This window comes from Meles meles, chromosome 4 (assembly GCF_922984935.1).
Source record: "Meles meles chromosome 4, mMelMel3.1 paternal haplotype, whole genome shotgun sequence".
Classification (NCBI taxonomy): domain Eukaryota; kingdom Metazoa; phylum Chordata; class Mammalia; order Carnivora; family Mustelidae; genus Meles; species Meles meles.
This window is the reverse complement of record NC_060069.1, coordinates 111,805,917-111,878,005: the sequence shown is the minus strand read 5'-3', so window position 1 is coordinate 111,878,005 and position 72,089 is coordinate 111,805,917.

Here is a 72,089-nt window from a genome sequence, read left to right as displayed (position 1 = left end):
ATAAGCTCAGTAAAAGACCCATAGGAATAGAAAGCTTAATTTGTGAAGCTAATGTGTAAGCCTTAAATTGGTCAGGTTAGCTTAATTGAAATGGTGACCATGAAAGCTTTCTGCTTGTTTTAACAGACTCCAAGTGTTAACAGAATGGGATTTGCAAAGTATAAACTTTAACAGGGGGTTTGTAAAGTCATTGGAAGTTAATAATTAATTGGGCTGTACTCTCTCTAGAATTAGTAAACATAGTCAAAAATAGATCTGGAACAAGAAAAGTAAGAAGAAAGGGTTGGTTTCCATTGAAGAACAAACTGGTTTTAAAATAATAAATTCAGGTACACAGTAACTCAACACTGGTTTTTGCAAAATACCTAGGCATTTGACTAAATATTATTCATTTGCCATGTTTTCTAACCTGGTAAGCCTCTAGTAATAAAGTCAGAGCTCAGGACAGCATCATGTCTTCTATTGATCAGTAAGAATCTTTTTCATTGGCAACAACATCATAGAGTTATTCTCTTTGTTGAGACTAGGGTCAAATGTTTATTGAGCCCAAACTAGATTTAGGGAATACTACCAGGAGGTGCACAGAGGTAATTCCACTGAGATGCATAGGAGGAATTATCCTTTAAAAAATGACCATATTGCTTTTGCAATATTGACCATACTGCTTTCACAGTATAGTGACTATATCACAGTGTAATATAGCAGTACAGATTACTGTATGGATTTTCATAAATTCCATGTCATGAGATTTCTGCACGCAGGCATACCTCTTTCAGCATCTGGGGGAGAATCTCATACAAAGACTGAGATTTTAGTTTTACTGATAGTTCCTCTTTCAAATATTTGGACGAGTTTTGTTGCGGTTCTGATTTATGCACAGGTGTTTTCATTTCCCAGTTGAAGTCAGTGAACCTTGGAATCTCTTTTTAATTAGTTTGAACATTTGGCCTCTGTGGTAGACAGAATAATGTCACATACTACCTCCTCTCTCCTTCAGTTCTACCCTCACTTCAAAGATGTCCACGTCCTAATCACTGGAAGCTGTGAATATGTAGCCTTGAATGGTAAAAAGGGATTTTACAGAACTGAATAAAGACTTTGAGATGGGGAGGTTATCTTGGATTATTAGAAAGACCCAATATATTAATTCATATGTTCCTTTCTAAGAGGGTGGCAAGAAGGTAATAGTCATAAAAAGGAGATGTGAAGATGGAAATAAACATTAGAGCGATGGCTTTGAAGTTGGAGGAAGAGGAAGAGGATATGACCCAAAATAAGGAGAGCCTCTAGAAGCTGGGAAAGGCAAATAAATGTGTCCTTCCATCCAGTCTCCTGGAGGCATACAACCCTGTGGATAATTTTAGATTTAGGACCTTCCAAAAAGTAAGAGAAAAAAATTTAAGCCACTAAATTTTTACAATAGCAATGGGAAAGTAATATAGCCTCTAACAGCACATGAAGGAATTGCAAAGACTTAAATTTTTATTTAGATTTTTGAGATAAGTGTTATGTATAATGAAATCACAGATATTAAGTATATAATTTGATGATTTTTTACAATTTTGGACTCATGTAATCACCATGCAAATTAAGATATGGATTATTTCCATTTCCCCAGATGCTACATCTTATCCTTTCTGATCACAAATAAGTGCCAACCCTCCACTGCCTCCCAGGCAGCTATTGTCTGTACTTTTTGATATCTGCCAGCTTAGATTAACTATGACCATTCTCAGATTTTACACAGATGGAATCATATAGGATATACTCATTTATGTCTGATTTTTCATTCAACATAGTTGTAAGATTTCTTGTACTCTTCTGAATATTAGTATTCCATTTTATCCTCTCTATTGACTTTTTAACTATCCTTTTATGTTTTTAGTTGTTTCTCGAGAAGTACAACATGTATCTAGGCCTACTTATTTATTTATTTATATCTTCATTTATTTTAAATAAATGTATGATACATATCAATAATGTATGATATTTAGGAGCATAATTCCATTTATGTTTTTTAATTTTCATATTGCTATCATATAGTTTACATCTGTAATTTATAAATCTTAACAATGCATAACTAGCATTTCAGATTTAAACTTTTTAAGAGACAACATCTTGAAGTTCTTTTAATATTTCTTGTAATTTGAGACAAATTTTTTACCTTTTGTCTACAAATATCTTTATTATGCCTTTGTTTTTGAATGACAATTTCAATCTGACAGTTTAAGATATTTCTTCAGTACTTTACAAAATTTTTCAGTAGCTTAAAAATGTTAAATTTTTTGTCCTCTGGCCTCTTTTGTTTTTATAGTAGTCATCCATCAATGTTACTGTTCTCCTAAATATAATGCCACTTTTTTTCTGGTTGCTTTCCATGTTTTTTCTTTTTTCCCTTTATCATTATATAGTTCTAGTAGTTTGACTCTGATAATTTCTCAGTATTGTTTCCTTTACATTTATTTTAATTGGAGGCTCCTGAACTACTTCAATCTGTGGGTTGATATCTTTCATCAGATTTGGAAAATTTTCCACCAGTGTCTGGCTTCTGCCCTATTGTCTCCTTATTTTCCCCCTAATATTTCAACCATACTTTTGTTAGAACATGATATTGTGCCACAAACCTGAGAACCTCTGTTTGCTTTGTACTGGTAATTATTTCCTCTCTTTGATGTGGTTTGAGAATTTCTATTGACTCATATCAAATTCACTCATCCTTTCTTCTGCAGTGTCCAGTCTTCTGTTAAACTACCGAATAAATTACTCACTATAGATACTATGTATTTCATGTATGGGGATTCTTTTCAGTTTTCACTTTGCTGAAATTCTCTATGTGTTTTCACATTTTGTAGTCTTTTAATGTTTGTGTATTTTTTTTTTTTAATCTTGATAAGCTTTATATCTCCTGGCACATGATGTTGTTGCTAATCCTGATTGCTTGCCACTATAAGCTCACATTTTTCAAATCAATTGAAGAAAAAGAAAAAAAGAAAAAGAAAAAAGAAAAAAAAAAATGTGTCTTCCTGAACAGAGAAAGGGCCCCGGATCAAAGAACATTACAAGTGTACCTCTGAAATCATGCATGTCTTCTTGACTAGTTGGTCTCCAGAACTGGTGCATCCAGCAGTGAAATTTTTCTAACACATGAAAAATTGTGTCCTGTTATGCTTTAGTTATGGCTGAAGCTTTAAAATCAAAGTTGTCAGATTCCATGTTTTTGTAATTCTGTGCATGTGAACATAATCTCATTTCCCCTCTTTTTAAAGTAGTTAAACAGTAGTCTGTTTATAAGTAGAGTGCTCTCTCTCTCCCTCTCACTTGTTGAAGATGAATTTGTCATAAAGATCCATCATTACTGCAAACTACAGGCATATCTACTGAAACAGACAAATCAACAAATGGGAGAAAATACAGAAAACACTTCTAGTGACTTACATTCAATATTAATGAGTGAATTTGAGTAGCTAGTGATAGAAAAAGTCTTTTACTGTGGCACATCCTGTTAATGACATACCAAGTGCCCATTTTTCTCTTTTCCTTGTTAACAGGACTGCAATTTAATAATGAGTAGAAACATGTCCAGGTTACAATTCCTATTTTTTAGATTCCCTCATAACCAGAGTTATTTACTGGATATACTTTGGGCCCATTAGGTTTATTTATATCTCTATACTTTTTAAGTTTATATGTTCTGAATATTTTTATTCTTTACCTTTTTTATTTTCCTAATTTTGTCACTACCCTTCTTCCTATTGTTAATCAAAAAGGAAAATATATTTGCTACAATTGAGGTAGGCACTTGAGCCCATAGCTGAAGAGATGAGAAAATCACAATTATCTCTGCCTATATAATCTTGAAGTGATTACTCTAGGAAATCTTTACTTCTACTTTTTTGTTTAATAAGAAAAATAAACATTTTGTTACTAGGAGTTGAATACTCATCTTAAGTAATATATTTATTTGAAGATACTTAAAATCTTGTAACATATTAGAACTAAAGTCACAGAAGAAGACTAATAACACAGTGAAATAGGTCATGTTAAGTTTAAATTGAAAAGTACTAATATCAATTGATACAGAGATTAATAAAGTTCAAGTCATGGGGAAAAACTTATACAGAAGTAAAACTAAAGCCAAGCATTGAAGTTAAAAAAAAAAAAAAAAAAAAAAAAAAAAGTAAAACATGTAAGTGGGAAGAAGAAAAAAAAAAAAGATACTGTTAAGTACCAGACAGACAAACAGCATGAGAAAGTATATGGGAAATGGTATTTATCATTTGACATTATGTTTTTATGACACGGCCCTATAATGTTTCTTGCTGAATATTTATTTTTCCTTAGTATTTGAGTACAGGCAATATGTTATGTTCATCTGTGCCTTCTGGGTTCTAGTAATGTGCCTGAAACATAGATAGTAATAAATTTTTGTTGAAGAAATGAATGAATTTATGTATTTAGAGCAGTGCTAAGAGAGGAAAATGGAGAAGTAACTTGTCATATAATTGTGGAGCCCTTTCACTTTCAGTGATTATCATCTAAAAGCAAAAAAAAATTTTTTTTTGAGCTAGAACTTGAAAAATACTGGAGTTGTATTTTAGGAAAATAAATTACCACTGGGTTAATAATACATCATATAGAAGGAAATGGATCTCCAGTTAGGAAATACATGTAACACACCAAGAATGAGATTAATATGCCCTGAGTTATTATAATGAAATAAAAAATATAAACAAGAAAGCACGTAGAAAATAATGAAGGATCAATGTACAATATGGTGACTACAGCTAACACTGATGTTTAAATATAGAAAAGTTATTGAGAGTAAATCCTAAGAGTTCTCGTCACAAGGAGAATTTATTTTTACCTTTCTTTCTTCTCTTCTTTCTTTTCTTTTTACTGTAACTATACAAGAATACAGTGGTTAACTGAACCTGTTGTGGCCATGATTTCATAATATCTGAAAATCAAATCTTCATACTATATACTTAAAAAATACATAGAGATGTATGATGCATATCAATTATTTATCAATAAAACTGGAAAAATAAAACTGACAATTAAAACTAAAAAGTGATATCAGCAGGACAACAAGTATATATATGGAGAGGAATAAAAGATTTTTCTTAAAAAAAGGTTTTTGTGTTTTTGTTTTGTTTTGTTTTGTTTTTAAATTAGGGAACCCAGGTGAATAATAACATCCTTTTGCAGAGGACATAAGTTTGATTTCAAGCTGAAAGATATTTGACTTGTATATGCTGAGTTTGAGGGGTTAGAGACAGGGATGTTCAGACAGAAGTGATTAGGAGTGTAGAGATGTAGAAGTGAGACTTTCAGAAAGGAAAATTTAGTGGCATGGTTTTTAGACAAAAATGTTTAAGCTGCTAATGAGTTATCAGAAAAGAACGGATCAAAAACAGCGTTTTGGTCTCATTCTGCAATAGATGAAGTACAGCCTCTCATGAGATGTTATTGAAGGAGAGTCTCTGATAGTGACTAAGAAGGAACTGACAGATGTCTAAAGGGAATTAAAACTGAAGAGCTTCTGGTGGGGAGGGAGAGGTTGTGATTAAGATAACACATGCCTTAGAAAAATAAAAGGAGATTAGATGGTATTCAGTAATAATAAAGGAAATTCAATAATAAAAGATAATTTTGTGTGATTGAAGAAAGAAATTTCAGTAATGGTATGAGAGAAGAATTTAGATATCATTGTGTAAAGAATGAGTGCTTCATGAGGAAATGGAAGCAGTGCACATGGGTTATTCTTTGGTGACTGGAGTGGTCAAAAAAAGAATGGTTTGAGATAGTACCTTAAAGGCATATTTTTGTTAGGAACCGTGAAAGGCTTGAAAATTTACTCTATCTGCAAGCAAATAATGTTAACTTTTCACAGTTTCATAGATGCTGGCAGAAGGCATAGACTCCTGGGTCAGAGACAAAAATATTTCTCACAGCAGTAGCGGTATCAGCAGAGAATCCTGGGCGAGTGTCCTGAACTACAGTCCCCATAGATAGCCAGGTGAGGTGCCAGGTGAGATGCCCACACATGGAGTGGGTTTAAAATATAGGCAAAGAGCCCAGAGTTTAGGCAACCCATTTATAATAGTTCATAAGCTTGTTTGACCTTTGTCATGAAAGAGATATTACCGTTATTACAGTGTATAGTAAAGAAAATTTCTCTTTGCTCCAGAGGGAGACACTATCTCTTTCTTCCAAAAAGCTATTTGCTATACAAACATCCTTGAAAATATAGGCCAGAACAAAGTCAATCAATGCCTTGGCTTGCAAGACATGAGGAAATGTGAGTGAGATGTCCATGGAGAATGGTCTCCCTATAATTAGATTGGAAAACAAAACTAAAGTTGTATGTGAAAAACTTTAGAATGTTTGTTAGTAGAAAGATAAAATCTCTGGTGAAAATATTTATTAATAATACAGGAGAGAGAAATAACAAAATACTTGTGGAAATGCATTGCAATATAGTCAAACAAAAAGATAGTAAAGTGGCATTACTCTGGGAAGAAGAGAGATTTTGCAGAGTCATGTCAATATTTACCAAAAAAATAGGAACCGGAGTGGTTTTCTGTGAACAGATGTGGAAAAAGACAAAGGTTTCAATTAGAATATATGACAACTCCAAATTATCTGAAGAACCAAGAGACAAACAAAAAATTAGGGTAGTGGGCATGATGTGAACTCAATTGCAGGAAATTATCTTTATTATGTTGCTGAATTCAAGATTTTATTCATTTATTTGACAAAGAGAGAGACAGAGAGAGAGCACAAGTAGGAGAAGGAAGAGGCAGAGGGAGAAACAGGCTCCCTGCTGAGCAGGGAGCCCAATTGTGGCACTTGATCCCAGGACCCTGAGCCTAAGGCTTAACTGAATGAGCCACCCAGGCACCCCATTGTTGTTGAATTTAAACATAACAACGCATGTTACTTTCTTCAGTCTCACACAGGTTTCTAAGTAAACATAGGTTTTATCAGTAGTTCCAATATTAACTTGAGATGGAAAGCTACATGATTAAATGTGCTAAGCTACTGAATCACACACACAAAAAATAGAAGATACTTGTACATGAATAATACAAATGAAACTCAGGGACATGTCAAAACAGAATTTTACCATTAACATCTTTATATGTTGACAATCATATATGTTTAGGTTTATTTATAGGATTATAGGTAAAATTAGTTGGGAGTCAAGCTGACCCACCCTGGGCACTAGGTAGATAGCTGTGTGGTTGCTGGAACTAAAGCATCTTTAATTCATATATTACTTATCCTTTTATTTACAAATTAAAGCAAAGGGGAATAATTTGGAAACTGCTTAATCATGTTACATGTAAACCTAAGGGCAGATTTACCAAGCAGTGATGTTAAACTTCCCAACTAATTGTTGACATATTCAATTACGAGGTGAGCTTTAACAATCCTGTTCTCTCTAGAGTGTAAGTTAAAGATCATTAACATCCCATTTCTGTTTGTTCTTCGCATCTTAACCAGTCAGTGGATACACAGATTATGGTGGTAGAAACCTAAAAAAGCCAATAAAGCTTCCTCTAGACAACAGCTCCTAAATCCCTTTTCCCCATATACCCTCTGTGTGGGCTCCCAGCTTACCAAGTTAGAGGCAGTGTTCTCAGATGCCAGACCCTGTCTCCCTGCCCTAAATCTTCTATCATAGTGTTAAGACCCCAGGTTTTGTTATCAACACTTCTCTGACCCACACCTCTTCCATTCTGATGATTTCTCCCATTTTTCTACAATTCAGGATCTCTCAGCATTTCCAGTGAGTGTTCCATGATAACTTCTCTGCTGATTGTTTGTTGTACCCTCAATTATTTTCCTCTGTATTACAAAGGTTTAGATCCATTTTCTAAAATCTCTAAACTGTTGAAATCCTAGAGTAAGGGATCATGCATGTCTTGTGTATTTATGACAAAATATTGCAGCCCAGTTTCAAATGTTTTAATTTATTCAATAATTCTTTGAAGGCTCTGTGGCTTTTGCTACAATTTCTCAAAAACACATTTTCTCTTTGCAGCATACCCATCATATTCTATACATTTCAATCTTCATATGTTTCCTTGTTTGGTGCTATGTGTATTTCTGTATTTTTGTGAAGAATTTTATCTGAATCAATCAATCTCTCCCTCCCTATTTCCCTTTCTCTCTCTACCCAGCCTCTTTGCTGTTCTGATGGTCTGCTATTCAGCTGCCAGCTGCCAGCATCCACATCACCTATCTTGAAGGTTCTACATTCCCTTCCCTATTGTTTCTTCAGTTCTTTCCTATTTGTTATCTTTCTGGCTGAATTTGCTCAGGGTGATAATAATTACTAATTCTCCCTTGAAATATATTCTGAAATTGGAGGAAAATGCCTAGCTCTTAGCAAGCAAAAACCTCTTAAATAATCCAAGCACTCTGTCTTTGTGTTGCTCATTTGTTTTGTAACTTGATTTAGACTCTCCAGCAACCATACACAATGTACTTCAAAGATATTGGAAAATCTCTCTATGGATTTACTAAACACATGCCTTGGCCCAGGGGTGATATTATTGGGGGGAAAAAAAATTTAAGCAGCCAATACAACAGAGGAACTGGCCAATCCAGGAAAAGTGCAGCTAAAACCAAGAGCAGAGGCCTGCAGGCTACCGGCTATGACACCCTCTTTCAGTTGTGGTTTTGCTGGCAATGAGGAACGAAGGACCTCAATGTCTAGATGAGGGACTGGCTGCTTCCAGAAACAATTCGTTTAAACCTGATTGGAACCATTTTGATAGTATAACTGTTAAGTCCATGCCAAAGAATTCTTGTTTGTTTTTTTTTTCCCTGGCTAAATCTTAATCTGGCATTTAACTGCTTGCTGCTTACTACTTCCCAGTAAAACAAATCCCAGACATCTTGTTACTATTTTTTAAACTGTCCTAAGGGCAAAAACTCACCTGGATCTTGCGTTAATATTTAAATATGGGAGTCACACCCATGACCTTCTAAATCGGAATACCCAGGGGAGGGGCCTGGGTAGTTAAAGCTTTCAAAATCCCTGCAGGTGACACTTATCCTTATAAAGGTCATGAAATGGTGGCTTACTTGATGTGATCCTTACACCTTCATAATTTGGGCAGTACAAACTTTCTGAAGTCTATTTTCAGAAGAGAAACTGAAGCATATGAAGGTTTCATAACTTAATATTAGGAACCAAGCCTTCTGTTTCTAATTTAATAGTCTTAGGATAATTAGATTGGATTACTTCGCTGCACTAAGAAATTTTTTAAAAAATTCTTCAGGGGCGCCTGGGTGGCTCAGTGGGTTAAGCCTCTGCCTTCAGCTCAGGTCATGATCTCAGGGTCCTGGGATGGAGCCCCGTATCGGGCTCTCTGCTTGGCAGGGAGCCTGCTTCCTCCCCTCTCTGGCTGCTGCTCTGCCTACTTGTAATCTCTCTCTCTCTCTCTCTTTGTAAAAAAGAAAAAAAAAATTTTAAAAATTCTTCAAATTTTTGAAGAGCATTTCTCTTCAAATTTTGTCTTGGTATGCTATTTTTTTCTCTATGTCATTTTTTATTTCAGAAGATTGCCTATTGAAATACTGCTTAGTATTATTTCTATTTGCTTCTTAAAATCAAACAAAATATTAGCCTCATTAGCAAAATAATAGGAGCAAAATTTTTATCATAAAATGTTATCCTAACAATAAAAGGTTCTTTTGTAAGTGACAATTAATACAAAATAGAATTTTTGTTCCCTAAAATTCACATGAAAGTCAAAGTAAAATGGAAATAATTTTGGAAAATAGTAGCTATTCAACCATCTCTGTTTGCATACTGTTTCTCCTAACAAAGTACTCATTTTATTGGTTTGCCTTTTGGAAATAATTTTGAAGAGATTTCTACCTCTTTGTAAAGGATTTCTTTTTCTTTCTTTTCCCTTTGAGGTTAAAATATAGTTTCTTATCAATAGAAAGCTGGTGTGTGTGAAATGTATACAAAAGATGAAAAACATTGACAAAGAAAGAATGAATGAATCTAGGCAAAATAATATGTGGGATGAGACTGTGGTATGTATTCACTGAAAAACCCGAAGGTGGCCTGAAGAATTCAATCCAAGTGGCTCTGCCCATTTAAAAAAAAAAAAAAAAAAAGATTTCCAGGGCCATCAATAATTGATCAAAAGACAGGAATTGCACTAGATTGAGGTGAACTTACTAATGGAAAATGTCTTTGTTTTGGTATTGACTAGACCTTCCATGTAGAACTGGATATATTTATGCAATTGTCAAATCTAAATTCCAGGAAATTAGGAATTCATCATTAGGGTCATGGATCATTTTGTTTCAATAAGGAGATTTGAAATATAAAATTAGGCCAAATAAAATAACATTGTTTCTGATATAATTTTTGGCTCTGACATAAAAGATGTTTGAGTGACTAACCAGAGAAATTTGCTGAATGTTTTAAAGACTGTTGGGAGATATATGTAATACTAGAATGAGAATTTTTACTTATTTGGTTTTTGTGGATATTCAATACAGTTTTCAGTTTTCCTCAAAATGAACCACATGTTTGAATTATTGTAGTGCTTATCATAAAGCCATATTCCTGAGTTTCTTTGAAAATGGTTAACTGACAAGTATGTCTATATTTATTGATAAGCATTCCAGATACTTCTTATGCACAGTGAGGTTTTAGCACCACTGCTTTAACCTCATTGAATCAGGTGCTTTCCTATAGAACCATGTTCTAAAAATTTTTAGACAGATCTCAGTGATTCTACAAACATGCAACTTTATCATATGATGTGACGAGTACTGAAACAATTCCTCCCCAAAAGACAGGACTGCTATAAAACTTGAAACCTCATTTTGTAAGATTTATTTCTTTTTAAGATTTTATTTATTTATTTGATAGTGTGATCAAAAGTAGGCAGAAAGGCAGGCAGAGAGAGGGGGAAGCAGGCTCCCCACTGAGCAGAGAGCCCGATGTGGGGTTCGAGGCGGGGCTCTATCCCAGGACCCTGAAATCATGACCTGAGCTGAAGGCAGAGACTTAACCCACTGAGCCACCCAAACAAAACCATTTTTATACATCCTTTCCACTAAGTCTTCTGTTAAAGGTAAGTCAATATCAATAATTTTGATAAAAATAATTTCAGTCCCTTTGCTGAAATCTTTCATCAATTTTTTTTCTCCCCACAGGCACCACAGGGCAAAGCATCAAGAGAACGAATGCTGTGATGGTTAAGAAAGAATTACAAAAAAAAAAAAAAAAAAAAAAAAAAAAGAATTACACATTTCCACCAATATTACACTTGTGTTTTGTCTTCTATTTAATCAGTCATGTGTACATGTATGATCGTACCTAGTGACTAATAAATTCTTGAAGGGCAGGACTGCTTTATTGATCTTTTTATCTCCAGGGCTTGCTATCCTTCTTGACACATGATAATTTATTGTCAAGTAATAATATTGTTATAAAAGAATTAAGGCAAAGACATGAGTTATTTTGGGGGAAGCCTGAACTAAAGTATTTGTTATTAGAGACTAAAAATATTAAAAATTATTACTAGAGACTAAAATATTAGAATTAAATTTTTAAATACTAATAAAATTAATATTAGAGACTAAACTATTCTATCTCAAAGGAGAAAGAAATCCAAGGTAGGATGAAAATAGCAGAAGAGAGAATGCATTTTAGATATTTTTTTTTAATTTTGTCAGAAGTCAGTACTTCATTCAAAAATATGTTTTTGCCTCTGGACCTCATTATTTTAAGTAAATACATAAAATGTGGGTGTATGTGTATGTGTGTGTGTGTTATTGATAACTGCATGATTTTCCTCTATATTAAACTTAGTGATTGCTTAAGCAGTGATAGCTTTTAAAACATGCATGTATTTCATTTTTTAAGCAAATTATGCATTTATGTATAAGCTGTTCACAATTTATTATTGTTTGCAAAACACTAAGGTAAATCTAGAGAATTTGGAACTAAATAGGTTACTTTTTAGAAGGTCACACAGTATCTTTGGTTAAAAATTGAGTAGGAAGCATCAAATGGATTTGTGGTCTAAGATCAATTATTACTTACAAGACTATATTGTTGAACAATTTTTTGGCCATGACCATACTAGTTGCCTAACTGAACTCACAGGCTGATTATAAAGTTGGAAAGAAGCATTGTGCATTAAAACATTTTGTAGAAATTGAAACATATATATATGTGTATATATGTGTGTGTGATAATTAGTGTCAAATATTAAAATTACATTCATAGGCTTCCTTTGGGCTCTTAAGAAAAGTCCTTGAGCAGCATCAGCATCTGACATTCAGGTTTTTTATCCACCTATTTTCTAGGTTCTGTCTTCTAAGCAGTCATATTAGTGGCCAGAACAAGTGACATAAGAGCCAAACAGTAAAAGGATCAGACATTGGACCTTAAGGTTTGTTAAGCATATCCTTTTACAGTTACTTGCAATTGGCTTTGTCCCAATCTTGTTTATAAACCTCTGAAAAAATGCTGATTACTCTTTTGATTAAGTTCAAATCATTTAATTTATAAACAGGAGAGAGAGAACAAGATCTGAATGCTTTGGAATTTAAATGTTTTTATAAAATCCTGAAAGTCTAATTCTGATCACTTAAGCATATCCTTTCTCTGCTTTGTTTGATGTAGTAAGACTGACTGCTATTACTAAAATTTTTACACATTTATTAATCATTGTGTTAGGCTGAAAATTGACCTTCCCAAAGGATAATAGGAGGCCTATGCTCTAATTCCCAGAATCTGTGAATGTTACATTGCAAAGGGAACTTTGCAGAATGGTTAATTTAAAATCTCGAGATGGAAAGATTATGCTTGATTATCTAGGTAGGGCCAATATAATCACAAGGTCCCTATAAGAAAGAGGTAGGGGGCACCTGTGTGGATCAATGGGTTAAGCCTCTGTCCTGGGCTCAGGTCATGATCTCAGGATCCTGGGATCAAGCCCTGCACTGCATTGGCTCTCTGCTCAGCAGGGAGCCTGCTTCCCTGTCTCTCTCTGCCTGACTCCCTACCTACTTGTGATCTCTCTCTCTGTGTCAAATAAATAAATTAAAAAAAAAAAAAAGAACGAAGTAGGAACGTCATGGTTAGAGGGGGAGATCTGTGACTTTTAAAGACCAGTTTTTATAGATTCCTATGTAACTGATATCATATAATATTTGTTTTTCTATGTCTGACTCATTTCACTTAGCATAATGCCCTCAAGTTCCATTCATGTTGCAAATGGCTGGATTCCCTTATTTCTCATGGCTAATAATATTCCATAGTGTGTGTGTGTCTGTGTATATGGGAATATATATACACATATAAACAGACCTATATATATATATTATATATATATATAATAATCCTACAATGAACACAGATGTGCAGATATGGATATCTTGATTTCAGTTCTTCTAGATATATACCCAGGATTAGGACTGCAGGTAATGTTATAGAGGTAATCTTACTGCAATAGATAAATGTAGCAAACCAGCGTATTATAAACCTTAAGCCTACATAATATTATCTCAAAAAGAAAAAGCAAAGATTGGAATGACTCAGTTGCTCACAGGGGGGTCCACAAACCCAGGAATTTGAGCAGCCTCTAAAAGCTGAAAAGTTAAGGAAATGGATTCTCCCCTAGAGACTTCTAAAGGAATGCAGCTGGTTAACACCTTGATTTTAGGGCTTCTGACTCCCAGAACTATAAAATAATGAATTTGTGTTACTTTAAGCTACTGTATTTGTGATCGTGTGTTATAGCAACAATAGAAAACTAATATAGTCATCGAATACAGCCATAACTTAATTTCCATTGAAGAAGAAAAATATAAGTAAGGAATGGTTAACAGTTTGTCTATGGAATCGGAATGCCTGTATTTAAATCCCCTTTCTACTTACTGGATGTGTTACTTTGTCAAGAGTTTGTCTGTTTGGGGCACCTGGGTGGCTCAGTGGGTTAAAGCCTCTGCCTTCGGCTCAGGTCATGATCCCAGAGTCCTGGGATCGAGCCGGTATCAGGCTCTCTGCTTGGCGGGGAGCCTGCTTCCTCCTCTCTGCCTGCCTCTCTGCCTGCTTGTGATCTCTGTTTGTCAAATTAAAAAAAAAAAAAAAATTAAAAAAAAAAGAGTTTGTCTGTTTGCACAGGAGGAATAATAGAACCTATCTTATAAGATTATTTTTAGATTAAATGAACTAATACATGTAAAGCTATTGTGTGACTTACACTAAATTTTCATAAGCTCCAAATCATCATTAATCATTTTATTTTTGTCATTATTGAAGTTATGGTTATCATTGACTTATTCTTTAAATAAAAATCCTTGTGTTTTTGCTCTAGAGTGGCTATTTTATAGAGAGGTATTGAAATGTATTTTATCAAGTCTCTGCTTTTGGGATCTTATAGTCATGAGACAGGTAGAAATTACTGCAGTAGAGGATAGAAAATGGTAAATGTCATAGATATGTCTCTTCCTTTCCACCACTCTGCTTCTGAATCTAACAAGTTTGATAGGTGGTATATTGTGTATCTGCCATTGACTATGAAAGTAAGTATTTCAAATATCTCAAATATAGTGAATTTTTTATCCCACTTTTATAAGTAAAATTCTTTTTAACTAGAAAAAAAAATAAGTTATTTTGAGGGAAATAAAAGGCATTTGATTCTGGTATGTGTTGGATTGCTATCCATAAATTCTTCCCACATTATGGTAAGTTACAGTCTCTAATTACTACATACCTCATCCACCATCATACAAAATTGTCAGAGATGCAGTCATTTCAGTTCTAGTGTTTCGTTAAAAACAAAAACAAAACAACCAACAATATTAAAAATTATGTTTATACTGGGTGGCAAACTACCTCTTCTGGTGAAAGCTCTTATATATTTTTTAGAATTATAGAATAACAGTCCAGGACTGTAGACAAAGCATCAAAAAAGAATAATGATAATCTGAATCTATGTAACAATTTTCCTCTAAAATCAACCTTCGCAATGCTATGATGGATTAAACAGGTACCATTTTCAGATGTCATCTATAAGAGAAGGAACATTCAAAGTTGTATGAGCCATAGTGGAAAAAAAAAGAGTAAAAGATCAACATCATTCCCATCTGAAAAGAAATTTAACAAGTGCTTTTTGTTGCTTTGTTTTGGATGCAGTGTTGTATTTCTTATGGACCAAAAAAAAAAAAAAAAAAAAAGAATTGGCTTCAAATTAAGACTCAATTTGTATATATATGACTGAACAGCAATTATAGGTACCTTCACCTGGGCAAGATATTGGACTATGGACATACCAGCCATTCTTATGTTGACCTCCGTTAGCTGGTAGTCTACAATTTAGGAAGGTCACTTAAACAGCATATTACGTGGATTAGGTTAGTTTACTTTATCTCTCTGGAGATACTGCCTGAAAAAAATCTATGGTTAAAAACCGTGGTTTTGTTTGAACTCAATAGAAAAGCATGAATCAGAAATAACAAAATGAGCCAAAATATTAAGATCACCATATAAAAGGGAAAAACTCAAGGGAATTCTAGATAGTTCAACTTGTGTTTTGGGCTATGTAAAGTTCAAAGTTTGCATAAACTTGTATACTTATCTCTCCTACAAATACTCTCAAATTATAAATGAACATATGTTGTTGCATCTATTTAAAAGATAAAATTATGTCATTACAATGCATAATCTTTGATGGTATTTGATATTTGTTAAATATCATTTGAAAAAAGACAAAAAACTTTTAAAAAGTCAATATTAACAACAAAGATGTTGTATTTTCATAAAAGGACAATTTGTGACCTATTTTAGTTACCTATTTTAAGGAACTTAACGCATTGTAAACTTCACTGAACTTCTAGATACTGGTGATGATTTGTGAGACAACATTAAATTCATCCTTATATTCTACCGTTGTTTTTTTCAGGTAAATGCTAGAGGCTAAAGGTCTTGGCTAAAAATTAAAACATTCTTTATGAGGAATCATTGGGCACAATGCTATATACAAAATTTAGGCTGAATATGGTGTTTTTCCCAGACATATGTATTTAGGGAGGAGATCTTGACAACTAAATGCCACACTTTGACAAACAATGGATAAAATATTGCCTTCTAACCCTGCAGTACTTTTAAGTTAAAATAATACAGACATGTATTAGAATCTTGTAACATTGTTATTCCTTAGTTGCAAATTACAGAAATTGGCTATAACATCTAAAACAAGAGAAGTATTTAAAAAGGATTTTGGTATTAAGGAAGGCAGGGACTGCATGGAGCACTGGATGTTATCCTCAATGAATCATGGAACACTACATCAAAAACTAATGATGTACTGTATGGTGACTAACATAACACAATAAAAATTAAAAACAATAATAACAATAAATTAAAAAATAAAATGGATTTTGGAGGAGTGAAACATGGATTTTAAGGTGGGAAATCCAGGCTTGAAATTGGACAAGAAATTCTGGATGGCAATGGCATTAGTTTTATAGCAGAAGGCATGAAGTCTGACAGCATCTTCTAAAATGAAATGAAATTGACTGTTTATGTCCTTTTGTGGCATGCTCAGGTTTCTGAGTCTATTGATCTTGGTTGAATCAGGAGCTCAAATCTTGCTAAGGGCAGAACAGTGTACATAGTTAAGAGGCTCACCATACTATACAGAAGAGAAAGACAAAATCTGAATGAGGTTAGGAGGACAGAGTGGCTGCTAACAAACCATCTTCCTCCCCCAATCCAACTGTGTACTACAGGTATATTCTCATATTCTGACAGTTTTAAAAATTTTATAGCTAAGAATTAGGAAACTCAAATATTTCTTTCCTTTTTTATTAAGGTCTCATTAATGCTCTTAGCAGGGAATGGACTACCTGGGGTGGCAGTGGGGAATGGGTAAAAGGTGCATTTTTTAAAGAATAAATTTATCTGAAAACATACAATTGTAAAGAGCTCTCTTTAGGCTGGATTGATAATTAATTCTGAATCTTTTTTATCAAGTAAGAAGCTGAAGATAAATCAAGCCTCCTATATTATTTCCTAGACACCCACCATCCTCAGTTGTGATAGATGCAGGCTAAATTGTTTGAATTTTTACTTAAATGTAGTTTAATACAGAATTTAAATTATATAAAATAGAACAATAACTCTAATTGCATAATACATTATCTTTGCAAATTAATAATATATAATTCACAGAATCTATAATAAATTTGTGTTACTCCCACCTATCAGTAATTCTATAAACACTTAAAGTCTAAGTCTTCATGAGATGAAATTATTTTAAACTTTTCTTATGCTGACAAACACAGGCCTTTTTATTCTCCATTTCCAAAGTGACATCTGTTGTATTTCCATTTTACTTTTTCAAAATGAGGTTGCTTTAGTATTTTATTTCTTATTTTGTCAAATAGCTTTGCCAAAGATGGTGAAAATGCAGTCCCTGATGACCAAAAATTACAGAAATGTATGTTTTACATATGATAGTTATATACTTAACATTTTATATTAAGTTATTTTAGACATCTATTTCCCTCTATATTTTTTAACTCAACCAAACACAAGAAAAGTTTAAGCAAAAACAACAACAAAAAAAATCAAGCCATTTTAGCAAGTAGAAAACTATTATTTTAAATGGCAGTAACAATATAGTATTATTAATATCAATTAGTCTTCCCATCTGATCATCTAAATACATATAGTCTGTAATTCTTTCTACTCAATAATGACAAAAACGCAAGTAAAACACTGATCAGAGATATGTTGCTATTGTCATCTGATTACCTTAACACATACACAATGTCCATGCATACAAACAGGTGCACAATGTACACAATACACGCACAATACGCAGTGGCATGTGAGGGGTGCTGTAGATTTTGATGTCAGACTCATCTAGGTTTAGAGCCAGCTCTATCATTTACTAAGTATGCAACTTCAGGTAAGCTACTTCTCTAAATCTTGGTGTCTTTATTTGAAAAACAAAGAAAGGCACCATTCATGTTCTTAGTAAGGGTAAAGTGCTCGTATTACAATTTACTATTGTTGGTACAGCACTTTTAGGAGAAATTGTAGTTGTGATATTAGTAAGTGTCCACGGTTTATCCTTTGTATTCAAAAAGTTTATTTCTAGTAATAATAAGATAGAAACATCTTGTTGAGAGATCATTTCTGGAACATAGCACATATAAGAAAAATAATTATAAAGCCTAGGATAAAGCACAACTTTGACAAATCCTGAGACAATTTTGTCATTAGAACTACATATTTCTTTTTTCATTTTAATCTTTTCTTACTTGCTTAGTTATTACAGAAATCAGAATATGAGAAGAACTCAGCAGGACTACTGGTGACTACTGATGAATTTTAACAAATAACAACAGATGAAACAAGGTCCAAAACATATTTTGTTATATCATTACAATAAATATTTTCATTTATTTGTACATCCTTTATCACTGCAATTAATCCAGGTTCAAAATTGAATTTTATTAATGTTTTAATCAATAGGATTCCAGAAAGATACAATGCTATTTTAAGAAAGTATATAGTTTTAAACTGTGACCTTGCTTCCAGTTTTTCTCCATTTCTTTACTAAAATGCCTATGTCTTACTGCATGTCTGACAACACAAGAATCAACATTTAAATAACAGATGCCAGTTTCTTTTATGTCTAGCTTGAAGAATATTCCCTACAGAAAAGGAGACTTCTCTAAGCATATCTGAGCTAAAGATACAAACGTTTCCCTGTTCTGGTCTTAATTATTCAAGTCTAGGTTCCAGGCTACAGCAGTTTTAATTCAGAAATCTCATTTCTTTATTAAAAATGAAAAAAATAATCTTAAGCAAAAGTAGTTTAGGAGAAGAAACACAACCAAGAATTAGAAAGTCTGGCCTAGCCCTGAATCATCTTCAATTATCTTGGTAACTGTGAGCAAATAAAACTTATCTGCTCTGTAAAATGAGAAAATTTGGCTAAATTATTTCTAAGCATCCCTCCAGTGTTAATGCTTCTGGGGGAAAAAAATCTATCACTGTGTGTTATCTTAATCTAATTGATGTTTTTCATAACATAAACACTGTACACACTTTACATTTACATTCATACTTATAGATACACACGTTCTCAAATCTTTCTCTCTTCCTTAGCCAGATATTGAAACCTAATACTCCAATAGTCTCACTCTTATTAAGCAAAAGATAAATCTAAAAGGATTTGTCATCAGATCAGGAGGATTCTATGGCAGATTTATTTCCCTGGGGAAATATATATGCCAATGATAGAATTTTAGGTCTGACTTTGCATGGGGATGAAATGTCTATTTGGGTTTTTTTTTTTGCTAGTAAAAGAAAAATGGATGAGAGGCCATTAATCATCCTGTGGGATGAAAAGTGCTCAGCAAATGCTTAAGTAAAATTTCCCCTCCCCATTTAAGATACAAGTCCTCCTAAACCCACATCTACTTTTATTATTGATTTTTATCTTCTTTGCCCTCAAGAAATAGCAAGAAACATGTTCAACTCTAGCCTGGGGGAAAATAGGGAAAAAAAAAAAGTAACATCAGCAAAATATCCTACTCTAGTGAAAAGGTTGACTTGATGACCTAATTGGCCCTTCCTAACACTAATTTGTATGACTGACAGTTAAAACTTCTTGTGCTAAGTGGAAACCAAATTGAGCACCATAGTAGAGAGAGAAACAACAGCCAAATTGAAAGTTAGATGTGCTTGTTTGAGTCTGAATTTGCCAAGCTCTTTTATTGTATCTCTATGACAATATTTAATTCCATCTGCAAGAAGGAAAGAAGGAAGTTAGAAGAGCCATCAAGAGAGGAAATACATTCTTATTGATCTTCAAAGGAAATAAATATCCCATTAGTCTGCCTCTTAGATGCTAAACAGTTAGATGTCTACTACACAGGGAGAGAATTTCTGGGTTATTTGAAGCTAAATTTCATACTACTACTCAGAAATCCAAGATTGTGGTAATCTGATAATGGCTTATAGATATTTCGCAGTTATGGCAGCTGGGTTCATCTGACTGCTCCAACTCTTCCATCTAGCTCTTCAATATATGCACCAGAAAATTGCACGAGGTAGCATTCATGTTACATTATTACTAGTACAAAATGATGTGCACCAGGAGAAATTTTTCCTGACTCATAAAACCAAGGTGATATCCTAGACTTTTTCTATAAATTCTGTAGAAACAAAGAAGCTGATCAAAGACAAATATAAATAAATTATCATCTAATTTCGACTCTCCCAACTGCAGTAGAGAGCAGAACTGGAGACCTTTCTTATCTATTTGCTCTTTCTTTTTCAACACCTCCTATCATTCTACCAATGCTACCCATAGTAGAAATATATTGGGGGGGGGGCCTTGGTGGCTCAATGGGTTAAAGCCTCTGCCTTTGGCTCCAGTCATGATCCCAGGGTCCTAGAATCGAGCCTTGCATTGGGCTCTCTGCTCAGCAGGGAGCCTACTTCCCTTACTCTCTCTCTGCCTGCTTGTGATCTCTGTCTGTCAAATAAATAAATAAAATCTTAAAAATAAAAAAGAAATATATTGAACAGAGTATGCATCTCACCTTCAAAACCTGGCCTGACAAACATAACTAAACTAACTAACTAACTAACATAACTAAAAGATGCCTACTTGCATGAACAGTAGATGGAAACTCATTTGACATTTGAATTGAAAATGCCAAACTATAACAGCAGACTTTTGTTCTACTTGTGAATTATATGGAGAGGATCTGAACCTGTATTCTCCCTTTTTCTTTTATTCTCCTAAGTGTCAAGGAGTAGAAGGAAGTTGAGTGTATTATATTATTATTAAAAGGCATATATTCTTCTCCTATCCCCCTAACCCCCCATGTTGCTTCTCCATGTCCTCATATCAGGGAGATCATATGATAGTTGTCTTTCTCCGATTGACTTATTTCACTAAGCATGATACGCTCTAGTTCCATCCACGTCGTCGCAAATGGCAAGATTTCATTTCTTTTGATGGCTGCATAGTATTCCATTGTGTATATATACCACATCTTCTTTATCTGGGGGTTGCTGGGGGGAGGTGGGATTGGGAGAGGGGGAGGGGGGCTATGGACATTGGGGAGGTGAGGCGAACCATAAGAGACTATGGACTCTGAAAAACAACCTGAGGGTTTTGAAGGGTCAGGAGTGGGAGGTTGGGGGAACAGGTGGTGGGTAATAGGGAGGGCACGTTTTGCATGGAGCACTGGGTGTTGTGCAAAAACAATGAATACTGTTATGCTGAAAAAAATAAATAAAATGGGGAAAAAAAGGCATATAAATGAATAATAGAAATAATATTATATATATGCTCACTGCTCTAAATTTATATACTTTTCTTCATTTCATTTTCACAAGAAACTTCAGAAGAAATTGCAAGCAATATACCCATTTTACAGATGAGGAGATAGTGTTTTAAAATCTGAGTTTACTCAACTAATAAGTAGGAGAAATAGTGTTAAAGCCCTGGCATTCTGTACCCAAAATTGTAATTTACACCAGCATGATACTAATACTCTTAATTGCAGGGTATTTTAGCCAATATACTGCTTTCATATTAGAAATGACTTTAGTATCTTGATTAGAATTCCATTAATCATAATTTTGTTTCTGCCTATCAACACTGTTATACTTTCAAGTTTCTACAGAGATTAAAAGTTAGTCAGATTGATTAGTGTTCTGTTGACAAGAAAAGGATCTGTGTTATAAACCACCAGTAGCTGATAGAGACTATTAAATAAAGCAAACAAACAACAAGAATAAAACAAACAGAAAAAACAAAAACCAAAAAACAAAACTACCTTTTCTGTAGTAGGTGAGAATCAATAGGCATATAAAATATAATAGGAAGAAGGGTCAGACATGCACTGTTTAGATAGATAAACTATTTCCAGCCATGAGAAGGGTACAGGCAAAAACTGAAGCAGCTCAGGAAGTGGAAGCTAAACAGATTTCCATTTTGTTTTGTTTTATTTTTTTCCTGAGAAGTCTTTTGTCATTATTTTATTTGTTCTTCACTTAAAATATTAGTAATACGGAATTGTCTTCACTCATTTCTTTTCCTAGTAGGATACTGAAGAGATTTCTATATAAAAAGTTCTCTTACAAAAGTAAAATCTGAGGCATCTCAGAAATGCCCAATTTTGACTTGTTATCAAATCCATCACATAGATATAGAAGAATATTCTTTAATAGAGTTTATTGAACCTTAGACATCATATTAAGGAAGTCTATAAGCTCAAGGCATTAGTGACATGTCCTGCAAATTTTATAACAACAAGCTATCAGACATAAGAGAAAATAATATAGTCATCTATACTTGCACTGCCAAATAAACTGCTTCAGATGCAAACCTTAGGGTTTGCATACCTATATGAAAAATACTGGCAGGATGAATTGCACTTTGCACAACAATTGTAGATGGAACTGGAAAATAAATGAGTTAAAGTGTATTAATTCAGTTTCTACCCATTAGAAATTCAAAATGTGTACAATGTTCAATGACTGCAATTTAAAAATATAAATTGAAGTGAAGAAAACATTACCACAACTAATACCAATTCATAAGCATTCAACTTTGTCAATCAACTTTATAAATAAACTAATAATATCAGTATATGATGAACAACACTCATGTTTGTGTAGGGATGGTACTTATGCACAGGTCTAATGAATGTGGGACATTTAATGAACACACACAGTATGTGTACAGAATATGTAAACTATAAAATTGGAAAAGAATGGATCTCTTCACTTATAGAACTTAAAGTAAAACATGTCCTCATCGTGTAGGGATAGTACTTATGCACAGGTCTAATGAATGTGGGACATTTAATGAACACACACAGTATGTGTACAGAATATGTAAACTATAAAATTGGAAAAGAATGGATCTTTTCACTTATAGAACTTAAAGTAAAACATGTCCTCATAATAAAATATTGATGAAAATATAACCCAAATTTTTTTGAAAAAATCTTCTTGCCAACCCTGCAAATTTAAGGGGAGTTTATCAAATAAGCCATCTTATTCTGTCTAATTTGAGGTGCCATACTTTAAAGTATACTTTTCAGCGTGTAGTTTCTCCAAGGTCAAGGACCTTGCTGCCTCACTTTAGGTTAAATTCTCTGTCTCTAGAAAAAAATTGCCAGATGTTTCCAGATGTCAGATTCATATTCTCTCTTTCTCTCTCTCTCTCTCTCAATAAAGATGAGTAAGAAGGCAGGTAAACAAATTTACACAGATGGAGGCTTTCTCAAAAGAGGAAGAAGCTCATTTTTACCAATTCGGTTTGAGGTAGAGCGAGTTAGAGAGGAATTCCAGTATAACCATTTTGTTCCCACTTAACCTCAGTCTATATTTTGCAGAACCTAACATCTCGAAATTAACATTGTACCTATTTATATACTTTTATTGTTTTAGGTTTATCTGAACTAAGACAGTGGCTCTCCAGAATGATATATACAGTTTGCTTTCAGTTTAGCTACATAATGGTAAGGATTCTGTAAGAATCAAATATATCTCCACCCCAAAACTGATAGCCTTCCAGACAAATGAAATAAAATTTTAAGCTTTTACTTAAAATGTATAATACTGGAAAGATATTGTTTTACACCTTTACAAAAGCAATGTAAAAATCTGGATCCTGTACTAAACCAGAATTTCTTGAAATCAGAGCGACAAACTAACCAGAAGTCTACAGGAAGACAGAGTCTTCCGAAGAGACATAAGAAAAAAACACTTACTTGCCTGGGGTGGATGCAATAAACCAACAAGCAAGGAGAAAGAAGTCAGCTAACATTTAAATAAATTGTTAAATATTGAACATGGGCTAGTGTGAGAGTATAGAACTTCTAAGTGCTAAAAAAACACTGAGATAATTCATGCCCACTTGTAAAATTTTTTCACAGACTTCAAGATTTGATCATGAGAAAAACTGGAGTCAAAGTAAGAGATAGGAGAGCCCTTATGATGTGGGTCAAGGGACTTTCATGCAGGAGAGGTATGAAGTCACATTGAACATAGGAATATACTAATGGTTACAGAGATTCCCAGTCAAAAAGGGAAGAAAAGAAACAAAAAAAAAAAGAGACACCTGTCCCAAGCAATTTCAAAATCCCAGTGGGAAAACAATAGGTTTCAAGGTCTGGGAATAATACTCTGAGCTTGAAGGTTATACCTATGGGGTTTACAGCTCTGTTCTTGGAATCATTCATCCTTTTCAGGAAGGATAGCACGTGCTTGAAATTTAGTAATCTTAACATCTTTTTTCATGCCTGTAGAAATTTGGGAGTCTCACCTTCTTCTTTTATTTAACATTCCTGTGTCCTTCTTAGTACAAATTGGCAGTGTTTCTGCTGGTACAAAATTTTCAAATACGTTGTGGATCTCCCATGTATGTCACATGGATTTACTATGTTAGACAAAAAGTTCTTCCATAGATCTTTCCTAGATAATCCCATATCTCTTCTTAGCTTCTACTGAGATGGTTAAGAGGACCTACATATTACAACCAATCTCCTTACAAAGACTTCTGTGTGATGAATACTGTGTCCTTTTAATACTTCTGAAGCATTATAAAATGATTGCCTGCCTGCATCCTTGTTCGCTGTCCAGAACATCGCTTCTTGGCAGTAAATTAATTTTGGTAGGCAATGTAGGTAGTTTGAGAATTTCCAAAATCATCATGTCCTGGTTTCTTTTTGCATAAAAGTTCTTCCCTCAAGATGTTTCCCTCCTCTCACATTTTACTACAGACAGCAATAAGAAATCAGACCACAGCTTCAATAGACTGCTTGGAAATCATTGGGGTGGAAGCCTCAGTGACATAGGGAACCTGAACACAATGTATGACCAAATATAAAATAGGCTTCTCTAACCTGGAGGTGATGCCCAGGAATGCAGGCTTATGAGTACTATCATAGTCATCCCAGACAGTCTGGAATACCATATACATGACCAAGTCCATGCCTTTTCAGAGGTAGTCCGAAAGGGAAGTTCCAGGATACAATTTCCTTTCCGTATGTGGAACAAAAATCATCAAGAACCACCTACAAAAAAAGGTAAAGCAGTATTTCTCTCCAAAGCTTTTGTACAATGAAGGTTTTCAACTTTTCTCTAACTCCTGCCTCCAAGTGCAATTGGTCTGTAAATATAATAAAGATATAGGGAGTAGAATGCTAAATGCATAGAGTTGAATTTATCTCTCTTTTTTCAAATCAATAGCTAACAAATATAACCATGGATAACAGTTTATGAGCGATTAGCAATATTACAGAGCTTGTGTTACTCTTTTAAAGAACCAACTTAAACCAAAGTTGTTCCAATATATATTTAACTGGTGCACTAATTCTGGTGTCTGAGTCACCAATGACACCTTAGATCACTGAAAAAACAAGTTTCGTAAATTTCGGGCCCTTGGCATTCTTTGGCTATTAAATATAATTATCTCATCAGCCATTTTCAAGTTGTCTCTGTTGTTGTGTGTTTTTTCCAATTAGTTTTTCTTCATGTTTCGTACTCTGTGTCATCTAGTAATACAGTGCACGTTTTCACACCCTGATGGCATTCATCAAAGTGTAAAGGGCTTGATTTTCTCATTAGTCATCTTTCATGTTTTTGCATGCTTTTATTGACTTTTGGCTTAAAACATTCCTTTCAACATTCTGTAACCGGAATTCCTATTTTGTTGACATGAATGTTACCTAACAAATTGTTTCCTAATTGTTTTCCTAATTTTTTCTAATAATAAGGTATTAAAATCATTTTATTATTCCTGGTATCACACAGTTTAAATTAAAAATATGGGTTTTTTTCTTTATTTTTAAAATAGCATGTTAAGATAAAACAGGGCTTATAAAACATCATGATTTGAATTTCTTTTATGAAAGCTTCTAATAAGACTTAAGTGTGGGCATAATTCCAAATATTGTTGCTAGTAATTAGGTAGAAATGATAGGTCCAAAAAATGTATTCACTGTTGTTGTTATTGTTTTATAATCTGGAAGCCCAAAGGATGAGAAAACGTAGGGCATCAGGAAAGTGCCTGTTCCTGAAAATTTCTGGCTGCAGAAGATATATTCAGCCTGTCTTCAGCCTGTACTCCTTCAGGAAGCACACAAAGACTGCAGAGCAAGACAAGATCCCAAACTCTTCCTCCTCTTTCTAAAGCATTCTCTCTGAAGGAGAACCAAATGCATAGTTCTCAATGTATCCTTTCTCCCCTCTATATTTCTGCTCGAAGCCAAATAACTGGACTTTCTTTAATATTTCCCCCCGATGTACAGAGAAATGATCTTAGCAACAAGCATGAAGATACAGCATAGAGTATGAAACAATTTGGGTCTGCTTGGGATTGAAGATGTTCCCAGGATGGAGATGAGACCTTCAGTGTTAAAACTGTGGAAGTAACAGGCATTTCCTGACAAATTAAGAAGCATTTGTAACCCTCACATAACACCATGTTAAAGGTGACTTCAGAATTCATTGTTTGCTGTGTCCCAGATCTCAGCACCGAAAGAGGATGAGTGTCAGATGAGGCCATCCAAAAATCCTCAGAAGCATCATATCCAAATATCTTTAGGGATAGAGGATTAATATAAATATTGAACTGCATAAAAGTTTTAGATTCTGCCAAAAACAAAACAAAATTCTGCACTCTTATTTTTTTTTTTTTTTTTAATAATTGAAAGTTATATTTTACCACAAACATCTTTTCACATTGTGATCCTGGCTTTTTTTTTTTTGTTTTGTTTTGTTTTGTTTTGTTTTTTTAGTTTTTTTTTTTCCATTTTATTTATTTTTTCAGCGTAACAGTATTCATTCTTTTTGCACAACACTCAGTGCTCCATGCAAAACGTGCCCTCCCCATTACCCACCACCTGTTCCCCCAACCTCCCACCCCTGACCCTTCAAAACCCTCAGGCAACATGGGGGGGTAGGGGGATAGGAGAAGAATAAATGAAACAAGATGGGATTGGGAGGGAGACAAACCAAAAATGACTCTTAATCTGCACTCTTACTTTAATAATTAGTTCATAATCCCTGATAAGTCACTTGGTCTTCATCACTAGATTAGGGATCTAGCCCCAGGCATCTTCCTAAAGCCTTCACATGCACAGCGAAACAGCAGTTCCAATTAGGAGCATGTGGATGAAAGCCGACTTTGGAGGCAGACACTGAGAGTTTGGATGTCAGTTGCAAAATCCTGCATCCAGGTGGTTATGGGAAGTTCCATAACCTCCTTGTGCGAATTTTTTAAGTTTTACAACATTTTAAGAAATGTTGCAAGAGGTTAAGGTGTTAATATATGCAAAGAATTTAGAACTGCGTCTTGGTTCATAGTGAGTATGAAAAAAGTAAAAGTGTTATTTACTTCCCCGTCTTGTCACTCATCACTTAGCAAGTATCTATTAACATACATGGCATGCCTTATTATCTTTTTTTTTCTCTATCTCTAGCACCTTAAAAAACACCTGGAATTTAGGAGTTGATAGATATTTGTTAAATGAATGAGTAGTGGGGTGTTGGTTAAATGATGAAATTTAACCAAGTTGCCTCAGCCCATCATGATATTCAGCCTGAAGTGTCACTATAAAGAATGAGTCATCTATGACAAACAGTATTAATTTAAACATATTTCTTTTAAACAAGGGACACTGAAGAAATGTACTTTGGGATAGCAAGTGGAAAGGACGTGCCAATACTTCTCTAGAATTTTAAGCTATTGCACTGGTGGTCATGGATGCTGGGATCCCTAACTCAGACATCCCTGTCAGGACTGAATATATATTCCCCCAAGTGCCAGTTGTCAAGCTCCTTTGGGAGCTGCCTGAGCTGAAGAAAGTACACCGCAAAGTTATGCCTCATTCTTGAGACAACCTTCTTCTAGTGACTGATGTTCATGGAGGACAAACACCTGCCCCATTGTTTCTAAACAGGAGAATTCTAAAGGGCCATCCCAGATTTAGAGTCCACACAGGGCTGGTTCAGGCCTTGTAGGAACTGTACAGATCCTAAATCTGTCTTCCCAATATTTATTCCTTCCCTTCTCCTTCAGTACATTCCTTTCAATGACCAGGAGTTGTTGGAATAGCTTATGAAAAATGATTGAACAATGTTTCTGTACACGGTGAACAATCAGTAAATACTAGAATATTAGTTCAGTAAATATTAGAAACTTGTATTTCAATTGTTGAAGCAAACCACCTATTCCATATATGAACCCAAGTAGCATTCCTATTAAAGGCTCATATATCTGGCATCTGAAAAATCCTATCAGGAAACTTAATGTTTAAATTGAGCAATCCTGCTAAAAATCTGTAGGCAATGCCTTCTAAGTCAAATCTGTTTCCCTGAAATATAACTTGCACCCCTATTCTTCCATAATTACCTAAGATAAACATAATCCTTTCACAGCTTTTCACAATTTATTTTGGATAGAGAGAAACTTTTCTTATTACCTCAATATTACTTTATATATCCTTATAAATTATGGTTGCTTTGGTATTTGTTTGTTTTCTTTTGTTTGGAGATCCCCAGATGATCAAGACTAATTCTCTCTTTTGCTTGTTGGTAGCAGACTGGAGAAAGGATCTCCTCAGGGAAAGTAAGTGTCTCTTATATCTCTTGTATTACATATATGTATGTATATATTTGTAGATACATTCACACACACACACACACACACACACTTACACGAATTTGCGGAGTCACTATTAGTTATGCTCCCAGGAGAATGAAAAAATCACTTATTAAAGAGATTACTTACAAAGGATAGATCTTCTAATAGTTTAGTCAAGATCTTTTTTATTACCACAGATGGAATATTTAGGAAGTCTTTGTGAGCCTCTTCTCTATGGATTTGATTGATAACTGGAAATGCAGTGAACTGATAAAGTGAGATAAAGAAGTATCCAATAAGCAAAAAGGGCCTCTTGTTCTGTGGCCACACCTTTTTGAAGGGACAAGTTTTCAGGGCCATAATGATATGGATCAGGCAGAAAGTGCTATCGGACAGGATGCTCCAATGCGTTAGATAGATGGGTGCCCTTCTCTTCTTTTTTCCTATGCCCTCCCAACTTACTCCTACATCCCTTCATTATTACAGTACTCCCACACTGGGTAGCACAAGGAATTAAAACAGAAAAACTGATATACTGATAATTACAAAGGTATCCCAATTTTAACACTACAAGTTTCTCACTTATAATACATTTATTCTTTAAATTTCCACCAGTGCACTAAAGAGTAAAAATTAATACAATAGTACATGAAGCATCTTGTGAATATATTGGCTTTTTAGGGACCTTTAACATCTAATATTAGTTTCTTTTTGTTTTGGTGTGTGTGTGTGTGTGTGTGTGTGTGTGTGTGTGTGTGTGTGGTTTTCTTTTTTTGTGGAAGGTTGCAAGGGACAATGGCATATACTAACACCTAAAGCACACAAATTCACACAAGCAGAACCACATAAACATTGTTTCTTTGCCTGAACAGGTCACAAATAAAATAATGAGTGGATGCTGTGTTTTTCAGAGAAAAGGTGATGTGGTGTAAGGATCTTCTATGTTACAATGATAGCTGGTGTACCCTAACACTTGATGAGTTAGAATAGGATTATTTCATAGTGCAAACAAATGACTGGAGACCAAAGACAATTAACTTGAAAACAAAAGATAAGAGAGAAAAATAAATCCATATTGCTTATTATTTTTCCTTTCCTTTTTTCTTTAAATGGAGGCTTTTACTTGGCTCAAAGAACATGGCAGTTGTTGTCTGCATCTTTGTCACAAGGACTGACAGTTTGCCTAGAGCAATAATATCAAGGAAGAGTTATAGGAAAGTAATATTTTATGATTCAGAAAGGACAAATATGATATTTTTAACATATATTCCTAATTTCATACCTTGTATGAATTTCTGGAAATCAGTATTTGTCTCCCTTTTATGCAGTCTACGAATTGGTTGTCTCTTGGACATTGTGGGATCATCGTCTGGTATAATCAGTACTCAGTAGTAAAGAGTAAAACAAATTTAAGAAATCTCTGACCACAAGCAACTGTAAAGCTTATACTATTATAAGTCATAAGGTACTGTTTTAAACTGTCATTATTTTTTTTAAGATTTTATTTACATATATAAGAGAAAGAGAGAGTGGGAGGGAGAGGAAGAGAGAATCTGAGTCAGACTCTACACAGGGCTTGATTCCAGGACTACGAGACCATGAAAAGCCGAAATGAAGAGTTGGACACTTAACCAACTAAACCAACCAGGTGCCCCTAAACTGTCATTAAGTTTTAAGAACACCAAATACTATTCTTTTATCAGCATTGCTGGTACAGTGTCAGTTTGATTTCTATTTTTTAAAATTACTCTAGACCTTTCCCATGTTGACAAGCATAAAATATCTACTCAAGGACCAACGATAGCCAGAATTGTTTCTAAAAAACATTGAAAAATTATTTTTTCATATGCTTTTGCAAATGCTATTGCTATATATATTTACTAGAGACTTAAAAAAAACTGTGTATTTTAGGATTATTCTCTATGTCCAACTGGAGAATTGATTCCAAAAAAGGATAGGTTTCACAGTGCGGAATTTTAAGGTATGAATTACCAGTGTTATGTTTCTTCAAATCCCTGTTGGAGATAAGAAAGGTTTCATGCAAATCTCTGTGAGAAAAAGGAAAACCTACACATCCACAAACTGAAATAAGTGATGTAGGCAAGTGTCTTATATGACTTCATCAGAGGCAAGTAACATGGTTAGAGTGCTCAATGCACTCTATTAGGGATTTAGGGAAAAGTACAATCTATTTTATAAACATGCACAAACACACACACAAACACATAAGTCTGCATGAACAAAATAGCTTCAGACCCATTTCAAATATTATTCAAATAGGAATGGTGTGTATTTATCAAGGTGTTCAGTTATAAATAACAAAAATGCCAAGTCAAACTAACTTGAATCTTTGTTTTTTTAAATGACATTATCAGCATACCTAAATGAAAACTTAATTCACGGATGGATCCAAGGGCTCAAATCATGACATCTGGAGCAATAATCCTTCCTGATTATTTCTTCTTTGGGCTTTGCTTCTATTTGAGAAACCTATGACAATATGATGGAGCCTCAGTGCTGTGGTTCCACATTCTCATGGTATATACATGAGAGAAAGATATTTCTCTCTTCTTTAGTTTCAGTAGTGGTACTTGACTTGAGTCAAGTTATTAATAATCACCGTGGACAGGGGCTGGAATTTGTTAACAAAGCCTGGATTTATGCCCAGCTCTGGAGCTAGGGTTCAATTTGTTCAATAAAGTCCCAAAGACCATGTAAACTAGAGAAGGGAAAGGGGATTCTTGAAGATAAATGGGAGTCCTGTCATCCGCAAAAGAGGAAATGGCTACATGTTCAGCAAAACTATCTTTTATTTCTGACAAGTGATATAATAGGACACAAATGCTTCTTGTTAGTTTACTAGTAGAGAATTATGTGAGTTTCAAAATACTGCATTAATTCAACTAACTTATTTCTCCAGAAATGTTGTAAGTGCCTGTCTTATCATCAAAATCATTTTGGTTTTGTGGGCTTGTGTTATTCATACCTTCATTCCTTTCTTACCTGGCAGTTGTCTTATCCAAACAGAAAATTTCAGATTGGCATCCCTATCTAATTCTCTAGATGAAAGATTATTTTTGTGGTACAATTAGTTTTGTTCGCTATAATTATGAAGTAAATAATTCCAATTTAATCCCACAAACAGTCAGTGATTTACTTAGAATGTTTTAGGCATTAGGCAGTGGGCTATGCATTTTGTTAAATATATAGACTTCAGTTCCTGACTCAACAGCTTGAATCTAATGTGGAGAAAAGAAGTAGCTGTGAAATTCTGAAAAATATGAGCAAAGTTGTCAAAAAACTGTATGAACTTTATCAGACTTTTCTTTAGAAATTATCTACATATATTTTTGCATATAACATAATAGTACTTGATATAGTGCAACACTACTGCACAAAGAAACAGATTGAAGAGTAGAAAGCCTAAAGTCCCCTAAATATATTTGAGAATGTAATCTATGATAAATGAATTCAAAATTAAATTTATTTAAAATCAACATGTAAAATAGTTTAGGGAAATAGACCAGACAGTTGAAAAAATTAAAGATGATATATTTCATGACATGTAATACAAATTGGAAAAGAATCAAAATTGGAATATAAAAAACCAAAAACATTAAACTATGAGACAGAATTATGAAATACACATATATATATTCATACATACATAAAAATATATACATATATATATATATATATATAAGTAGGTTGGAGAAAAGTGAGCATATACTAAGGCATTAACTGGCAGAAGTCCTAACAGCAGGAATCCTTCTGGCATTACTCACTAAAGAAGAAAATTTTAACCATTTCCTCTTTGTAAAGCAGAAGACAGGCTTGAACTAAATTAGCATAGGACATCTTTGAACCATCCACAGAATTCAGAATCAGTGAAACATTTGACAGGGAAGAGAGCAGATTGGCATAGAAAATTGATCTGTGTTTCAAGGACAGAATTGTACTTCTGCTGCTAAACAGTGCAGACAGGTCACTGAAGTATGTTGTCCTGTAAACAAGGAGATGTGGGACATGGGCAAATTACCCTCCCTTTCTCCTCCTCCTCTTTCTTCATCTCCTTGTCCTTTACTCTTCCCATTCCCCATTGCCTTCCCTCTTGCCACACACCTCTAGGTCTTGTGTATTTTTCACAAGCTACAGTTAACTTAATCCTGAGAAAGACATCACAGTAATCACTTCAGTAGCCTTCACAGTGTCATCACCCAGTACCCACCATTGAGATGGTCAGAAGCACTAGCTCTTGAAATAACAAGATAAACTCATGCAGTTTCTGTCTCAAAGAAGCATAATTATACCTTGAAGGACGACACTCACTCTTGTGGGTAAAACTCAGACTAAACAATGTAAATCAGATTTGGACAGTTATGCAAATTTTCCCATCATAATACAGACACACACATACAAAGTGTATATATAAAATGTATATTCTATATATAGTATACATGTATATACTATAAATATATAAATGTGTATACTATATACAGTATACATACACACACAATATAATATATAGTATATACACATAGTTCTCAAAATGTTTTGGAGACAAATGTGGCATTTTCAGTTTCTTCCAATTGCTAATTTGGTTTAAAAAGATTCACTGATATAGTCATTACTCTTTGACCCGTATCAGTCAAATAACTTTGCTAAAAAGATATACAAAGAATAGTAAAGTAAAAAAGGAGAAAATTTATTAGTCAATTTATTATAACATTTTCTAAAACAGGCATAATGATAGAAAAGAGACACTAGTTAATCTTAATGTGTTTTTCTCAACAAGAAACAGGTACATATCTAGCAATCTTGCCCAGTATGTGGCTGAATAACCTAGATGTCCTTATTTTTTATTTGCTCTGGCTGGGTTGTCTTGGACATTGGGAAGATCAAAATAAAATTAGTAGTATATTATGCTGTTATGTATTAATATAGTATATGTACCTATTATATGTATTTTATATATCTCTCTCTCTCTCTCTCAGAACAAATTACATCCATGTTACTCTTTTCTTCAAGAGGTCATTCTGAAAAACTGTATGTTATTGATCAAAATGAACAAATTTTATTTGGGAATTGAGAAACTAAAAATGAGAGCAATATTAGATTGTAAAAAGTATGGAAGCAGAGACTGGATTCAACCGTTAAACTGTTAATAAATCCCATTGGTTGAATGCTTACAATGTGTTTGCCTTCATTCTAAATGTGGCTCATGGCTTAACTAATTCAATCATCACAATAACATTATGAAGAAGATATTCTTTTTCTTCTTATTATTATATCCCCACTTATATCCTTTATTATTTTATCCCCACTAGTTTAATATTGTGAGCTGATCAAGTTATTCTTAGTATCTGTCCTCTGATAGAGGATTAAAAGAACATATTTTCAAAGAACACTTAAAAGTTATAGGAAAATACTCATCATATATTACATCTAAAGAACAAGCAGAGTGCAAAAACTAAATATATTTTTGATATATAAAATACATGTGCACATATATATTTGTTTCTATGGCATCTTACCCTGCCCACCATTTGGATTTTTGCTAATCCTTCTAAAATCTATCTGAGGTCACTGACCCTATAAAGCCTCCCCTATGATATTCCACAATCAGGACTACCAGGAATAGACAGGTAGACCAAGTTTTACTAAATAAGATTATTGTGTGGCCTGATATCCAAATTATAAGATAAGGTAATCAAAATCACTAGATGAAATTGGCAAGAAAAATATGGATTTAATATTTAGATGCAATATGGTACTATTTACTCTTTTTGTATTTTTTCTTTGTATTATTATTCCACTTTACAGATAGTGTCTGTAAGCTATTCCTTTAAATTTCTCTTCATAAAAGGAAAATTGGAAGCAATGAGTTTACTAGGCCATTTTTAATTGGATGTTAAATTTTTATATTTAATTTTATATTTAATTTGTGCCAAATGAGAGTCATTGACTAAAAAAAATGTCACTTTTTGCTATGACTGTTTTTTTAGCAATGATTTATAACTTTTGGATCATATGTAATCCAGAATGTAATTGAATCATCTCATTTTCCTCTGTCAAATTATAATAATGCTCACTTTGCCTTTCTCATAGAGCTCCTATGATGATCATATTGATCCTGTATGTGAAATTATATCGAAATATTAACTACTTATTTTAGTCTGGGTGCTATTTTCTGTGGACAAAGAGATGGGATTAAACATACACAAGTTTTACTAAGAGAAATGCCATGAGAGAAAATGAGGAGGGGTTTGCGGAAGAATGTAGCATCCAACAGACTATGATATAAGAATGCGCCTGAAGGAGGAAGGCAGATAGAAGTTTCCTAGACTGTTGTGTAGGTTCAGAAAGGTTTGGAGGGCTGTGGGGAATCCTGAATCAAAATCCCCCTTCAGAAGAGTACCATGTTTCCAGGAAATGGATCAGCTTTGCTATCTCCATAATGCTCAGTCATTGGCTGGGGAATGCTCATGGGAAGTAGCTTCACTGCATATGCAGGATGGATCTCAGAGTTCAGCAGCTATGGCCCCTGGCCAATTAGACTTTCTCTACTTGCAAGCCTGAGAGGTACATTCTTTTTTTTTTTTTTTAAGATTTGATTTATTTATTTCTCTAGAGAAAGAGCAGAAGCAGTGGGGAGGAGTAGAAGGAGACGCAGACTGCCCACAAGCAGGGAGCCCAATGTGGGACTAGACAGGGATCATGACCTGAGCCAAAGTCAGATGTTTAACCAACTGAGCCCCAGGTGCCCTGAAAGGTATACTACTCAAGTATTTATGTTTACAATTATTGTCAAAGTTCATATGTTACATTTGACTGGTATTGATGGGTTTAGGACAACTTCCCACATTTTAGCACAACAGGTTTAGAAGTGTATAGTGTGTTTGCCTCGCTTTTTGTTTAATCCTTAGGAAATGAATGTATTTTTCTGAAGAGTTATTGCTGGGTACCAAATTATTACACAGACTTGCAATGATATGTGATTAGAAAGAAGAAAAGACACCTAAATTTAACATATTTTCTTAAACTTCCTATCTGCTACCTTTGAAGTTCCATAAATATTCTGCTTGATATGAAATTACAAATGGAGGAAAATGATGAATATCATTTACTTACCTATATTAGTTATTCTATGGCTTCAGGGAAAACATCCAGTTATTATCTTCAAGAAATTTTTCCACATCTTTTTCACTTTCCTCCTTGATTATTAAAATACAAACACAAGCAGTAATACAGTTTAAATTAGTATCTGTACTTTGCAGGAGATTCTAAATGCTTATGGTGAAGCAAATCTCTGGGGGGGAAAAAACCCAAGAATCAAAAGGAAGTGTACTAATACAGAATTTGTTTTCTTTGTCTTATTGCTAAGACTTTTATGCATGATGCTAATCATTTGTAAATACTTTTAAAACTAAAAACACAGAAAGAGATATACTTTCACAGCATTTAAGTAGAAGTATCAGAATTCTCACAGTAAAAAATTATCCAGTCCATTAGAAAATACCACCATTTCTCTTTTAGATTTCAGTTGTCTTTAAAGATGAGTAGGTACAATAGTACATATTAGAATTTATCTTACTCAATAATAATAATAATGCCTCTTAAAATTACAATTTAAGGGATATTAGGATAAAACTTTTGGTCTCTCTAAATCTGTCATAATGAGTAAGTTTCCATGAAACAATAGTTTTATGATTTTCCCTGGTAACACAGGCAGTAATAGATGAAAATTATTGCTGTTAAACAGTCTAAAACACATTATTCTTAAGGATCATGACTTTGAGACCCTGCCTGGGAAACTAACTAAGTTGACAGAGTATCACCATGTGGCCCAGTAGTGTCATGTAAGGACCTTGGGTAATGAGGCTACCTGAAGGAGATTAAATGACCAATACACTCAACTACTCGATAGAGCATTCCAAGCCATATACATGTTTCACATTCCAAGCTTCACACGAAATTCCTGACTCTGAGTAAGAGTTTGCTAAAAGTAACCTAACTGAATTATAACTCAGAGTACCTCATTCCTTTCATCAAAAATACCCAGTGGTCTCCTTTACCAATTAGAATGAGCCAAACTCCTTAGAATGCCCAATATGACATGTTCCTTCCTTATTTCTATAGGTTAATATCCTAACATTTTCTCTGTTGTTCTATGTATTTTGACTGAATTAAGCTTCTTACACTGAATTAAAAGAGTTGAGCACATTCTTGTTCAGAGACTTTATAAAGTTCAGAAACTTTATTATCTGCACTTGCTCTGGTCTTCTTCAACAGGCTGGGTTTGATCATTCAGATCTGTGCTCAAATACCATTCAAATGTCTTACATTCAGAGATGCTTGTCTCTAACCAAGTTATCTCAAATACTTTCTCAGCTCCTGCTCAATATATATTTTTCTTTTGTCCCAATATCCTACTTTATTTTCTTTATATCACTTAACGTTAAATGAAATGTATTTATTATTCCACTTAAAGAATATGAGTGCCGTGAGAGATATCCATGTTATCATTAGAGCCTAAAATAGTGCCTATAAACAGTATTACAGAAAAAGAATCTTGCCTCTATTTAGGAACTAATTATTGGAATATGTAGGGTATATACCTTATAATTCAATGTGAATTAATTCAACTTAACAACCTGTTGAACTAAAAAAAAACCCATGATGTTATATTAATCCCCAACATGTATTACTTACTTTAAATGCTGACAGAGGAACTTCTGGTTTCCAGCCTGGACAGACACTCCCTCTTCAATCTGCCTTACTTCAAGTAGACTTGTTCATCACACAGCTTCTAAGATATAAGAAATAAAAATAAACAATGCACTGATATATGTTATTGCCTTTCAGATCAAAATAATTCATCTTGCATATCTGTAACCCTTATTTTTATATTGATTGCTTCTTAAGAATAGGTTGGCTTTCAACATATTACCAACCATATTGTCCATTTAGAGAAAAAAAATTCTACTCCACATGAATTCTTATAGGCTACCACATATTTCATGAAAAAAAAAATGGAAAGTACAAATTAAACTTCAAATAGGATCTTACTTCCATCTAGTGAAATTCAGAGTTCTTTTCTGATACTATGTAGCTATCAGAATCTAAAAAACACGGATATTGCACAATAACTAGTAATGCATGTGGTGCTTAGTTCATTTCTCCACACTGAACAATCCAGCAAAGAAAAACACTGTTCCTGCCTAGGCATAATAATAATGCCTCTTAAAATTATAATTTAAGGGATATTAGGATATGATATTAGGATATTAGGATATGATCAGATATCCTACTTCAGCATTTTTCAAATTGCATGATTTTCTGCATATGCCTTTTTTTTTCACCCTCTAGTCTTCAAGGATGAGTAAACACTAACCATGCCTACTTGTCCACATTCATTTAAGCCTTGTACCTGAAAGATATCCTAGCACAGTAGAACTACTAAATAGTAGTTGAAATACTGAATGAGCTAGATAAATGACAACAAATACTAAACACACTTTGATTGTAATAATACATTGACCTACACCTTCCTTAAGATATACTCAGAGGGGCGCCTGGGTAGCTCAGTAAGTTAAAGCCTCTGCCTTCGGCTCAGATCATGATCTCAGGGTCCTGGGATGGAGACCTGCATTGGGCTCTCTGCTTAGCAGGGAGCCTGCTTCTTTCCTCTCTCTCTGCCTGCCTCTTTGCCTACTTGTGATATCTCTCTCTATCAAATAAATAAATAAAATATTTTAAAAAAGATATACTCAGAGAATTACTTTTTTTCCCCATTTTATTTATTTTTTCAGCGTAACAGTATTCATTCTTTTTGCACTGTTAAGTGTACTAAACTGTCACTGAAAATAATAGTTTGCTATCATTTGTTATTGTGGTAAGACTAAGATGAAGTTGATAAGAATATTAAAAGATAGGTTTTGTTGATAGAAATCCTTTTTGTTACCTGGATGATAAACTAGATACCTAAAATAATAACTGAGGCCATTTAGTAACACTATTGTAATATCCTTTGAGAATTCCAAAGTTGAATGCATTTCTCTCAATAAATGGACACTCTTTTTACCATTGTCCACTAGATATTGTAAGATAAAGCATGATAGTCAGGAGGTACTGCTTATATAATTATTGCTAAATGGAGTTGTGTGTAATTACTGAAGAAGCTGGATCAAGTTTTGACTTCATTTTATGTGCTTTTAATTTGTTTTATGAATCATTTCCATTGAATCGATGTTAAGAAAAACACTGAAGTATAAGATGGTTACAAACTACTACATATACACTAAAATATGATTTTCAGTTGGAATATGTGTTAACTCTAAAATAATATCTAATTCCCTATATTTTTTGCCAGGTATCATGTGTCTTAATTTTATTTAACAGCAGGGTCTAATTTCTGGTTAGTGTGATATAGAAAGGTCTTGTTTCTGTGCACTGACACTGTTATAAATCAATAGAAACAATAAATAAAATATAAAAGGAGAGTTCTGTTTCCACTTAGGACATAGAAACTTATAAAAGAATGTTTTCTTAAAATGAGAATTGGAAAAACCAAATAATCTACAAAATCATGATTTTTCTTGCATCCATCTCAGAGAAAAATTTAAAAACCTTTTATTTCAAGGGAAGAAAAATCCCTCCATGGAGAGCAGGAGTACATTCTTTTTTTTAAAGATTTTATTTATTTATTTGACAGAGAGAGAGATCACAAGTAGGCAGAGAGGCAGGCAGAGAGAGAGGAGGAAGCAGGCTCCCCGCGGAGCAGAGAGCCCAGTGCGGGGCTCGATCCCAGGACCCTGAGATCATGACCTGAGCCGAAGGCAGCGGCTTAATCCACTGAGCCACCCAGGCGCCCCTAGGAGTACACTCTTTTTAAAGCATGGGAGAAATGTGACTACCATGATGTAAGATAAAACTGACTGATATTTTTATAGAATCTTTAAAGGTCAAGTGTGGGATAGCATATCAATTTTGCATGGCTTAGAGCTCCAGAAAGATAAGAAGTTTATGACTGGGGTGCCTGGGTGGCTCAGTGGGTTAAAGCATCTGCCTTCAGCTCAGGTCATGATCCCAGGGTCTTGGGATCAAGCCCTGAATAAGGGTTTCTGCTTAGCTGGGAGCCCGCTTCCTGGCCCCCCACTCCCGCCTGCCTCTCTGCCTACTTGTGATCTCTGTCTGTCAAATAAATAAAATCTTTAAAATTTCAAAAAAAGAAAGAAGTTTATGATTAATGTTAAGATATTTTCAACAGGTCTTTACCAAGAAAGACTGGGAATAGTCTGAGGAGAGATGCTGCTTGGTGGCAAAAATGTAGAGGATGTAACTGGATGCCACTGGAATTCAGGCATGAAGCTACACCTGCATCCCTAGACACTTCCTTCATAGGAAGTAAATAACAGCTTTAACCTGATGGTGCAGGGACCGTAAATCATTTCACCTACAGGGCTCATATAAAATCCACTGCTTCTTGTGGAATGGAAAAAAAAATAAAATTGATTGCCTCTTGGAGATCATTAGAACATACTTTCCAAACCACAGAATAAGCAGTGGTCATTGCTAATGATGTAGAATAAAAGAAAAAACAAACACAAAAACAAAACCCTCTTTCTGTAGGCCCAAGATTATGTATCAACACCAAGAGGAGATGAGCTACTGCTAAGGATGGGACCGAAAATAATCCCTCCTATGGAAAACCAATCACAGGTAGAAGACAGAATTTAGTTGCAATGGAAGTGTGGAAGGAATTCTGAGGAATCCCTACATCTTAGGCCCAGGTACATAGGATCTGCCTGAGAGTTAGTCTGATCCAGAAGAATAAAGAACAATTCCTGGTCTGACCAAGTGGAGTAAGCAACAATAAGGCCCCCTCCATGGCACATGTGTGCAGTAATTGCTGGAAGTTAAGAGTGGAATGGGAACTCTAAGAAAAAGTCTGTACCCCACAGGCCCCTTCCAACCATAAACTAATAGCAGCCTGGCAGCAACTGGCCTCATTAATACCTAGCAGAAGAAGTGTACCCAGATATCATACTATTTACCCCATTTTCTACTGTTGTTCCCCACACAACATCTACAACTAACTAAAAAATTGTAGGTGCACAAAAAAAGCAAAAAGAAAGAAATTTTCAAAGTAAAAAATAATCAGCAAAACTAGATTCTGGATATATGAGAGAGGGAGTACAATATAATTATGATTAATATGACAAAGGACCCAATGGAATAGATGAATAGCATGCATAAAAAAATGGAGGATTTCAGCAAAGAGGAGGAAATTAAACAAAAAGTCAAAATAAAATGCTAGATATAGAAATACAATACTAGAGATGAAGAATTCCTGTGATGAACTCAAGAACAGACTGGTTACAACTGAGGAAAACAGCAGTGAACTTGATAGATTGACAGAAATTATCCAAGCTGAAACATATAATAAAAGGACAAAAATATTCATTAATTCAATCAAAAGTAGAGTAACCAAGACAAGGGTATGTAACACAAATTTGATCAGATAATGGCCAAGAATTTTCCAAATTAAAGGAAAACAAACCATAGGTCCAAGAAACCCAGAGAATACTAAGCAGGAAAAAAAAAAAAATTTGTTGACACGTAGTGCCAAATGCTGATTTAAAAAAAAAAAAAAAAAAAAAGAGGGCTCCTGGGTGACTTAGTGGGTTAAAGCCTCTGCCTTTGGCTCAGGTTGATCCCAGATTCCTGGGATCAAGCCCCGCATCGGGCTCTCTGTTCAGCAGGGAGCCTGCTTCCCTTCCTCTCTCTCTGCCTGCCTCTCTGCCTATCTGTGATCTCTGTCTGTCAAATAAATAAATAAAATCTTTTAAAAAAAAGATAAATAAAATATCTGGAAAGCTCTCAGAGAAAAAAGAGAGAAAAGTACAACAACAACAATGAAATGTAACAGATTCCCCTCAGAAACTATGCAAGCTTTAAGACACGGGATGACATTTTTTAACTACTGGGAGAAGTATTTAACTCAAAATTCTATATCCTATGAAAATATTTATAAAATTGTTTTATTGATTTCCCTGTTATTTTTCTGTTTTCTATGTCATTGATTTCTAGTCTGTTGTTTCCCATTTCTTTTTTTTCTGTCTACTTATTTTGACTTTTATTTGTCCCTGTACTAGTTTTCTTCTGTCCTTATGACCTTCCCTCTCTCCCTTCTTCCTTTTCCTTTTTTTTTTTTCCCATGAAGATACTGAAGAGCTGATTATTTCTTCTCTCCTAAAATAAACACTTAATGCTATAAATAATTCTCTAATTACTGCTTTGGTGACAACTCAAAAAAAATTTTTAAGATTTTATTTATTTATTTGACAGACAGAGATCACAAGTAGGCAGAAAGGCAGGCGGGGCGGGGGGAGGGTGGTATGGAAGCAGGCTTCATGATGAGCAGATAGTCCCATGCAGAGCTCAATCTCAGGACCGTGAGCCCAAAGCAGAGGCTTAAGCCACTGAGCCACCCGGTGCCCTGAAAACTCAAAATTTTAATATATTTTGTTTTTTATTTTCTTGTAGTTCAAAACACATTCTGATTCCCCCATTTGATTTCTTCTTTGACTCATATGTTATTTAGAATAGTACAATTTCATTTCCATGTATTTGGGTATATTCCAGATATCTTTCTCTTACTCTAAGCTATTGATTTCTATTTTAATATCAGGTGTGAGAGGACATACTTGGCATGACTTGAGTTCTTTAAATTTGTTAATAATTTTTTATTACAAATATATTTAATTTCCAAGTACTTGGAATTATTATTATTATTATTATTTATTTATATATATATTTTTTTTTGAGTGAGAGAGCATGAGCAGGGGGAGAGGCAGAAAGAGAATCTTAAGCAGGCTCCATGTCTAGCAGGGAACCCCACTCAGGGCTTGATCTCATGACCCTGAAATTATGGACCTGAGCTAAAATCAAGGTACCAGTGCTTAATTGATTAAACCACCCAGGTGCCCCCATTATCCTCTCTTAACAGTATCTAATTTGATTCCATTGTGGTCAGACATCATTTTTACTATGATTTTGGTTCCATCAATTTCGGGGGTGTTTTATGACTAGAATATGGTCTATCTTGCTCTATATGCTCTCTGCATGCTTGAAAAAATTTATATTCTGCTATTGTTCATGGACTACTCTATAAATGTAGATTAGATCCTATTTGTTGATAGTTATTAAATCCTTCTATATCCTTGCTTATTTTCTGCCTAGTTGTTTTATCAATTGTTGAGACAGTGCTTAAGTTTCTGTAATTGTATATTAATCTTCCTTCTGTCAGTTCTATCAGTCTTTGTTTAACATATTTGGAAGCTCTGTTCTTTGGTATATAAACATAGGATTGCTCTGTCTTCTTGCTTATTGATACTGTTTATTTTGAAATAGCCCTCTTTGTCTCTAGTAATTCCTTTTCTCTAAAGTCTACCCAATCTGATATTCATATAGCTATCCTTGATTTAATTTGGCTAATATTTGCATGATATATCATTTCCCATCCTTTTCTTTTCAACTTATCTATATCATTATATTTGAGTTGAATCTCTCATAGATGACACATAGTTGTATCACATTCTTATTTTTTAATTTTGCCAACCTCTGCCTTAAAGTCTTTAAAACATTTACATTTAATATAATATTGATCTATTAAGGCTCTGACATTTTTTCATTTTCTATTTTTTTTTTCACTGATTCCTTTTCCCCGCCTTTCTCTGGGTTGTTTGAATAGTTGGGGGAAATTTTACAAAATGGAAACAAATAAGAAACAAATCAAATTTCATTCATAGAGGTACAAAATTCGGTTGTCATCATTACTTTGTATAGACACGTATTTCCATCTGGCACCATTTTCTTTCTACCTGAAGGATATTCCTTAAAATTTCTTTGTGGTATGGGTATGGGTCTGATGGTAATAAATTCTTTCATCGTTTGTATTTTGAAAAAGTCTTTATTTCCTCTTTTCATTGAAATTAAGTTTTGCCTGGTAAAGAATTCTGTTTTGACAGGCTTTTGCTTATCCAGAACTTCAAAGATGTTGTTGTTCTACTCTCTTCTCTCTTGCCATCATCCTTGTTTTGGTTCCTCTGTTCATAATATGTCTTTTTCTCCAACTGCCTATAAGGATTTCTGTTCACCTCTGGTTTTAAGAAATTTGATTATGATGTGTCTTGGTGTAGTTTTCTTCATGCTTCTTTTGTTTGGAGAACATTGCAGGGAATGCTGACTATATATGGGTTTGTGATTTTTATCAAATTTGAAAAAATTTTAGTCTATTTTTCTTTACTTTTTTTCTTTACTTAGGAAACTCCAATTACATATAAATTATGCAGTTAAACTTTTTCCATTTGTAACTGATATTTTGCTCATTATAACTTTTTTCTTATTTTATTTTATTAGTAAAATTTCATTCCTATGTCTCCAAATTCATTAATTCTTTTATAATTTATAATCTGCCATTAATCCCATCTAGTATATTTTTAGATAATATTTTATATTTCATCTCTTGAATTTGATTTTTGTATCTTTCATGTCTCTGCTTATCTTTTGAACATATAGAATACAGTTATAGTAATTGTTTTAATTTCTTTGTCTGCTAAATCTAGCAACTTTTTCCCCTATAAATGGGTCTTTTTTGATTGATTTATTTTCCACATTATCTAGTGATTTTGTTTGTTGAATATCATATATTGTAAATTTTATTTTTATGGATATTTTTATTCCTATAAATATTTTGTGTTTTGTTCTGGTTGGAGTTCAGTTTCTTGAAAAGTAATGTGAGCCTTTTATTCCAGCTTTTAAGATTTCTTAGATGGGCCTGGATCAGTACTCAGATTATGACTAATTATTCCCCTCTACTCAATAATGACCCTTCTGTTTACTCAATTTTTCTTGAATTATAAAGCTTTCCAGTGTTCCTGGGAGGAACAAACACTGTTGCTGTCCCTGTGAGAGCACCAGGGGATGCCAATTTTAATCTCTTTGTGTGTGCTGTGTCCGTGTATGTGTTTTCCCAGTCTCAGGCAGTTTCCTCACACAGATATGTTTTCACTACTATGTTGAATACTTGAGAAAGACCTTCTCTACATCTCTGCAGTTCTTTATCTATATAGCTCCTTTCTATATTGTACTTTGTTTACTCACAATGGAGTAAAGTTCAGACTATCTTGGTAGTCACCCTCACTTTTTTCATGTTACTCAGGGATTACTGTCCTTTCTTCATTGACTAACCTCTTAAAAACATAGGTTTACATATTTTGTCTGGTTTGTTGTTGTTGGGTTTTGTTTTTTTTTTTTTTTTTTTTTTTTTTTCCCCTTTTTATTAATTTTTTCAGCGTAACAGTATTCATTCTTTTTGCACAACACCCAGTGCTCCATGCAAAACGTGCCCTCCCCATCACCCACCACCTGTTCCCCCAACCTCCCACCCCTGACCCTTCAAAAAAACAACCTGAGGGTTTTGAAGGTTTTTTTTTTTTGTGTGTGTTTTTTTGTTTGTTTGTTTTGTTTTTTTGGCTATTTCAGGTGGATGGATGGATCTACCCCATCTCTATTACTCTGTATTTGTTGGGAGGAGATTTTAAAGCTGGAGGGAGTAGATACTTATTTGTTACACCTTTGCTATATTTTCTGGCTATTTTTGTGAACTACATATTATTTTACAGTGTTGTTAAAATAATAAATCAGCTTTAGTTAGGGGATAGAACTTAGATGCTCAAGTCTGCATTAGAACAGTTGGTAGGAATAATAAAACATGGTCATCAAAACATCATGTTGTCATTGTTTAATAACTGATGGGACCATGACAGCATCTCAGACACCAGAAAACATGAATATTCATTCCAATTACTTTGAATCACATTGTGACATCAGAATGAAGCTTCAAGGGTATGCTCTTTCCAGTCTTTTGACTTCAGGGCAGACAGCAGTGTCAAAACATTACCATACTATGATAGGAATATCACCTGCTTCTTTCTCTCTTTGAAATTATTATCAGGTTTTGGAATAGGCTTCAGTCATCACACTTGAGCTTTGGATATTGCACTTGTGAACAGAATATTAGCAAACACGCTAAAGAAATCAATAAGCAGTCAGCAAGTTCAGAAGCTGTTATATTGGACTACTTTAAGGTCAACTACTGTTTCATTAACAGAAAATTTCACTAGAGTATTAAAAAATGTACAAAGAGTTCTCTTTTTTTAAGTGGATTAGCAGTTCATCTTCATGAAGGGATATAAAATATAGTTTCGCTCTGTATCTGTCTCTTTCACTCACTTTATCTCTCTGAATCACCTGGTTCAGTTTTAATATGATTTTGAGGGGATAATTGATACACAAATAATTTAGCTACATCATTTATAAGAATAATTAATAAATTTTCACCAGATATCAGACCAAATACCTATTTAAAATTATAGGATTGTTATTCTTCATAACTGTAAAAATATAAATCTGTGTTAGGTATAATACTATTCCACCAAATTGATCTATATATTAATCCTCATAGCCAGTGAATATATTTTCTATACAGCAAAAGAGACTTGGCTGATGTGATTAACTTAAAAAACTTGAGATAGTAAGATTATCCTAGATTATCTGTTGAAGCACAATGGAATCTCAAGTGTCCATATAAAGGAATGGATGGGAAAGGGAGAGCCAGAGTCAGAAAAAGAGATATGACAATGGCGGATATCAGACTAATGCAAATATTAGAAGGAGAGGTCATAAGACAAAGACTATAGACGCCCTCTAGACACTGAAAAAGGCAATAAATGGATTTTCCCATAAAGCCTCTAGAAAGAAGGCAATTCTACAACACCTTAAGTTTAGCCCAGTGAGGCTGATTTTAGATCTTTGACCTTTAGAACTATAAGAGAATAAATGTGTGTTGGGTTGAGTACCTACATTGCAGTGATTTGAAGCAAAAGCAACAGGAAACTAAAACATTCTCCAATAAGACATCACTTTTTACTCTGCCTTATAGCTGTTTGTGTAAAAGAGTTTTACTCCAATGGTCCATAACCTCTTTAAGGTCAAATGTTTATAAACACTATGATACTTAACATAGTAATTATTCCCATGTGTGTTCTAAATAGAAAACATAATTTTACCACCAAACATACTTAGGTGATGGAAGGTCCCCAATAAATAATAATCCTAGCTATAAACAAAGGAAAGACTGAATGATGAATGATAGATGTTAAGAAGTGAGAATACATTAAGTACTAAATAATAACTTTCCCATATTTTCTGAGATCATCTTTCTAATATTTTGGATTTGGTTTGGGCCTATTGTTCTAAGCAAAGACAAATAATAAAAATGAAAGTGTTATAATACCTCTCCTAGGATATCACTATTTAGGTGGTTTTATGGGAAGTTATAAATATATTTTCCTCCACATCTTTGCAGTTGTAGATCTCAGAAATGAAATTAGATCTGTGGAAATTGGTAGTTAGGCCTCCTAGTTTTAGAGAAGTTGAAAGTAATTTTCTAAGAATCTGGCTTGTGTTAAAGAATCTTCCATTTCTAAAGTAAAATTATATGAGATAATTGGATTTCTTTTTTAGTGAAGGGTTAAAGGAGCTATGATGGGGATGAAAACTTTGGTGGTGCAAGGAGGAGGGAAAGAGAGGACTTTACATCAGTAAATATAGCTTCCAAACATACCTTGGGAAGTTATAAAAGGAGAGAAGTTAAGAAGCATATACAATTACAGAAGTGCCCAGGATTGCATGGGAACTGAACTGTAAGTCAGCCTGATGTAGCATCCAGCCTGATGCTACTTATTTGTGGTTTATCTTTTTCCTTGTGGAGCTACACTGTGTGGACTTCTCTTACAATATTCAGGAAAACTAGCGAGGTGATGCTGAGAAATTTTCATATCTCTTTGGAGGAGAGGCAGAAATGAATAAGTCACACTAGGAATGAGATGGGATAGTGAGATTCCTGTGAGTATACTTTGTATGATATCCATGTAAAAATGGGGGGAAATCATTATTAAGAGAATCCTCCATTGGGCCTCTTATGTTTCTGCATGTCCTATAAACTAAGACAATGGAAGCTTTTGATCAGACTAACTTCTCAAGAATTTTTGTAGAGTAAATGGCCTTGGAAGATAGGAATCATGTTTCCCTCCAGAGAAAAGGCAGGTTTATTTGACATTCAGAATACTATCTCCATACAGGGAAAGATTTGGGCAGGTACTTTGTGCAGTCTTTTTATTAAAGGTTGGGATTTACTATATGTGCAGCATCTACCTGCATGCTCCTTGTCATCCTTGTGAGATCTGAGGTGACAAGGAGAAATGGCATGAACATGAAGCTCATGCCCTTTGCTGTGTAGTGAGTAAAGAAGTCTTGTCTTTGATCCCGGAAATCATTCCGTCAGAATCCATGAAATTACGGTAAACTGATTTGTTAGCTTGTAAGTAGGGAAAAATCTCAGATACTACACATTTGACTTAGTTTATAACATTCAACTGAATTGTTCTCTCATTGGTAAATTAAGGATTTTCATACTCATTGATTTCGTTTAGATCAATAATTTCATGCTTATATACTCTGACATAAATTGAATAAACATGTAGACTGATTCAGTTGTTCTCAAAATGTGTTATCTAGATCATTTTTTTTCCCTTTTTTTTTCCCTTTTTATTAATTTTTTCAGCGTAACAGTATTCATTCTTTTTGCACAACACCCAGTGCTCCATGCAAAACGTGCCCTCCCCATCACCCACCCCCTGTTCCCCCAACCTCCCACCCCTGACCCTTCAAAACCCTCAGGTTGTTTTTCAGAGTCCATAGTCTCTTATGGTTCGCCTCCCCTCCCCAATGTCCATAGATCATTTTTTTATGAGACTCTGTGAACTACGTGTATCTCTGGGACATATAGCATACTTATTGTAACAGGATCTTTGAAATTAGAACGCAGGAATCTATCATTTTAAAAATATCCTCAGGTAATTAGAGTACTCTAATTTTTGTCATGAACTGTGGAGTGTAAGTGGATAGTAAGTAATGTATGACTACATATTTCTCTTTCTAGTCATTATCTTTCTTTTTTTTTTTTTTGCTTTTTAAATTAAGTGTTATGGTTTATTGAGAATCATTTCTTAGAAAAATAGATTTGTTTAGAAAAAAATGGATTAGTGAGAAGGAATTATCAGCTCTCCAGCTCTGTCAAAATAAACACTAAGCTTCACACTTTAAAGAATTCTTTCAAGTTTCTAAGCAGTCTATGATAATACTGTCATCACTTTGTATTTTTAGGTTTACAAGTTCAGCTCTTAAAAAGTTGATTTTAGTGTTTAGGGTGGTTTTTGTTTTTGTTTTTGTTTTTTAATAAAACCATTGTTTATTGCATCTGCAGTGGGCACAAGATTTCTACCAGGTTAGTGTTGCTGACTTGCCTATTTGACTTTGAGGCCCAAACAATAACTTTTCAGCAGGAGGGATGTATAGGTGAGGGATATTAGTATCCTTTGTAAATAAATCACTAAATTATCCTTTTTAATTGCTAAAAAAATTAAAACTAAAGAACTAATGCAATCCAATAGAAAGAGTGTGGCTGTGGATTAAATCCTGGTTCTTTCTCCTTTTGATTCTGAGGTCTTAAGCAAATAACAAAATACTTGGTTCAGAAGTATAGAAAAATGGTTACAATTAAGTTATTTGACCTAAGAGTCTACTGTTACAGAGTTTAGTAAATATCACTTTCTTATTTTTAATGGTCTATGTCACAAAGTTCACAAACATTAAATATGATGACATTAAACATTACTAAATTATTATAAGATCTACATCTTCAACAAGTTTTAAAAAAGCATACATCTAAATACATCTACACAATTAGATACCTTCATTATAAATATTAATTAATTTCACTACATATACCTTCAAACATACATAGACACACAATCAAAGAGGGAATACATTTTTAGGTCTAATTTCTCCCCAAGGTAGTTTAGAAATAAAAAATTTCCAGGGATTTTTAGACAGGTATAAAGCTTCAACCAATTTAGCAATACTCCTCTGTCTTCCACAGCTTTTTAAAATCATTGCCTTTAAGTTCTGAAATGGGACTTATTCTACTGTCTTGAATTTTCTTACTCTGACTTGAACAAATGGTGCTTAGATTTCTTTTGCTACTATTTGCAATGTCTCTGTTTTCGTAAATCTCAAACTCAGAGAGTCTTAAGGGAGACAATACTCCTAAATAATCTATTTCTAAATCTTTTGAAAAGCTTAAAGAAATAGATTAGGCATAATAATTTCAGTGATAGATTTATAGTATTTTCTATCTCTATCACTAAGTTTAGTAAAATGTTTCTGAGGTTATGTAAATGAATTTTGTAACACAATCACAAAAAATAAGTACTATAAAGAAAAAGAAAAAGGTACTATTAGAAATATGAAATCAATCCATGAGTTAGGGAATTAAGAAAATCATATAAGTTCACTTTTAGATGTAAAAATCTGTCTCAGATAACCAGAAGATGTACACTCTGTGCTCTGCAGATAATATAAGAATTGTGTTGCTTAGAATTAAATTTGGCTACCTGCATAACAACAACAAAAAAACAACAACAAAAACCTCTGGTAAAGGATTTAAACAAGATTTCAATTTAATTTCTCTCATTTAAGAGATCTGAAGTTTTGTGTCTCACAATTGATGTGGGGCTCCACACATTCTGACCTAACTTCCTTTCATCTCTCTGTCCTGCCGTCTTTGGCTTGTGTCTTCAACCTCTGTTACTAAGACTCGTCATTATATCCAGTAGCGGAAAGGAGAAAGAGTTTTTTCTTTTCTTTTTAAAAACAACAAAAACTTAATGTCACATTATATTTCTGCTTATGCTTTATCAGAAGAATTTAATCTCATTGCCACACTTAGTTGCAAAGCAGTGGAAAGCAGAATAGTGACTTTTATTTCATATGGTAGTGTGACTAGTTAAAAATAGGAAGTCTGTTACTATTGGCAGTACCCCTTATCTATGAAGGATATGTTCCAAGACCCCCAGCAGATGCCTGAAAACATGGGCAGTACTGATCCCTACACGTAACACTGTTTTTTTCCTATACATACATAATAAATTTTAATTTACAAATTAAAATTAATTTATGAATTAAGCACAATAAGATAGTAACACAGTAAAACCAGCACATATTTCTTTTTTCTTCTTCACAATTTTACAATTTCATAATCTTCACAAGATTTGTTCTTATCATAGACCTTAGCAACCTCATCATATGAAATTTTTTTTTCTGTATTAAGTCAAGATCGTTTACTTTTTCACTTAAAAGAAGCACTTCACAGCATCTCTTAGGCATACCCAAATTGCCAGCATCACTACCCTTGCACTATGGGGTCATTATTTATTTATATATTTAGTATTGCATTTGATTATTTTGATTTTTTTAAGTTTTTATTTAAAGTCCAGTTAGTTAATATACAGTTTCAAGTGTACAATAGAGTGATTCAACACTTCCATATATCTTCTGGTGCTCATCACAAGTACACTCCTTAATCCCCATCAACTATTGAACCCCTTAAGTAAGACAAGTATTACCTGAACACAAGCACTGTTGTTCGGGTTACTGTAGAGTATGAAATCAGCCATAATATCTGGGTTGCTAAAATGTAACACAGAGGCCACGGAGGGTGTAGGCCTTTGGAATGCGGAGGCCTGCATAACCACTCCTGTTGGAATTGGAAAGCCCAGGAAAGTTGCCTTCCCAAAGCTTTCTTAGCCCAAACAGCCACCCTGTGATCTAAGGGATGTATGTATTGTCCCTTAGGCTATGTTTACTAGAACACACAGATTAGCATACCTTATCTTTCCTGTAAGCAGAGCCTCTTAATTTCAGTAAGACCCCTTGTCACACATCCCAAGCTTGAGAATACTGGTAAGTATTTGTGATTGCTCTGAAGGACCAATAAAAGCAGGAGCAAAGAGGAGCAAAAGGTCTTCTTCTCTGAGTGTTGACCCCTTTCCTTCTCTCTCTCACAGCAAAGTTTGAAGTAATCTTTCGTCTTTTGGTACAGGGAGTGCTGGCCATTCCCTGCAAACTGGATACCAAGACTGCAGATCTGATAACTGAGATGACTAATGGGTGCAATAGCACATATAGTATGGATATGCTGGACAAAGGGATGATTCTCATCCCACGTAGGATGGAGCAGGAGGGTACAAGATTTCATCACACTACTCAGAATGGTGCATAATTTGTTATGAATTGCATACTTCTAGAATTTGCCATGTAATATTTCAAGACTGCAATTCACCATGGGTAACTGAAACAATAAAAAATTACATCATGGATCAGGGGGAATTACTGTACTGAGAAATGTAATAGCTGACATAGGGTGAGTTGAATACAATCTCCTTTACAAATGTAACATGAAATTACGGGGGGAAGTCAGGGAACAGGGTAATGTATAGATGTTTTCTTATTGCAACTTTAATGTCTGGAGAAATTTCTTTAAGAAATTTTTGTTGTTGTTTTTAACTGCTGGAAATTTTAGAGGCCTACTGGAAGTAATACCTTATCTTAGAAACAAAACAACAACAAAAGCCTTCTGAATGGCCTTAAATCTCTCATTTCTTGGATGTAGAAATGGAGGATGTAACCAACAGAATGATGTATTGCTGATGTTATCTGAAACAAAATGTTTGTTTTACTTTAGGTAAATATCCAGATGTAAAAACCTAAACAATGTATTATCTAAGTTAATAAATTAAAAACTACTGTCTTTCTTTAACCCACTGAGCCACCCAGGTACCCCAAAAAACTACTGTCTTTCCTGATCTCAATATTTCTCTGAGATAATATAACCTGACTCTTTAAAAAGCATGAAAATGAGGAAATGATTTGTACTAATCCCATATAAAGATTCTGGCCTCCAGCAAATTATAACTTTTTTTCCTCCCGTGATGAATTTTCAGCAAAGGAGGCCTCATAGCCTCTTTTAGTCAATCTCTCTCCTCTTTCCCTAGCTCACTCTATCTTTCTAAGCATGCATATTGTATTTCTGATAAACATGAAAAGGAAGAGATATTTCTTTTCTGATATTCAATGCAAATATTATTGAATACATAAAGAATAGGACAGATTATGTGCCAGGTGACAAGAAATTCTAAACAAACTTCAGAATAAAGTAATGGCATTTGTAATCCATATTTTGTTTCATGGAGTAGAAATCAGTGAAGAATTAGTTTTTTTGCTAGTAACAGACACCTCTATTAACAATTGATTAAAAGTTTGGTGTTCATTTTCTCTCATGTAAAATGAAGACAAAAAGTAATTAGATCAGGGCTGGTACAATGGCTCTACAATGTCAGTGTTGTACCAAAATCATTCTACCTTTCTAATTCTCTACCTACGTCATATGTTTCTTCCTGCATAGTGTTCTCATATTTGCATTAGATGAAGCTCCAACTGGTCATGGCCTCTTGCAAATAGGGGAAGATGGAAGGGAAAAATAAATTGATGACTGAATCAACTCAAATTAGGCGATTTTGTTGGAAGTCCTACTAAATTATTTCTAAACATGTAACGTGAGTCCAAACATTGGTCATATGCCTACTCCCGTCTCAAGGGGAGCTTAGATATGTTCTTTCTCAGCTGGGTATAGTACTCCTCCTAAAAGCAGTGTCATGTCTTTAAGTCTGAAGAAGAGACTGGGCACTGAGATTTCAGCCACAGTGTTATATCACAAAAATTTCCAAGAAATTTGTGGCATTTACAGCAGCCCAGGATTCATGGCACAATTAATAAGTGATTTGGATGATTAAAACAGGGAAGTTAGGGGATCCCGGGTGGCTCAGTTGGTTGAGCACTGCCTTTGGCTTTGGTCATGATCCTGGCGGTCCAGGAATCAAGTCCCTCACTGGGCTTCTTGCTCATTGGGGAGTCTGTTTCTTCCTCTCCACCCTACTTGTGTTATTGCTATCTCTGTCTCTCTCTCTCAAATAAATAGATAAATAAAAAACAAAACAACAACAACAACAACAACAAAAAACGAGGTCAGTAGGAACTGGAGTTACTTGGGAAGTTGGTGAGTTTAAAGATACTTCAGAGATTGTAAGAATAGGAAAGGCAGAGAGAAAGACCATTTTAGTTAGAATAGATACTTGAATGGATAAATAAGATGTGATTCATATATACAATGGAATATTATTCAACCATCAGAAAAGATGTATACTTACCATTTACATTCAAGTGGATGGAGCTGGGGCATGTTATGCTAAGTAAGTCAACCAGAGAAAGGCAATTATCATATAGTTTCACTCATATGTGGAATATAAGAAATAGCACAGAGGATCATAGGGCAAGGGAGAGAAAACTGAATGGGAAGAAAGCAGAGAGGGAGACAAACATGAGAGACTCTTGGTTCTGGGAAAGAAATGGAAGGGGAGGTGGGTGGGAGGATGGGGTAACAGAATGATGGGCATTAGGGAGGACACGTCATGTGATGAGCACTGGGTGTAACACATAACTGTAGTATTCAGTGGAACACTACATCTCAAACTACTGATGTACTATTTTTTTGTATAATTGAATTTAAATAAAAAATGTATGCATGTATGTATTATATAAAATGAGAACTATAGGGAAAAGAATACCTTTGCAGATCATTTTGTGTAACCCAATTCAATTTTAAAGCAAAAACCTAACCTGAAGAACAAAGAAGCAATTCAGTTCAACTTGAGTACATGTAGTCTATTTATTAATGGGAATAATTTTCAACAAAACCAACACAAACTTTGGACTTGATCCAAATAATGGAGAGTCATTAAAAATTCTTGAGCAGCAGGTCGTGATCTCGGGGTCCTGGGATCAAGCCCCGCATCAGGCTCTCTGCTCCGCAGGGAGCCTGCTTCCTCCTCTCTCTCTGCCTGCCTCTCTGCCTACTTGTGATCTCTCTCTGTCAAATAAATAAATAAAATCTTTTAAAAAAAAAAATTCTTGAGCAGGATTGTGACATGATGAAATGAATACTTCTAAAATAGTTATTTAGGAGGCTGTTGCAGTTATAAATATATCTATATATTATGTTGCAGTTATTTATATATAAAGTATGCAGAAATGAAGAAGTGCTGACTTACACAGTTAATGACAACCTGTATTTAGGGATGATGTGGGATTCCATGGAGAAATTTTGTGAATATGATCAGTTTCATAGTCTAAAGACTTACTGAGAATCAAGATTAGAATTAGAATTTGGGAGGTTTAATATAAGAGTTAAGAATAAAGGTAGAGATTTAGACTAGTTCTTAGAAAAAAGTACATAAGTACAAAGTCCCATAGTCAAAGATTCACAATTAGAGGGCTCATAGGTGATAGCTGTTACAGACAGTGGAAAAAGGAAGAAAAAAGAGGATAATATGTAGAAAATCCTAAATAATGCACTCATGCACAAAGAACAGACACAGACACACACACCCAAACTATTAGAGCTAATAAACAAATTTTGCAAAGTTTCAGGGTACAAAATTAACATACACAAATCAGTTGTATTTTTACATGCTAAGAATGAAATATCTGAAAAGGAAATTTAAAAAAAAATAGTTACAGTGGCCTAAACGATAAACAAAATAAACAAAAACAAAAAATAAAATACCTAGGAATAAACTTACCAAAGAGATGAAGGACTCGTACACTAAAAATCATAAAATACTGATGAAAGAAATTAGAGCATACATACATTAGTGAAAAGATATCCTGTGTTTATGGGTTTAATATTGTTTAAATGGCCATACAACCCAAATGGTCAATGTGTAATCTACTCTGGTTTCTTTGTTGGTAGTTACCCACTTTCTAATAAATATGAGACTGAGGAGTTGTTCATGGTGACAGTCTTTTCTACTGTTGCCCCCTGCTGCCATTTCCTTGCAGCTTGTTTGTGTCTCATTCTTCTACCAGGTGCTGTCAGGAGGCAGCAGACTGGGAGAAAGAAGAGAACTTGGCAGATGAGGGGACCATGAGCATTTGGGCTGCTTTGTTATGTAACTTGTCTGTGCCTACAGGGACTGATTGAGCCTAATCTCATATCTAACACTTCCATTTTATAATGAAGTGCTACTGTGCATGCCCAATTTTATGGATTGGTGGATTGGATAGCAGCCAGTTTATGATGAACAGTTCAGTTTGCATAATAACTTGGTGGCTCATGGTTAAGCATTCAGCCTACTAAGTCCTAGTACTGAAGTTTAGAATTCAGCATGTCTTTTTGGGGGCCATAATCCAACCTATAACATCATTATAATTAACAATAATAGTAATTATATTCATTTTTACTAAGTTATTTCTATCTCTACAATGTCAAACATATGTCAATTTCATTCTAGCTTTATCTCAGTCTAATTACTTGATTTTAAAATGAGATAATAAATGCTATTTTTAATCCAAAGGGCAAGAACATACTTTTGCTGATTATGTTAAGTAGAAGATCATGTGCAGGTGTCACCCCAAATTCCAAAATGCTTAAATTAAAATAATGGTGCCTATTACTAATAACTATTATTTATCCACTGACACAGCAAATATTTATTATGTTCCAAGTATGTCCCAGACATGATTCCAAATATTGTATCATGGAAATTAAGAAAACAAAGATGTCTCCTATTCTTATGGTTTCTATAGCTTGGAGAAGAGACACAGACAATAAAAAAAATATTAAAATATATATAACATTAATTCAGGTCATGATTAATAAGTATTGTAAAAATAAGAATACAGGGTTTAAAAGAGATAGCAACTGAGTTGAGCACATTACAGATATCAGCTTTGCATCAGGCATTTTACTATTTTGCATATCGTTACACTGAATTTTCACTGAATTATCGTTACACTGTATTTATAAAATATAATTATTATATTTCATTTTTTCTGATGAGGAAATTGAGGCACAGAAATTGAGTAGCATCTTAGTGATCCTTCAAATAAAAGAAGAGCCAGAAATCAAATTAAGGCTTATTTTACCTCAGAAAGATTGTGCTTTCTCAGGTCCCTCATTACATTGGCATGGTAGTTTATATCATGTCAAACATGGAGAAAGAACCAGAGACTGTTCTGAAAGAATATATTTATGATGATCTGTTTACACTATCTTTCCTTTTTCTATCTCCTTCTATTCTTGTATATAAGTAGCACCTTATTATAATCTACCTTCTGTTTATTTCTATAATTATACTGTGTATTTACATAATAATCCTTTCATGTGCACTTGCTTTACTTCTGAAAAAAAATGTATGTTTTCATATAGGGACAACAATTGGAATTAGATGAGAGGATATAATGTCTTATGGGTTATGGTATCAAAAATGCATGAATTCTGCCCTTGACTATTGGTATATACCCAACCCTATAAGGTCCCCGATAAAATATATGCATAGAGGAGACCGATAGAAGAAAATAAATCTCTATTGGTTACTGTGGCTTCATGCCAAATGCCATAGGGACAGTCTGTGCCTACACCTAACTGAAGCGTAGTTGACTTGAAAAAAAAAAAAAAATCATACCATAAAACCCAATCTAAATTTCAGTTCTTACAACACTTATATCAAGAAAGAGCAGAGTCTAACCATGCTGAGAAGGCTCAAATGTATAATGTGATTAATGTAATACCTAAGGTAAAACTTGATTCCCCATCACATTTTTTTTTTAAATAACTTCTTGGATGGGTAGCAGAAAAGAGAGGAAAAGGGCTATTACTAAGAAAGTATACTTGCTTCATGGACAAACTGACATATTCAAAAATAACTATACATTTTAAAAAGTGGTGCTGGAGCAACTGGATGATCTCATATAAAAGAAAGATGTATACCAATGTTACAGTTACAACGTTACAGTGTTTATAAAAAATTAATTAAAATGGAAAATAGACCTAAATGCAATAGCTAAAACCACAAAAACCTTAGAAGAAAACATGAGTAAATCTCAATTATCTTGAGTCACATAATACTTTCTTAGATATAACATTAAAAACTTAAGCAACAAAAGAATAAATAAGTAGGGCTTCAGTAAAAAGAAACTCTTTCAAATGTTTCAAAGGATACCATCAAAAAAATAGAAAGATCCTTCACAAATTTCTTCCAAAAAATAGAAAAGGAAGGGATAATTCCAAACTCCTTTTATGAGGACAGCATTTTAAAATCATACATGGATAACACAAGAAAAAAAATTACATGCCAATATCTCTGATAAACATAGATGCAAAATATTAGCAAACCAAATGCAACAATATATTAAAGGGGGATATATAACATGATCAAATGACATTTATTGCAAGGATTCAAGAGTGGTTCAACATCCACAAATCGATCAACATGATATGCCACATTAACAAAATGGAGCATAAAAATCATATAATCAGAGGAAGCAAGATGGTGGAAGAGTAGGAAACTGAAATAGCATTAGGTCCCAGGAGTTCATCTATATAGTTCTCAAACCATTCTGAACACCTACAAACTTAACAGGAGATAGAAGAAAAGAGGAGCAATTCTAGGAACAGAAAATTGACCACTTTGGGGAAGGTAGGATGCACAAAGAAGTGAATCTGAAGCAATAGGAAGATAAAGCACGGGGAAAGGGTGGCTCCCGGCAAGCAGGGGAGCATAGGAGCACAAAAAAATAATTTTTAGAAGTCTGCTCCACTGAGGGACATTGCTCCAGGGACTAAGCGGGGGTGGAGTACTCCCAGGGACAGTGTGGTCTCAGGACCCACAGGGTCACAGAAAGACCAGGGGTGTCTGAGTGTGGCAGAGATGCCAGGTATCAGAATGGGGAAGCAGGCTACAGACAGAATGGAGGTAGAGACTGTCAGCTATGGGTTACCTTAAACCGTGATTCAAGGTAGAATCAGACCACTGCTCTTTGAGTAGGGACCCCACAAGTGGCAGATCCAGAGAGACCTCCTCCTTCCTTCTCCAGGAGGAGTGGCATGGGAGCACATGGCAGGAATGTGCTTGGTTTAGAGACTCTAAATGGGGCCGTGCACCAGAGATAGAAGCTCGGTCACAAGCCAGGTGAGCACAGAGCATGGCTGGAGACCAGGGAAATGGAAGGGATTGACTGCTTTTCTTTGAGGGCACACTGAGGAATGAGGCCCCGATATCTCAACTCCTCTGGGCCAGAGATTGGGAGGCTGCCTTTTTCATTTCCATCCTCCAAAGCTGTATGGAAAGCATTCAGGGAACAAAAGCTATTGAGAGTGAACTGGAGCAGATTACTTAGCCTGGCCCCTGTCGAGGGTGGTGCAATTCCGCCTCAGGCAAAAATATTTGAGAATCTGAGAATCATGGCAATAGCCTCCCCTCCCCACCAAAGATCAGCAAGAACATCCAGCCAAGACCAAGTTTACCAATCAATGAGAACTACAGAACTCCAGAACTAGGGGAAAGAAGCACATAGAATTCAGGTTTCCCCCCCCATGATCCTTTAGTCTTTCAAAGTTAAATTTTTGTAATTTTATTTTTTCTTATTCTATTTTTTAAATTTTTCCTCTTTCCTATTTTAACACTTTTAAACTATGTTATTTTATCAATACCTTTTAAAAATCTTTAAAATTTTCATTGTTTTAGTCACATTTTATCCTGTCATTATATTTAACCTTATTTTTTGTATACATAGAGTTTTTTTTTTTCTTTAAAATTTTGGGATACAATTTTTTCTAATAGATCAACACATACCCTAAATCTAGCACATGGCTTTGTTCTAGTTGCCTCAGCCTGATCACATTCTTTCCTCTTCTTCTTTTTCGTTTTTCAACCAACTTCTTACCTTATCAATTCCTTTTTCAAAATATTTTAAGATTTTCATTTTTACAGTCATATTGCATCCCTTCATCATGTTTACCCTTATTTTTGTATATATGTAAGTTTTTTTTTTTTTATTTTGGGAGATAGTTTCTTATAATAGATCAAAATACACCCAAAATCAAGTGGGTGACTGTGTTCTAGTCACCAGTCTAAGATATATCTATATATATCTATATATATATAGATATATATATATATATATCCACATACATACATACACACATATGTATTTTTCCTCCTATTCTTCTCCCCCTGGTTTTGGGTCTCTTCTGATTTGGTTAGCATGTATTTTTTCTGGTGTCTTTGCTAACCTTTTAGTATTTTACTCTCTCATTCCTATATTTTTATCTGGATAAAATGACAAGGCATAAAAACTCACTAAAAAAAAAAAAAAAGAAAGAAAGAAAGAACAAGAGGCAGTACCAATGGCCAAATACCTAATCAAGACAGACATTGGTAACATGTTAGAACTAGAGTTCAGAATGATGATTATCAAGGTGATATCTTGGCTTGAAAAAGGCATGGAAGATATTAGAGAATCCCTTTCTGAAGAAATAAAATCTCTTTCTGGAGAAATAAAAGAACTCAAATCTAACCAAGTTGAAATAAGAAAAGCTACTAATGAGGTACAATAAAAAATGGAAGCACTTACTGCTAGGTTAAATGAGACAGAAAAGATAATTTGTTATATAGAAGACCAAATGATAATGAATAATGAATAAAAATGAATAAAAAATTGAGCAAAAGAGAGACACACAACTACTGGACCACAAAGAGAGAATTTGAGAGATAGGTGGTATCATAACATGAAATAATATTAGAATAATTGGGATCCCAGAAGAAGAAGAAAGAGAGGGGCAGAAGGTATATTGGACTAAATTATAATAGACAATTTTCCTAATATGGCAATAGGAATAAGCATCAAAACCCAGGAGTCACAGAGAATTCCCCTTAAAATCAATAAAAATAGGTCTACACCCCATCATCTAATAGTAAAATTTACAAGTCTTAGTGAGAAAGAGAAAATCCTGAAAGCAGCTCAGGACAAGAGGTCTGTAACATGCAATGGTAAGAAATATTAGATTGACAGCAGAATTATTCAGAGAGACCTGGCAGGCCAGAAAGGACTGGCAACAAATGGTGTTGGGAAAATTGGACAGCCACATGCAGAAAAATGAAACTTGACCACTTCCTTATAGACACACAAAAATAGACTCAAAATGAATGAAAGACCTCAATGTGAGAGAGGAATCCATCAAAATCCTTGAGAAGAACAGAGGCAGCAACCTCTTTGTCCTCAGCCACAGTAACTTCTTCCTAGAAACATTGCCAAAGGCAAGGGAAGCAAGGGCAAAAAATGAACTATTGGAATTTCATCCAGATTAAAAACTTTTGCACAGCAAAGGATATAGTCAACAAAACCGAAAGACAACTGACAGAATGGCAGAAGATATTTGCAAATGATATATCAGATAAAGGACTAGTCTCCAAAATCTATAAAGAACTTATCAAACTCAACACCCAAAGAATAAATAATCTAATCAAGAAAAGGGCAGAAGACATGAACAGACATTTCTGCAAAGAAGATATCCAAATGTCCAATAGACACATGAAAAAGAGCTCCACATCACTTGGCATCAGGGAAATACATATCAAAACCACATGAGATACTACCTTACACCAGTCAGAATGGCTAAAATTGACAAGTCAGGAAATTATAGATGTTGGCAAGAATGCAGAGAAAGGGGAACCCTCCTACACTGTTGGTGGGAATGCAAGCTGGTGCAACCACTTTGGAAAACAGCATGGAGGTTCCTCAAAAAGTTGAAAATAGAGCTATCTGACAACCCAGCAATCACACTACTGGGTATTTACCTTAAAGATCCAAATGTAGTGATCTGAAGGGGCACATACACCCAAATGTTTATAGCATCAATGTCCACAATAGCCAAACTATGGAAAGAAACTAGGTGTCCAACAGATGAATTGATAAAGAAGTTGTGGTATATATACAATGGAATATTATGCAGCCATCAAAAGAAATGAAATCTTACCATTTGCAACAACACAGATAGAACTAAAGGGTATTATGTTGAGTGAAATAAGTAATCAGAGAAAGACAATTATATGATTTCTCTGATATGAGGAATTTGAGTGATGGGGGGTTTGTGGGGGGTAGGGAAGGTAAAAATGAAAGAAGATGGGATTGGGAGGTAAACAAACCATGACATTCTTAATCGCACAGACTAAACTGAGGTTTGCTGGGGGGTGGTGGATAACGATAGAGTGGTTGTGTTATGGACATTGGGGAGGGTATGGGCTATGGTGAGTACTATGAAATGTGTAAGCCTGGTGATTCACAGACCAGTACCCCTGGGACAAATAACACATATGTTAATAAAAATAATTTCAAATAAATACATATATACATACATACACACATACATAAAATTGAGATATATTTTTAAAAAATCATATAATCATCTCAATAGATGCCAAAAAAGCATTTGACACAATTCAACATCTATTAATGATCAAAACTCTTATTCAAGCCACAGGTAACATATTATTCAAATGTGAAAAGTTAAAAGCTTTTTCTCTACGATTATGAACAAGACAAAAATGCCCACAGTTACCACTTTTATTCAACATGGTATTGAAGTCCTAGCCATGAGAATTAGGTAAGACAAAGAAATAAATGGCATCCAAACCAGAAGGTAACAAGTAAAACTGCCACTATTGTAGATGATGTGATATTATATATAGAAAATCCTAAAGACTCCATCAAAAAAAGTTATAATAAAAAAATTCAATAAAGTTGTAGAATACAAAATTAATAATGAAGTATCAGAAAGAAATTAAGAAAAAATCCCATTTACAATTATATCAAAAAGAATAAAATTTATATCTAGGAATATATTTAAACAAGGGAATGAAACACTTGTACACTTGGAAACAGTAAGACATTGGTGAAATAAATTCAAGACACAAACAAATGGAGTACTACATGCTCATGGATTAGAAGAGTTAATATTGTTAAATTATCCATACTATCTGGGGTGCCTGGGTGGCTCAGTGGGTTAAGCCTCTGCCTTCGGCTCAGGTCATGATCCCAGGGTCCTGGATCGAGCCCTGCATCGGGCTCTCTGCTCGGCAGGGAGCCTGCTTCCCCCTCTCTCTCTGCCTGCCTCTCTGCCTACTTGTGATCTCTGTCTGTCAAATAAATAAATAAAATCTTTAAAAAAATAAAATAAATAAAATAAAATATCCATACTATCCAAAGCAATAATATATAGATTCAATACACTTTCTATCAAAATTCTAACAGCTTTATTCACAGAACTAAAATAGACAATTTTAAAATTTGTCTAAAATTGTAAAAGATCGTGAGTAACCAAAGTAATCTTGAGGAAGAACAAAGCTAAAGGCACTATGTCCTCTGATTTCAAACTATACTACAAAAGTACAGTAACCAAAACAGTACAGTATTGGCATAAAAACAGACACATATATCAAAGGAACAGAATAAAGAGCTCAGAAATAAATCCACACATATATGGCCAATTAATCTGTGTGAAAGGAGCCAAGAATATACAACGGGTAAAGTACAATCTCTTAAATAAACGGTGTTGGGAGAAATGGACTGCCACATGCAAAAGAATGAAACTATACCATCTTATACCATACAAAAAATTAATTAAAAATGGATTAAAGACTTGAATGCAACCCTGAAACCAAAAGACTCCTAGAAGAAAACATACATGGTAGCACCATGACATTGAGTATGATATTTTAGATCTGACTCAAGAAAGCAAAGAAAAGAAAAGCAAAAATAAACTATTGTCACCCCATTAACCTAAGAAAAGCTCTGTACAGCAAAGAAAATCATCAACAAAATGAAAAGCAATCTACCAAATGGGAGAAAATATTTGTAAATCACGTATTTGAGAAGGGGTTAATGTACAATATATGTAAAGAACTCATACAACTCATTAGCAAAAAACAGCCTGACTAAAAAATGGGTAGATGATCTGAATAGACATTTTTTTTCTTGCTAACAAGACATACAGATGGGCAATAGGTATATAAAAAGATGCTCAACACCACTAATCATTAAGGAAATGCATATCTAACTCAGAATGAGATATGATTTCAAACCTACTAGAATGGCTATAATCAAAAAGACTAGAAAATAACAATTGTTAACAAAAATGTGGAGAAAAAAGAATACTTATGCACTGTTGCTGGGAATGTAAATTGTGGTGCAGTCACTATGGAAATAAGTGTGGAGGTTCCTGAGGAAATTAAAGATAGAACTGCCACCTGATCTAGCAATTCTGCCCCTTATTTATCCAAAGAAAATGAAAACACTAACTTCAGTACATGTATGCACCCCCATGTTCACTGCAGAATTATTTACAAGAACCAGGACATAGGACAAACTAAGTGTTCACTGATGGATAAATGGATAAAGGAAATATGGTATATAGACACAACAGAACACAATTCAGCCATTACCAAAAAAAAAAAAAAAAGGCTGAAATTTCACCATTTGCCACAACATGAATGGTCCTTGAGGGCATTATGCTAAGTGCAGTAATTCAGACAAAGAAAGACAAATAGCATATTATCTCACTTATATGTGGAATCAGGAAAACAAACAAACAACAACACAACAACAAAGAAAGAGAAAAGGAAAGAGCAGAGCTCATAGACCCAGAGATCAGTTTGGTGTTTGGGAAAGAGGATGGGCAAAATGGATTAAAGGGGTCAAAAGGCAAAACTCCTAATAATAAAATAAATAAGTCATGGGGATGTAATGTACACCAAGGTGACTATAGTTAATAATATTGTATTGCATACTTGTAAGTTGTGAAGAGAGTAAATCTTAAAAGTCTTCATCATAAGAAAAATTAATTAATAACTATGTATGGAATGAATTAGTTAACTAGACCTACTATGGTGATCATTTCACAATATATACAAATACTGAATCAATACACTGTATGCCTAAACAAATATAATGTTGTATGTCAATTATACCTAAAAAAATGAAGAGATAATCCTGGCAATTAATATTTCCAGTTCCATATGTAAGGAGTTTAGAATTTTCCACTATATCTTAAAAATAAGTAAAAGTTGGGGGCACCTGGGTGGCTCAGTGGCTTAAGTCTCTGCCCTGGGTTCAGGTCATGCTCTCAGGATCCTGGGATGGAGACCCACATCAGATTCTCTGCTCGGCAGGGAGCCTGCTTCCATCTCTCTCTCTGCCTGCCTTTCTGCCTACTTGTGATCTCTGTCTTCAAATAAATAAAATCTTAAAAAGAAATAAGGAAAAGTTGAACAAACTAAAAAAAAATCAACAACTTTTACATTTATGAGAAAGAGGATACAGGGCAAACCACTGCTCCAAATATTAAAGAGTCAGACAAATAAAGGAAGTCACAGCTTACCAGAGGAGCAGAGACTCAGGAGCAAAAACACCCGTGGAAATTATTGCAGGAGTAGGGAAATCTGAAATGTATTTGATGAATTGCTAGAGGCTCAGTGTGAACAAGTCTTGAGAGTTAGAAACCCCAAGGAAACCTAACATGGGCGTGAGGGCCCACAATATGAGTATAAGAAAAATCCCCTCCTTCTTCAGGCATGATAAGGAGAAAAGGAGCCATTTTGAAATACCCCAGAGCACTCTGTTCTTTTTAATAAGACCTGCCTTCAGGAGAAACTAATTAACCAACACCTAACCTATTGGGAATTATAAGAGCTTAACTGACCTGAGGAAGGAAAATACTCAACTCAAACCCAGTCTAGTCAACCTGTCTCACCTGAGCAGGGAGAAAAAAAAAAAAAAAAAAAAGAAAATTCTAGTCAAGTCCACAGTCCAGAGTCATAGGCTCACTAAAAGACTGAAAGATAATCATAGGACAATTGAATGCTTTCCATCACCCCAAGTCTCACCACCATATAGTTAAAAACCTATTTATAACAGTTCCTTTCACTCAGTACCTCAAATTGCAAGGCATAACAAAAAGTAAAAGCCCCAATTTGGGAAGACAGCAAATGTTAGAAACATACGTGACAGGGATGTTGGAATCCTAAGAGCAAGAATTTAGAACAACTATGATGAATATACTAAGGGTTTCTGTGGATAAAATAGAGGACATGTAAGAACAGGGGGGTCATGTAAGTGAAGAGGTGGAAAGCCTAAGCAAGAATCAAAAATAAATGCTAGAGATTAAAAAAAATAAATGAAGAATGCCCTCGAATAGCTTACTAGTAGACTGGACAAAGCTGAGGAAAGAATCTCCCAGCTAGAGGATTTATCGATAGAATTCTTGAAAAGCAAAAAGCACAAAGAAGGAGAAGGAGAAAAACGACAAAAAATAAAATATCCAGGGACAACAAAAAGTGTGTCTTATACCCACAGTAGGAAGATCAGAAGGAAAGAGTGGAACAGAGAGATATTTAAAACAATAATGACTGAGGATTTCCCAAATTAATGCCAAGTACCAAAGCATGGATCCAGAAAGCTCGTAACACAAAGTAAGTCAAATGTTAAAACAAAAACAAAACAAAACAAAGCAAAAACAAAACTACACCTATGCATATCATTTTCAAACTACAGAAAAATCAGGGATGAAGTCTTGAAAGAAGCCAGAGGAATACAACTCTTACCTACAGAGGAACAAAGATAAGAATTATATAATATATATCCTCAGAAACCATGAAAACAAGAAGAAAGTGGAGTGGAACATTTAACCTATTGAGAGCAAAAAGCAAAAACAACAACAAATTAGAAGTGTGTACCTTACAAAATTATGTGTCAGAAGTGAAAGAAAAATAAATACCTTCTCACAAACAAAAACAGAGAATTTGTTGCAAGAAAGATTTAAGTAAGTTTTTTAGGAGAATGTAGAATAAATATATTTCTGGAAAAAGGGGCACCTGCATGACTCAGTGGGTTAAGCATCTGCGTTTGGCTCAGGTCATGATCCCAGGGTCCTGATCCCATGCTTAGTGGGGAGACTATTTGAGGATTCAGATTTATGATTCCTAGTTTCAGAAAGCTAGGAATAGATGGAAACCTCCTCAACTTGATAGAAGAATATCTATAAAAATGTACAGGTAATATCATGCTCAATGATGAGAAACTGAAAGCTTTTCACTAAGATTAAGCAAAAGGCAAAGGTGACTCCTCTCAGCACTCCTTTCAACATCATGCTGAAAGATCTACAGATTAAAAAGGAAAACAAAATTGTGTGTGCTTGCAGATGATGTAATGCTCTATATGGCAAAAAAATTAAATGACACCCCCCAAAAAAGAAAAAGTCCAGTGTCAATAAGCCATTATAACAAAGTTGCAGGATACAAGATTAATACATAAAAATGAATTGTTTTCATATGTATCAGCCATGAACAAGTGGACTTTGAAATTAAAAACATAAAGGGGGGCGCCTGGGTGGCTCAGTGGGTTAAGCCGCTGCCTTCAGCTCAGGTCATGATCTCAGGGTCCTGGGATCGAGTCCCACATCGGGCTCTCTGCTCAGCAGAGAGCCTGCTTCCCTTCCTCTCTCTCTGCCTGCCTCTCTTGTGATTTCTCTCTGTCAAATAAATAAAAATCTTTAAAAAAAAAAATAAGGGGAGATCATATGATAGTTGTCTTTCTCCGATTGACTTATTTCACTAAGCATGATACCCTCTAGTTCCATCCACGTTGTCGCAAATGGCAAGATTTCATTTCTTTTGATGGCTGCATAGTATTCCATTGTGTATATATACCACATCTTCTTGATCCATTCATCTGTTGATGGACATCTAGGTTCTTTCCATAGTTTGGCTATTGTAGACATTGCTGCTATAAACATTCTGGTACAGTGCCCCTTCGGATCACTATGTTTGTATCTTTAGGGTACAAAACAAACTGGGGGTTGCTGGGGGGAGGGGGGTTGGGAGAGGGGGGGTTATAGACATTGGGGAGGGTATGTGCTATCATGAGTGCTGTGAAGTGTGTAAATCTGGTGATTCACAGACCTGTACCCCTGGGGATAAAAATACATTATATGTTTATAAAAAAAAAAAAAAATTGGAGGGGGAGGAGAACCATAAGAGACTATGGACTCTGAAAAACAACTGAGGGTTTTGAAGGGTCAGGGGTGGGAGGTTGGGGGAACAGGTGGTGGGTAATAGGGAGGGCACGTTTTGCATGGAGCACTGGGTGTTGTGCAAAAACAATGAATACTGTTAAGCTGAAAAAAAATAAATAAATTAAAATAAAAAAAAGTATCCCATCCCTTAAAAAAAAAAAAAAATAAGGGGGTGCCTGGGTGGTTCAGTGGGTTAAAGCCTCTGTGTTTGGCTCAGGTCATGATCCCAGAGTCCTGGGATCAAGCCCCGTATCAGGCTCTCTGGTCAGCTGGGAACCTGTTTCCCCCCTCTCTCTGCCTGCCTCTCTGCCTGCTTGTGATCTCTGTCTGTCAAATAAATAAATAAAATCTAAAAAAAATTAAAAAACATAATACCATTTACATTAACATCACCAATAATCTAGCAAAATATGTGTATAAGGTTTATCAAAGAAAAACTATAAAACTCTGATAAATGAAATTAAAGAACTAAATAAATGAAGAGATATGCCATGTTTATGGATAGAAAGACTATCTATTATGGATAGGTATGGATATGGATATCTACTATGGATAGAAAGACTAAATATTATTAACATGTCAGTTCTTCTCAACTTGACTATAGGTTCAAAGCAATTCCAATCAAATTCTCAGCAAGTTATTTTTTGGATATTGCCCACCTGATTCTAAAGTTTATATGGAAAAGGGAAAGACTAGAATAGTGAATAGAAAATTAATGGAGAAGAACAGACAGATTTTTGACACTATGTGACTTCAAGACTTACTGTAAAGCTACAGTAATCAAAGCGGTGTGATATTGGCAAAATTAAAATAAAACAAAACAAAACAAAAATACCAGTGGAAAACTAGAAATAGAATATCACACACAGTCAACTTATCTTTGATAAAGGAACAAAGATAATATAATGGAGCAAAGATAGTCTCTTTAACAAATGGTGCTGAGGTGCACATCTATGTGCAAAAAAATAAAAAGAAATCTATATACAGACCTTATTCCCTTCAAAAAAATTAACTCAAAGTGCATTATAAAGCTAAATACAAAATCATAAAGTTCCTAGAAGTTACAATAGGAGAAAAATTAGATTACCTTTGACATGGTGATAACTTTTCAATCAGAGGCATGATTCATGAAAGCAATCATGATAAACTAGACTTCATTACAATTAAAAACTATTCTGTGAAAGAAATTGCCAAGAGAAGGAGAGTATAAGCCATAGACTGGAAGGAAGCATTTGGAAAAGATAAATATTATAAATGACTGCTGTGTAAAATAAACAAAGAATTCTTAAAATTCAGCAGTAAAAAACCAAATAATGTAATTTAAAAATGGACCTTAAAACTCACCTCACTAAAAGAAGTACATAGATGGCAAATAAGCACATGAAAATATATTCTATATCACATGTCATTAGGGACATAAATTTTTTTTTTAAAGATTTTATTTATTTATTTGACAGACAGAGATCACAAGTAGGCAGAGAGGAAGGCAGAGAGAGAGGGGGAAGCAGGCTCCCTGCCGAGCAGAGAGCCTGATGTGGGGCTCTATCCTAGGACCCTGAGACCATGACCTGAGCTGAAGGCTGAGGCTTAACCCTCTGAGCCACCCAGGTGCCCCAGGAACATACAAATTTAAACAACAATGAGCTATCCCTATTAGAATGGCCAAAATCCAGAAGACTGACAATACCAAATGTTGACCAGGGTGTGGAGCAACAAGAATTCTCCTACATTGCTAGTGGTAATACAAAATGGTACAGCCCACTTTAGAGGACAGTTTATCAGTTTCTTGAAAAACTAAACTACTCTTACCATAAAAATCCAGCAATTCTGTTCCTTGATATTTATCCAACTTATGTTCACACAACAACCTGCACATGGAAGTTTATAGCTGCTTTATTCAACATTGCCAAAACTTAGGAGCAACTAAGATGTCCTTCAGTGAATGGTTAATATACAGTGGTGCATTCAGACAATGGACTATTACTCACTAATAAAAATATATAAGCTCTCAAGTCATTAAAAGACATAGAGGAATCTTAAATGCATATTACTAAGTGAAAAAGTCATTCTCCTTCTTTTGGAATGTGACCGCGTAACTCCTATAATCATTGCTCTTCTTCTTGAATAGGGATTGGCCTTGCTTTTCCCTTTGGTTGGTTTTACAGTAGCAAATATGATACAAGCAGAGATTTTGGGAAAAAATCTTGTATACTAGAACGTGTCCTTTTGGTTGGTCTTAGTATCCATGATACCACTGCCATGAAGGCACTCATACTAGTTCACTGAAGGATGACAGAGCACATTAACAGGGGGCCCATTCATCTCAGATTTTTCAGATGAGGTCATGATAAAAAAGCAAGTCCCAGTGTACCTACCAGCTGATTATAGATTTATGAGTGAGTCCATTTAAAGATCAGCCAAACTTATTCCAAACCAGCCCAAATTACTAACCTGAAGACTTGTGAGAAACATGAATGGCTAATATTTTAAAACACTAGATTTTGGATGACTATTGCATAGTGAAAGCTAACTGATTGTAAGGTAACATATATACAATTCACTCTGTGCTTGGAGGTATTGAGTTAATTGTATGTATTAACTTGCTTAATTTTCACAACCCTGTAAGGTATTTAATAGTATTTTAATTGCATATTTGAGGAAATCAAAGTACCCAGAGATGGAGTTTATATATTCTAGGTCACACAGTTAACAAGTGGTAAAGCAGGACTTGAACTGATGCTGTATTGCATCTGAGGCCATGTTTTCAACTGCCATATCCTACTGCCTTTTGACGGAAGGCCATGAAATGCAAAACTGTGAGGAGTCCAAGACTACCTAGCAGAAATTTTTGTTTTAATAACTTTTAATGTATATTTTTGCCATTCACAGCAAAATAAAAAATCTAATCTTTTTAATCTAATCTTAACTAATGAAGAATTTGGTACTCATTCTATAGTGCTACAAATAACAGAACCTAAGCATACGGTAATAGATTAGTACAACTTATCATATGTTGGATCGGAAAGATTAGATATTAAAAGTTAATAGTAGGGGCGCCTGGGTGGCTCAGTGGGTTAAGCCTCTGCCTTCATCTCAGGTCATGATCTCAGGGTCCTGGGATCGAGCCCTGCATGGGGCTCTCTGCTCAGCAGGGAGCCTGCTTCCTCCTCTCTCTCTGCCTGCCACTCTGCTTACTTGTGATCTCTCTCTCTCTGTCAAATAAATAAATAAAATCTTTAAAAAAAAGTTAATAGTACTTGCAATTAAGTGTCAAAATAAGTGGCACAAATTCAATGCCAGATCATATGCTACAAAGGGCTAAATCACTGAAAAAATATTTTAAAAATTTAAAATATAGGTGTTGGGGCTCCTGGGTGGCTCAGTGGGTTAAAGCCTCTGCTTTCAGCTCAGGTCATGATCCCAGGGTCCTGGGATCGAGCCCCACATCAGGCTCTCTGCTCAGCAGAAAGCCTGCTTCCCTTCCTCTCTCTCTGCCTGCCTCTCTGCCTACTTGTAATCTGTCAAATAGATAAATAAAATCTTTTAAAAATAAAAAAAAATAAATAAAATGTAGGTGTTCATTAGCTATTTATAGATCTTAAAAGAGAGCAATACTCAGACTAGATTTACCACCCAAAAGGCAGAGTTGAAAAAGAATGCCATTTTCCCTAGGAAAACAATCCAGATCTGCAGTAGACAATTTTCATTGATTGAAAGTCAAATAATGAAGTGACTCAGAAGACAAAAAATAATTATGTTGGTACTCCAAACCAAAGGCATTATTAATGGTGTCTCTCAAAAATAAACTTATATATGATGAGACTATTTCCCCAAGCCATTTCAAATACATTTCATTCTCTGCAGCAAAGACCAGACTAAGTTGTTTCCTTTTCCACCCAAGTCTAATGTTTCAGCTATTCTCAGAGTATCTTAAAATAAGGATACTCACAGACTCTTAAGTGTGGAGAATTCTAACTTCCATAAAAGTAATTTACTTCCTCTTTCTAATAGGTATTGGAAACCCAGACCAATAATTTGAAATTTTCCATCCTCTCATAGCCCTATGTGTGGTCATGAGATATCACTGAACAACAAAATGTAAGAAGAAAGGGTTTGTGCAATTTCCAAGAAGTGTCTTTAAGTGGTGAGGTGTATAGCACTTCAACTTCTTGCTGTCTAAGGACAGCGAAATGGAGTGATGGTATCTTCTTAGACTATGAATTGAATTGTGGACTGGAGGCCATGCAGGATAAGGCAATAAGTTAGGATGAACCTATGTTCTGGACATCATTATGCACACCACAATTGCACTGAATCACCTATCATACTTCTACTTTTGAACTACTGTATTCTGGCACTAACAGACAAATTTAAACCTTGTTAATCACAAATATTCATGCTTTCTGAAA